Source organism: Urocampus carinirostris, chromosome 3, assembly GCF_059441175.1.
Source record: "Urocampus carinirostris isolate Australia breed hairy pipefish chromosome 3, RoL_Ucar_1.0, whole genome shotgun sequence".
Lineage (NCBI taxonomy): Eukaryota > Metazoa > Chordata > Actinopteri > Syngnathiformes > Syngnathidae > Urocampus > Urocampus carinirostris.
Window position 1 is genome coordinate 64,274,431 of NC_142351.1, and position 72,089 is coordinate 64,346,519.

Genomic DNA, 72,089 nt, shown 5'->3' on the forward strand with positions numbered 1-72,089 from the left:
GTTTTTGACCATTTTTAATTGCTTTATGGACGAGTTTGTATTTACTATCATTTTTTCTGCACCTTGCCATGTTTCCTGCTTCCTGCATTTGGGTCCACCACAAAATCACAATGTTTTATTACTTGTCAAAATAAAGCTATCTGCAAAACAAGCTAACTGCATGGCTTAACATCAGTCAAACTTTTGAGAGACAAGGAAAACAAACTAATGAATTAAACCTGGAAAAATCACACTATTGTCCACCCAAAACGTACTTAACAATGATAGAAACTCCCTGATATAACATTAATAAAGTTTATCTGTGAAATAGTAGATGGAATTGTTTACAAATTGTGATAATCCCAGTTTCTTTCAAGAGAATTAAACCATTTTAGAAGGGGGGAAACATTGTAACTGGGGGAAAACTCCCCACAGAAATAAGTTATGAGGATCACACCAACATATTATTTAAACAGCAAAAAGGTAAAAGTGTGAAACAGTTAAGGGGATGGGGTTAAGGACCCGGTCACACAGCCGTTTGCGTCTGTATCGCGGGTAAAATTTTGCGATTTTTTTTTTTGCCCGCGATGGAAAATGCGCAAAATTGGCCAACCCGCTGTTCATCGGTGGTATGCCCGCAAAACAGACGCCGGCGACTGTTCCGCTTCCTCATCGCGTCATTTCAGCGTCATTTCCATGTGTGGACCACGGGTATAAAACCTGCCGAGCCGGTGTTGTGCCGAGAAATGCATCCCTGCCGAGATTTGCATCCCCTGGCTACTATAACCACTTTGACCACCTGGTTTTATCTCACTTTGTATATCACTTTTCAGGAATGTAATAGCGGACATATAACCAAAACCACTTTGTCTTGCATTTGTTGGGAATGTAATACAACTTAAACCGTTCCGTCTTTGTATTTGTTGTGAATGTAATCGAACGGTAATGCACACCGTATATAAATCACTTTTGAGCAAGTAACATGTTTATTTTGCCCATTTCTATTCAAATCGCTCGTATTGAAACTGTTATGCACTCTACTATAAAGCTTATTTCAGCATAATAAGCTTTATGGTAGAGTGCATAACAGTTCTCAACAAAGACAGAATGGTTTGAATTGTATACATTCCCAACAAATGCAAGTCGAAGTGGTTTTGGTTATATCTTCGCCATCACACTCTCGAAAAATGATATAAAAGTGAGATAAAACGAAGTAAAAGTGGTTATAGTAGCGAGGGGATGCAAATCTCGGCAGGGATGCATTTCTCGGCACAACACCGGGCTGTAGAAATCGTGACCGCTCAAGACACAGTCCCGTGAAGATCAAGATTTCAAGCTATGGCACCGAAGAAGCCAATATGTTATTATTGTAATAGTTTTTCATTTTTATTTTATTATCTTGTTATGAAATAAAAAGAAATGTCAAGAAATAAAAATGGCGTAAGACGAGGTCACTACGGTGACGGGGATCCATGTTCACCCCTTGACGTCTCGAGCAGAACTGACATGTACTCGGCAAATCGCGCTGTATATACGCGGAGAAAGGCGTTTGACCGTCACACGCGTTACACACGCTAATTCACGTGATAACACCGCAATACAGGCGCAGAACAAACGTGCTATGACCGTGCTTCACCCACGATTACCGGCTAAAATTTCGCGTCCTACCCACGTGTAACAACGCCCTGGCCGCGGCCGTAGCACGTCATTCCGTGTCTGTACCGTGTCATTACCTCGTGTGTACCACGTGTGCCGCCCGCGGTTAACACGTGGTCTAAAGTTTTGAGCAGCGCAAAACTTTTTCGCGCGGCCAGCCGCGTGTGAATTTCCGACCGCGTGTAAAGCACGGCTGTATCTCGTCTGTATGGCGACCTCAAAGCGTCCAACATTGTCTGCTTCACAGGCAGAAATTTCTGGCCGTGATTCAGCCTCGATACGCCCGTGAAAGGCTGTGTGACCGGGCCCTAAGATAAGTACTGGCTTTTCCCGTCAGCTCTTTTTTCTCTTTCTGTTTTGCATTGTAATGTTGTATTTGAACAAAGGGAAAAAAACAAAATGAAGATTAATCAATTAATCAATAGTTCTACTTACTACCTACACTTACTAAGCATTGAAATATTGTTTGACAAAATTATTTTTCATGATAAATTATCTTTAAATAATGTTTCATTATTCTGTTTTCATGATACAATGTGGAATACGATGCTTTCTTTGGCCCCTTGTTACGGCATTTACCCCACCATTAGACATCAACAACAAATTCTTTTGAATGCCCCAAAATGGAAAAAAAAATCCAACTTTGCAGCGTTTTGAGACGTATGAGGCACGTAGCTCGCACAAAAATGCCTGTCTGCTATTTGTCCAGGTTATTAGATGCTGGTCCACTATTGTTTTTTGTTATTGCATTATGAAGATGCTAATACTGTATGCTCCTGGCTGAAGTTCTTCCCACAATACCTCACTCACTTTTAGTTCAGTTTAGAACCGTGTGTGTTTCGTATAGTGCAACATAATACAGTATTTTTGTACTTAGCTATGCGACCCAAATTTTGCAGTGATGCAAAAGAGAGAAGCAAAAACCAACCACCAACGATCTCTGGATCGAGTGTGCGCGCCTTTCTCTTATCCCCAATAAACTGTGAGTACCGTTACGCGAGTGGGTTCTGCTCCCTGTCCTGGTACCTGACACAGAGAGGCACACCTGGTAGCCTACAGAGGGTAAAGAGACTTTTCCTGGGAAAATATGCAGCTTAGGCTAGGTTCACACAACAGAGCTTGATGCCTAATTCCGATTTGTAGGTGAGATATGTGTTCATTCTTGGCCCAAAAAGCATCTGTTTCCTCCAGCCAAATGTCTCCTACTGGGGCTCTGCAACTGTGGACACCCTGAACTGGTTGCCAGCAGATCAGGAGCCCCTGCCCACTGCCTGAAGATGCCTGGGACGGGCTCCAGCTTTTCCACGGCCTTAGTGAGAATAAGCGGTGCAGATGGATGATTTACCGCGAGGCAAAACTTACCCAGAAAACACAAGAAAACCAAACCCTCTTGATACTAGATTCCATCCTTAAAGGAATTTTTGAAGGTCTTCTTTTCAGCTAATCCTTTCCCCTCCGTCACATCTCAAGTACATGATTTACACATCTCTGCCCCGACTTATTTCACCTCTTCTCCATCCCTTGCACTCCAGACTCGCATCCATGATGCAATGCACATCCCAGCGGATTACAAAGATTCCAAACAAATAGTTTAGCCCCATGCGTCCCCTGTCACTGTCTTTCGCCGTGGGATTATCTCAAAACGGGAATGGGCCCGTCTCCCCAAATAGACTCTGGGGACATCTGATAGGCAGCTGTGGAAGGCCATTTGACTATAAAGTAGAGCGGTGTGGTCCTACTAGAATTTATGAGATGCTCAAAAACCTGTGTGCTGGAGCCAACTTTGCAATTCAATACCAAAACAACACAAACAAACAACAGTTTATTGGTATATTGTGTCAGTTAGAAGAAATTTGCTAGTAAATCCTTCAAACAATATTTGAAAAAAAACCACGATTTTTATGACAGAGTATGTTCTTGAAAAGTTAGGCACACTGCAAAAAGTCCAAAAAATAAAAAGTATAATAATCCTTCTATTTTCCATATTTTTTCGTTTTTCCATTAATTTTAATAAATATTTTTACCAAGATGACAACAACTATCTCAAATTTTGCTCATTTTAGCATTTAAGGGAAAACATACTAATTCTTAAAATGAGCAAAGTTTATCAGATCATTTTTTAACTGAACTGATATGACTGATCATGCTGCTTATTTACTTATTTGTTTTTAAATAATAGAAGAAGAAAAAATATTTCAGTTCCAGCTACCACAGCCTCCCCGTGTGGAGTTTGCATGTTATCCCCATGCTTGTGTGGGTTTCTTCCGGGCACTATGGTTTCGTCCAAAAATTCCCAAAACATGCATGGCAGGTTAATTTTATGAAAGGGGTGAATTTTTTTTTGCTAATTCTAAGCATTATTTTATTAAACGATTTTAATAAAAAAAATATTCAAAATTAGGAATGCTATTTGGCACATCTGAAAACTATGCTTATTTTTTTGCTTTTGATTTTTTTACAAGATTGTATATATGTATATATATATATATATATGTATATATATATATATATATATATATATATATATATATATATATATATATATATATATATGTATATATGTATATATATATATATATATATATATATATATATATATATATATATATATATATATATATATATATATATATATATATATATATATATATATACATATATATATATATACACATATATATAAAATCTTGTATGTATACATATAATAAGAAATAAGAATAAGAAAAAAAGCAGATTATTTTCTATGTAATTATTTATTCTTAAAAATACAATGACATTTTCAGAAAATCGTGTTTATTTTAAGTCTTGTGTAATTAGAAAATGAATAACATATACATATTGTGACAGAGCAAAATATTTTACATGTAATATTTTTTATCATTTTACATTTTGCTAAATTACCTGATATGGGTGATTATTTGACTTAAGTTAAATATTTGTAAATTTGATGAGAAAATAACTGCAAATTATCAATGGTATTTGTTGTCTCTGTGCTTATTTTAATTATTATGTTTTATATTTTACATGAAAAGGGGTAAAAATATTCAGTCAGATAAGAGACAATACCTAAAATAAGCAAAATAGGTCAGAGAACATTGGTAAATAAGAGTCAATTCTTTAAAGTAGAAAAATACATTTTTTATTTGTATTCATTATAAATATTATTTCTATTATGACATCGGTCAAGACAACACAAAAGAAAACCCAACTATCAAAAGTGGTAACTGACTGTCATCCAAATCATACTAGTATACAATTGAGTACTCTCAGTAAACAAATTCATAACCCTAACCCTAAGGGGCTAAAAGTCAATGCAGTTATAGTAATAGATGACATATGGAGAAGATCTTACCGATTACAGAAGAAGCAAAAAAAGATGTGAGAGCGAAACGCCGAACAAAATCGGATATGAGCAAAGCAATTTGGTGTCCTCCTATTTAACCCCATCATCTCGCTTGGTTCTCTTTTGTTAGTGGAGGTTATTATTAGCCTCCCTTATTTGTCTTGCCGCCTAAACTTCGTCTGCCACTCACACACGCACGTCCTGGCAGATCCATCTTAAACCCGGGATGGTTGGTTGGTTGGTTGGTTGGTTGGTTGGTTGGTTGGTTGGTTGAATCCCTTAACCACTATGGTCGTAGGGGCACCATTTCCTGTGGTGTGTCTTGGGCAAGTACAGCCTGGTGGCGCCCATCCCTCTCCAGGCCAACATATGTTTCAACCCAGTCTCAAATCGGGAACCTTTTTGCGGGATAGACGTTAAATCTCGGATTGTTTACTTTTTTTGGAACAGCAAGGTAGCATTCAGGTTTGTGCATTATGAAAATTTCCAAATTAGGTTTGAGTTATTTTTTCCTCATTATTGCTGGTATTTTATTTTTGGAGAATAAAACTTGTTTGCACGTAAAACCGAAAGTCCAACAACAGAAGTTTGCAAGCTTCTTCCAAATCATTCAAAGAAAACGCTCTGAATGTTTGTGCTGTTTTTTTTTAGATGATTAACATCTAAGCACTTCTTAAATACAACACACACACACACACATAAAAAAGACGCGATGATGCTGTGATGTATGATCTCAGATAAGATACACTCAGCTGGGTGGGGGGGGGAGAACATCATCAGAGAGTATTTGTATAGCACTTTTCAGGCAACATATTGCAACTCAACGTTCTCTATAAAATCATTCAATGTGTAACAGGAAAATGAAAACTTTTTCGCACGGCCAACCGCGTGTGAATTTCCGACCGCGTGTAAAGCACTGCTGTATCTCGTCTTTATGGCGATCTCAAAGCGTCTAACAGCGTCTGCTTCAAGGCAGAAATTTCTGGCCGTGATTCAGCCTCGATACAGACGCAAACGGCTGTGTGACCGGGCCCTGACATCCATCTTTGAATCTCAGTAAAGCAAGCCTTCAGATTTCTACAACTTAACTGTCCAGTTGTCTCCAGTGACACATACAGTTGAGTGTCATCTGCATAGCAATGCAAACTGATATTATACTTGCGCATAATGTCACCAAGCGGGATCATATAAATACTAAAAAGATGGGGGCCAAGTACAGAGCCCTGTGGAACACCACAGGGGACATTAGATTGTTTAGAGGTCAGATTGCCATAGTTAACACATTGCATCCTGTCTGACAGGTAGGACTTAAACCATGAGAGTACAGTTCCTCAGATACCAATGCATTCCAGACGAACAAGTAATATGTTGTGGTTGACAGTATCAAGAGCAGCACTGAGATCCAGCAGCAGTAACATTGATGAGGCACCGGAATCTATTGCTAAAAGGAGATCATTGGTTACTTTAGCCAGGGCTGTCTCAGTAGAGTGATTTGCCCTAAATGCTGACTGGACAGTTTCAAATAGGTTATTTTCTGACATGAAGTCATTTAACTGCTGTGCAGCGACCTTTTCAAGTAATTTTGCAAAAAATGGCAGATTTGAAACTGGCCTATAATTACTTAGACTTTCTGGGTCAAGGTTAGGTCGCTTAAGCGTGGGTTTAACGACGGCAGACTTGAAGGCTACAGACACAATACCCGAGGATAGCGATATATTAATAATATTTAAAACTGATGGTCCTAAGATCCCAGAGTAAATTTCAACTTACCTTCCGATATAAGAGCAACGCCTCCACCTTTTTTGCATGGTCGTGTCAAGGTTAAAACTTGAGATTGCAATAGGATAAAGAAAAGAACACACTCTGAGTCGGAAATTAGGTTTTTGATAGCCCTCCCATTGGAGGCACGTGCTTCCAAGGTCTGCTTCCAAGATTGGCTCAGGAAGGAGTCACGCTCCGCCTATGGCTAGAGACTCATTTAATGGAAAGTACAGGCATAGAACAATAGAATAGAATAGAATAGAATATGCCTTTATTGTCATCTGTCAACACATCTGATTGGCTTAAGTGAGGTCTTATGAATACAAGAAAGGAATCTGACTGGTTTAGACAGAAAACACATGTTTAAATGAACTTAATAATGCTGGTCGCATAGATAGCGTGTGAGTATTTTAAATGAGCAATAAGGATAGTGAACCTTTGCAACCCAAAAGGTACAATGCTCTCTGAGAAATCAAAGCAAAGCCAAAAGGGAGGCAAACTCTTTCCCTCACTTCCGAGGACCAAATCAAAGGCCATCTTGATTAATAGTCAGCGGGCCCCAAAAGGATACAATTGAAGGCTCTCCCTAGGACGTCTCAGCACCAAAACGGAGGCTATCTTGATTAATAGTCCCTAGACCCTAGGAGGATACAATTGTTGCAAGAATGCAAACAACACCTGTATATAATATTTGGCTTTGTCAAGGCATACAAAGGCACATTCAAACTATAATCAAACTATAATTTCCCTTACATTATTGTCAAAGAGGGGCAGCACAACGACGCAGTGGTTAGCGCGTGTCCGGCACAGTTCTGAGGACATGAGATCGAACCTCCAGTGTGGAGTTCGCATGTTCTCCCCGTGCTTGTGTGGAATTCCCCCGGGCACTTCGGTTTCCTCTTACATTCCAAAAACATGCATTTCAGGTTAATTGGTTGGTTCAAATTGTCCCTAGGTGTGAATGAGCAAGTGAGTTGTCTGTTTCTTAGTGCCCTGGGATTGGCTGCTAACCAGTTCAGGGTGTTCCCTGCCCACTGCCCAAAGACAGCTGGGATGGGCTCCAGCACCTCCATGACCCTACTGAGGATGAGTGGTGCAGATAATGGATGGATGGATATTGTCAAAGAGCACGAGACTAGATGGCAAGTGCTCGCATTTTTTGAAAATGACAGCTCTTTCTTAATGTTCAAACCCTGGAAACGGCATTGTAAGTTTATAACTTTATTTGATGTTCAAGAGCTGTACAGTGTTGGTTTTGTCAACTTTTGATTTTATTGCCTCAAAAGTGAACTTTTAAAAAAATAGCTGTTTTGTTTAAGCTAACAAAATATTTTATTAGCATTTTTTATGTGCTAAAGGCTCCAAAAAAATGACTGTGCAGGATAAATCTCTTTCAAAGCCCTCAGTGTGTATTATATATTGACCCATACATAGAGTTGTAAAAGATCTTCAATTTATTTAAATTATAAGCAAAAACACAAGTATTATCTCATGAACCTGATTTTAGGCTTAGAAATCCATCCAACCATTATCTGCACAGCTTATCCACAGTAGGGTCGCGGCTATCTTCGGGCAGGGGACACCCTAAACTGCATGGTTGCCATCCAGTCACAGGGCACACAGGGACAGACAATTTGCTCGCTCATTCACACCTAGGGACAATTTGGACCGGCAAATTCACCTGACATGCATATTTTTGGGGAATGTGGGAGGAAACCGGAGTGCCCGGAGGAAACCCACGCAAGCACGGGGGGAACATGCAAACTTCGCACAGGAAGGCTGTTAGCTGAATTTGATCCCATGACTGCAGAACTGTGCCGCGGACGCGCTAGCCACCCATTCACCGTGCCGAGCAGGCTTAAAATGATTTCATTGTATCACACAACTTGAGACAACCTGACTTGAAAAGCTGACATATTTGGCCCTCATCTTGCTGCTACGGAACCCTGGATATACATTTTGCAAAGGTAGCGTGGTGATTTTGGCCACTTACCGCAGCTAAGCCTTACATGTGATTGTTGTTCACTTGAGTTCAACAGCTGCTCATACAAGTGTCTGTCTTTTGTTGTCACTCAGTGGGATTAACACCAACTTCCATGTCCTGCTGTTTGCTTAATTTTAATTTTTGCTCTCGTAGGAAAGTCTGAAATTAGGCTTCTGAATTTTAAAAAAATTGCATTCTTCGGGCCTTCATAGCGGAAATTCTTTGAATGTGCACCCTTCTGTTTCATTCCAAGCTACAGCAACCTCTAGTGGTGAATTATTACACACTGTCACCGCGATCAATTTGAAATTAAAAATATATTTGTTTTTCACCACTGAGTCGCCCTCTAATCCCCGTGCTTTTGCGTGGGTTTCCTCATACTCCGGTTTTCTCCCACATTCCAGAGACATGCATTTCAGGTGGATTGGCCGGTCCAAATTGTCCCTAGGTGTGAAGTTGAAGCGAGTTGTCTGTCCCTGTGTGCCCTGCGATTGACTGGCAACCCGTTCAGGGTGTCCACTGCCCACTACTCGATGATTGCTGGGATGGGCTCCAGCACCCCCGCGACCCTACTGAGGATAAGCGGTGCAGCTAATGAGATGAGATGAGACATGGCATCATAGTGTCGTGACGGTGCAATTGCACTTGTTACTGGGAAAGTTGAAAAATGAAGAAAAAAAATGTTACCTGATGTCAAACGTGCCCGCCCCATCTTGTCGGAGTCTGGGGGCGTTCCACTATTCAAGAACCACTGCATTGCTATATTGCACTGCTTCTCAGTTATTTTTCTGTCATGCCCTCTAGGAAGAAAACCTTTCGCGCCCAAAGACCTACCCCCACGTAAGAGTGTCATTGCCCCCTAGTGTTATGGAGATACAAAGGCACTTTGTTTTAGGAGTTACTTTTTTTTTTTTTTTTTTTAAACGTCCCCGAGGCCGGACGCGCCCCCTGTGACAGATCCTCGTGTCCCCCCAGAGGAAACACCCCACTTTTTGAAAACCACTGATTTAAGTGTATTCACATGCATGGAGCTATTGTGTAAATAATGTAGCTATAGCATAATTTGTATACAAAGATATATTTTTAACTATTACTTGACATTCTTTGGACTTGGTTCATTGCATCGTTATTCAAGCAGTGTATCATTCAAAAACAATTATTTTGTTTTGTTTTTGTCGAAACTGGTGGATAGTGGCGTCCTCTTGTAGTTACAAAATGGAAGACAATTTGCAGGCAGTTTCTTACTCAATGAAGTTCACTTTGCATGACACACAAGTGATCCCAGTGTTCGTGCATGGTGTCGCCTTGTCTTGCCGTTTCTGACTCACGAGGTGTGGCAACATCTTTGGGGTTTTCCACAGCAGACTGAGAAACCACAACACAATAAAGCCTTTTCCCGTCCAGAATTCGGCTGCGCTGCACACTCAGGACTGTTGTTTCGGTGACATGCGAAAAATGCAAGCTAATAGGAACCAGCTGATGCTCAGACAGCGCCGAATTATATCTGTTTGAGTCATTATGTTTCTCTTGTGGACTACAATAAGTAGAGCTCATTCTGCACCTTTCAAAGTCATTTATTATGTCATACATTATTAATTTATTCCGTGCCTTAACGTATAAATACGTTTTCAGAGACTTGGTTCCTGAGTGCCAAAACTTAAAAATAAGTGATCAATGAGTATCAAGCCTCTGTGAATGTTTTAAGTATGATAAGTCACCGCTAGATGGTAATGGTGGCTTTAATCATATCTTTGACAACACACTTAGTGCCTCGTTTTGTTTCCTGTGTCCACTGTATGACACCGTATGGCAGTGTGTTGTGCCCATGTGCCGTGTACGCTCAAGTGCGATGAGAAAAGCCAAGATACAAGTACACAGAGTTTAACAATTCAAAGCTTTATTCTTTCTGAAAAAGATGACGAAGTCCCTTTATCATTGTTGGGGAATAGAGGTAAGATGTTTTATGCACGTACGCGATTGTTTTATGGCCTGGAACATGTGATCACGTCACTAGAAACAGGGGTTAAAAAAATTCATGTTATTTTGCAAGCAAAGTCCCCTTGGTTTAATTGAAATTATTATTCAGATATTGTAGATTTTATATATATATATATATATATATATATATATATATATATATATATAAATAATATAAAACCACTAAAGTGAAAGTTTAGCTTAAAATGCACCCTTTGACAAAAAACAGTCTTTCTTTGAAACAAGTATTTTCAAGAAACTTACCAATGTTCAACTGTTGTTTAAAACTCAACAGTAAAATCTAGAAGCATCCTTTTTTTTAAATGTAAGATGATTCAAGTTTTATCCGATGTGTCCTATGCCTATATAGCTACAAAGCAAAATGTTCTGTAGCCTTTGACTCAAAATAGCAAAAATTGGCTGGCACCAGCACTTCCTATGTGAGAGAAACATCTCTCACTGAATGAGTCGCATACAAAGAGTAAGAAAAAAACAAGTAAAATCGTGCTTTTTCATAACAATTCAAATCTAATCTGTATTGTCTCTTTCAGATTCAGATTCAGATCTACTTTATTGTCATTCTAGTACACGTGTATACAGAACGAAATGTCGATGCATCTGACCCCCACAGTTTCCTTGAATGTACAGATATAAATAAAGTCGTATTGTAATTGGCTACGTATAGTATTTTACCATAGTGCCGATAGTGCAAGAAGAGTAGCTAACCAGATGTGCAAAATGGGCAGTCAGGTTAACAAGTCAGGTACACAGTAACATTAACACTGTAACAATAACGCTGTAATTACCATAGTGCAGAGAGCAATGTGCAATGAGTGGCAAGCTATAAAAAACTGCCAGTAGTGCAAAAAGTCAGATTAGCAGCCGCTTAGATTTAAGTTAACTATATGTTAGATTGACCATTTAACAGTCTAATGGCCAGTGGGACTAGACTATTGCGGAGCCTGGTGGTCCTGCACCGCACACTGCAGAACCTCTTCCCAGAGGCTAGCAGTGTGAACAGTCCATGATGGGGGTGAGAGGGGTCCCCGGTAATGTTCTTAGCATGGGATAGGCAGCGCTTCTGGCCAATGTCCTGAATGGAGGGAAGTGTAGTCCCAATTATTTTCTCTGCTGTCCTCGTTACCCTCCTCACACTACCCCAGTCGGTAGCGCTGCAGCCTCCACACCACACAGAGATACAGCTGGTCAGGATACTCTCTATGGTGCCCCTGTAGAATGTGATGAGGGAGGGTGGGGGCAGGTGGGCTCTCCTCATCCTCCGCAGGAAGTACAGGCGCTGCTGTGCCCTCTTAACCAGTGATGCAGTGTTCACGGACCAGGTGAGTTTGTTTGTAATGTGCACCCCTAGGAACTTGATACTGCTGACAACCTCCACAGCCTTGTTGTTGATGCAAAGTGGGGCATGGTTGGGCTGGTTTTTCCTAAAGTCGACAATGATCTCTTTAGTTTTGTCGACATTCAGGACCAGGCTGTTGTCCCTGCACCAGCCCACCAACTGCTCCACCTCCTCTCTGTAGGCTAGGTCGTTGTCATCCCTGATGAGGCCCACCACTGTTGTGTCGTCAGCATACTTCACGATGTGGTTTGTGGCGGACCTAGGGACGCAGTCGTGTGTCATCAAGGTGAACAGCAAGGGGCTTAGGACGCAGCCTTGGGGGGAGCCCGTGCTGAGGCAGATGACATCTGAACTGTTCTGACCTATCCGCACTGATTGGGGTCTGTCACAGAGGAAGTCCAGCAGCCAGTTCCGCAGGGGGGTGTTGAAACCCAGGAGTCTCATTTTGTCTACCAGATGTTGTGGGATGATGGTGTTGAATGCTGAACTGAAGTCCAGGAACAGCATCCGCACATGGGTGTTCTTCTCCTCTAGATGTGTCAGGCTCAGGTGAAGCGCAGAGGAGATGGCATCCCTGGTGGAGCGGTTTGTCCTGTAGGCAAACTGAAAGGGGTCGAATGAGGAGGGGAGACTGGAGGTGATGTGCTCTTTAACCAGTCTCTCAAAGCACTTCATTATGATAGGAGTCAGTGCAACGGGCCGGTAATCGTTGAATGATAAGATCTGGGGTTTCTTTGGCACTGGGATGATGTTGGCAAATTTAAAGCATGATGGTACTTTGGCTTGGTCTAGCGAGGTGTTGAAAATGTCTGTTAGTACACAAGCCAGCTGATCGGCGCACTCCCTAAGTACCCGCCCCGGAATGTTGTCCGGGCCTGGAGCCTTCCTTGTGTTGACCCTTCTCAGGGTCTTCCTCACGTCAGATGAGTCCAGGTGGAGTGCTCTTTCGTCCTGATTTGGAACCGCTTTCGCTGCAGTGGTGCCGTTTTGTGCCTCGAACCTTCCAAAGAATTTGTTGAGGTCATTCAGAAAGTCCATGCTAGTGTCCTGCACTGGGGCGGTGGTTGGCTTGTATTTGGTAATGGCCTGAATGCCTTTCCACATATCCCTGGTGTTGGTTTTGTTGAGGAAACGTTCCTGGATTTTTTGACTGTACGTTCGCTTTGCTAGTCTGATAGCACGGTTCAGGTTAGCCCTCGCTGATCTCAGCGCCTCCATGTCACCAGATTTAAAGACAAGGTTCCGTACTTTTAGTTGTTTGCGTATCTCAGCAGTCATCCAGGGCTTCTGATTGGCACGGGTGCATATAGTTTTGGTATTGCTGACGTCTTCTGCGCATTTACTGATATAGGCTGACACAGAAATGGCGTACTCATCTATATTTATTTTGTTGTTGTAAGTGGCAGCCGATTTAAACATGTCCCAATCAGTGCAATCAAAGCAGTCCTGTAGTGCCTCCATTGCCCCCTCAGACCACACCCTCACCTGCTTCACTGTAGGTTTTTCTCTGGTCAGCAGGGGCTTGTATGCTGGAATTAGCATAACAGAAAGGTGATCTGATGAGCCAAGGTGGGGGCGGGGGGCTGCTTTATATGCACCTTTGATGTTTGTGTAGGCCAGGTCTAATGTGTTCCTACCTCTTGTAGCAAAATTTACATGCTGATGGAAATGCGGGAGAACTGTTTTCATATTGGCCTGGTTAAAGTCCCCCGCCGCAATAAAAATGCACTCGGTGTAAGCATGCTGCAGTTCACTCACAGTTCGGTAGAGAACGTCCATTGCCTCCTTCGTATTAGCGCTGGGGGGCACGTACACGGCAGTAATGATGGTCGCGCTAAACTCCCTCGGTAGGTAGAACGGTCTGCAGATCACCGTCAAAAGTTCAATGTCTCGTGAGCAGTGATTCGAGATTATCTTCGCATTTCTACACCAGTTGTTGTTTGTATAAATGCATAGACCGCCACCCTTGCTTTTGCCGGTGAGCTTGCCGCTTCTATCGGCGCGGAAAGCAGTTAGCCCCACAATGCTAACAGCGTCATTCGGGATAGATGAGTTTAGCCATGTCTCCGTCAGAATTAAAGCACAACAGTTCGTCAACTCGCGGTTCGTTGAGAATTCCAATTGTAAATGGTCCAGTTTGTTGTCCAGGGAGCGGACGTTGGATAGGAAAATGGATGGTAGAGGCGTTTTGAAGGGTTTAGCCTTCATCCGAGCCGTTAGCCCGGCCCGACAACCTCGTTTCCTTCCCCGGTCACAGCGCTTCCGCTTGCCACTTTTACTCGCTGCTTTGTCGGCCGCAGCGTTCTGTTGACGTAGCACTCCGAGGCTAAGTAAACACTCCCGAGTGATCGTCGAAATTTGCGCTGGATTTCTGGATGTTCGCATATCCAGCAAAAAACTGCGATCGTATATTAATCTACAGTTAGAGTTGTCTTTGTTCGCCCTCATAAACTGAGTCGAAGGTTGGGGTTTTTGACTAGAATGTGAGAAACTGTCGGGAGCAGATCCAGCCGCAGCCATTGGGGGCGCCGCCATTTTGTAGTCAGTCAATTGCACTCCACCATCATAAGCAAAGACGAAAGACAATCAAACTTAATCCCATTACTCCCCTTTACGCTCGATTTTCGCTCCTTTCTCTAGCGATGTGCATTCACAAGAAGACAAAGATTGTCCCATTCCTTTGCACAGCTGAGGATGAGTGGTAAGAGCAATGGACCACTTTCCTTCAACAAAAATAGGTTAAGAGTAACTTAGCTTATCCCAAGTGAAGGATTTTATACATTTGACTTTAAGGGATTTTGTACGATCACATACAAATTACATTTAATGCAAAAGCTATTCACTGGCTGAGCTGTGGGGCAGGTCATTGCAACCTTGTGAAGAATGATGTTTACAGAAAACAGCAGGAACTGGGACGAAGGGCTGATATGATAATCAGCGCTTCCCGGCGCAAGAGGGGGCTTCGTGACGCAGGAGGTCCAGACATCGAGGCGACGAGGTGGAGCCCACATGGGCGTTCCAGGCCCGCCCATGGGAGGTGCCGGCACGCCAGCTTGGGAGAGGCGTGGGTCGAGAGAAGAACTTGAGAAGATCGGAGAAGATCGAGGGAGAACGAGAGAAAAGGCTCGACGAAAGCTAGACCGACAATAATTCGGATAATTCGATTGGAATACTTAGTTAAATACTTTAAGAAAATAAATCTGTCCCCATGTCTCTTGTCCGTCTTTTCACAAAAAGAAACGAGGATGCATTGTTAGGTGAATGAAGGTTATGTTTGGTAATGGAGTCAGATAACTACGAAAATTCAAACAATTTAGTAAACAATACATTTTAAATAGTTTATTTCCTAACACAAGACAAACCCACTCTGTGTTACTGACTAGCTTGAGGGAAACAACCACTTACTGTATGGTTTTTAATGTGTTGAATAATGAAAATCTAATTCTTACAGAAGGAAAAGAACAGAGGTACGAAAGAGAGGGTTGATTGCCCGGAAAACAATGAGGACATACTGTAAGTCTTTGTCAACTTAGCTTAGGTCAAAAGTAGATATATTGGCTTAGGCTAGTGCTTGTCAACTATTTTCTGTCACGCCCCCCTATCGGAATTAGAAATCCTCTCGAGCCATGGGGTAATTCGAGGATCTGCTCCTCTGTGCATCTACACTTCATTCTCAGGGCTTATACTCTGTACTATATGCACAGCGTGAAGGTGAAAGGTAACCGAAACACTGCCAATGAGAGTGCCACTGCACCCTAGTGTAGTGGAGGTGCAATTGAACTTCATTCTTTGGAAAATTAAAAAAAAAAACGGTGGCGCCCCCCTTGGTGGAGCTGCCCCACTGTTTTTGAGGACCACTGGTTTAGGCTATTGAATGTATGCTTATACATTAGCATTGGCTGATTGAGAGTATTTTGCTTGTTAGGTTGAAATATTTTAGGTTAACATGTTGGATTAGAATCTAATCATTAGATTAAATGACAGTATATTGAAATGTCATTTTAAGTCGATAACAAGGCTACTTCATGATTGTAGGCTGAATCAGAGTAGGTTAGCATGTCAGAGTGAATAGCAGCATGTTAGGCTAAATGATATGTTAGTTGTTTTTGTGTTTTATTTGTTAACATGCTAAGATTTTTTTAAACATCTTAGGTTAAATGACAGTCTGTTAGTATGTTAGCTTAGGCTAATGTCCGTATGCTAGTGCATTAGGTTGAATGACAATATGTTAGCATGTTAGGTAGGATGACAGTGTGTTTGCATGTTATGTTGAATGATGACATATTAGCATGTTAACATCTTAGTATGTTAGCATGGTGTGGTGTCGTGTAATACACTCCCCTTCCTGCGGTGTCGCTGTATACTAATGTGCAGCCTTGTACTTGTGCTTTCTAACTACAGAGGAAAAAGTTAAGTAAACACTCTATGAATGTACCGTCCGTGCCTGTCTCTGAATCCTACTACAACCCTACTACATACACAATATATTGGCGACGAGGATGAGCTTGCCTTGCAGAACAGTGTCATTGTGCGTGGCACTCATCGTGTTGTGATACCACAACAGCTACAGGAAAAAATGATCCAACTTGCTCATGCTACACACCAAGGGATCGTCCGCACAAAACAAAGACTGAGAGACTTGTACTGGTGGCCTGGAATGGATTCTCACGTTGAGCTCGCCATCAAATCATGCACCATCTGCTTGCAGCATGACAAAACCGCAACCACACGTACTGCCCCGTTACAGCCTGTGCCTACCCCAACTGCTGCCTGGGAAAAGGTTGCTGTGGACATTGTTGGTCCTATTCACTCTGCGCCTGCTGATTGCCGCTTCGCCATCACCCTCATAGACTATTACAGCCGATGGCCTGAGATTGCCTTCTGCTCAAATGTTACTTCTGCCTCTGTTATGACTTTTCTTTCCATTGTGTTTAGCAGAGAAGGTAATCCACAGGAAATTGTTACTGACAATGGCCCTCAGTTCGTGTCGACCGAGTTTGAAGCATTCCTTAATGACAGGAACATCACACACCGTCGCAGCTCTGTGTACTATCCACAGGCCAACGGTGAAATTGAGCGTTTCAACAGAGTCTTCAAGGACTGTCTACAAACAGCCAACATCGAAGGTAAACCACTGAAAGCCTTCTTCACTGAGTTTTTACAGATTTACAGAGCTACACCACATGCCGTGACTTCAGTATCCCCCGCTGAACTGTTGCATGGTAGACCACTGAATACAAAGCTTCACATCACAGGTCTTCACTCCATGCGTCCCACTGCTGACAAAGGCAACATGCTACAAAACATACAAAACAAACAACAGAAGTCAAAATGATACACCGACAAACGTCGCGGTGCAAAAACACCCAGCTTCCAGATTGGCTCTGCGGTTCGCATCCGCAAACCTGGAATCATTGCCAAAGGACACTCAAAGTTCACCAAGCCACTGACAGTGGTAGCCCAAAAGGGTCCAGCCACTTATCTGCTGTCTGATGGAAAGGTGTGGAATGCTTTCCACCTTGCCCATTCTTCCACCTGTGCTGCTGCTTCAGCGCCACAGCCTGCTGATGCTGATGCTTGCCTCCTGCCAAGCAACCAAGGTGCTGAGCCACCTGAACCTGTGCCCTCACCACATCACTCTCCTAGTGCACCGAGAATACGACATGCTCCTGCACGGCTTCAAGATTACGTGACTTTAAAAAAAAAAAAAAAAAAAAAAAAAAGATACAGAAAGATGTGGTGATGTTTCAAAAAAAAAAAATAAAATAAAAAAAAAAAATAGTAGAGTTTAAAGGCAAATGATCATGAAAAGGCAAGTCTGAAGAGGTGGGTTTTGAGTCTGGTTTGAAGGCGGAAAGGGTGGGGGGAAGAGAGGCTGAGACAAGCAGCTGGTATGGTGAGATGGCGGGAGGAGTATGATCAGAGCGTGCGTGATGGCATGGCAATGTGAAGGGGGTCGGAGAGGTAGAGTGGGGCAGGGTTATCACGATGTGACATATTGCGAGACACTGCAGTTTTACCCTTTCTTTTTTGAGTGACGGAGTGTTTGGCCAACAAGAATGGTCACAGAATGGCCATCAAAACAAACACAAATACTCGTAGCTTTAGTGGCTCGTTACATTGAAAATAAATTCATCAATTAAATTGATGACATTGGGGAATGTCAGAGGAGCGCAAAGAAATACCGATCACCAGTGAGAGTTCCGTGGATTGTTATCGCGTCCGAAAATGGCAGCGTCGGAAGGGAAAGCTAACAGCAAGGCTTACAACTATCAAGTGATAACTGCAGAATGTAGCTAGTCACCAACGTTAGATCCTTTACCCATAAAATGGATGACTTGGAGCTACTTCTGATGAAAAAACGCTACATTTGTGACTCTTGTATTTAATTATCACAGAGACCTTCCGTAAGTCACAGTTAGCTAGAGTGTAGCGAGCCAGCCACTCTCGAAATCGCTTTTTTGCACTGAGAGGAGGCCCTTAAATTGTGTTGTACTTTTGTATAATGACCATTTATCAAACTGCAATTCTGTTTTTTATTAGTAGAGCCATAGTTGGTATTTTGTTACAGTTGTATACTCAGTTGGTAATCACGTCAATTCGAGGTAAGTTTGTATGTCATTATAGTTAAGCTCTTGCCCAAAGCACAGAAAATGCACTTTTTTTGCATCGAAATTGCAATACAGGTTTGAGAAATCGCAATTAGGCTTTCCAAAATCGTGCAGCCCTATTGGTGAGGAGGCAGATGAAAGGACTACATGGGTAGGTAAAAGGGGAAGTAATGGGTAGGTAAAAGGCGAAGTAATGGGATTGTGTCACTTGCAGAAGAAGAGTTTTGTGAATTATCAGTACACTCGCTTTTTTATCAACTGAAAACAGTCCTCGTGGTCCAAAAAATAGATATTTATCCATCTGTAGAAGGGTGTGATTGACTCTGCATGCCAGCATGAATGAGTTCAAGTCAACTTTTTCATCCCATCATTCAGAAGAGTCGTGAGCCTTTTGTTTGCTTCACTCCAGGGTTATAGTATCTGCTGGAGAAAAAAAAAGAACTCATGATAATGAATGTACAGCAGACCCCGGATACTGTGACCCAAGCCTTACAAAGTATTCACTTTATGGTGTAGGGTAAATGTTTTTTCTGCCCCTCTGCAGTATTTACCCCACTACAATCCCTAGCAAAAAGTATGGAATCACCAGTCTTGGCAAAGCCCTCACTCAGGCATTTTATTCTGTAAAAAAGAAACTCAGATTACAAACGTGCACAATCGTAAGGTAATTCAAAGTCCAACATATTGGCATTTGGAAACATAAAAGGTTAGTAGATGATACTTGTATAGAGCGAGTGCAGGAAAAATATGGAATCAGTGCATTTTGAACCTTGGAAAATAAGGTCACACAGAGTCAATTTCTTTTCCTTAATTGGGCACCTAGCTTTGATTAAGTCTGCTCGTTAGTCCGCAGTTAAAAACAGTGCAGTTATCACACCGTGGAGGGCTCATGGACTAAGTTGATTGGCAAGTACCATGGCTCCAACAAGAGAGAGAGGTATCTTGAGACAGAAGGCAGGATTGTCAAACTGCTGGAAGAAGGTACCTCTACTCGTATGGTTGCCAAAGATGTGGGCTGTTCACAGTAGGCTGTAGGGAAGATTTGAACCAAGTACAAACAGCATGGGAGGAAGTTGGAGTAAATGTATGTGCAAAATCGCCAAAAGGAAATGGGATTTTAATATAGGAAAGCTATAAGGAAACCATTGTTGACGCTTAAACACAAAACAGAGATTTACAAAAAAGACTGCCTAAATCAATATTCCCACAGTCCCTAATGATATTGGGCTGCATGTCAAGCAAAGGCACTGGGGAGATGGCTGTGGTTAAATCTGCAATAAATTCACAAGTTTACACTGACATTTTGGACAGCTTTCTTGTTCCTTTAATTGAAAATCTGTTTGGGGATGATGATGTCATTTTCCAAGATGACAATGCATCACCACAGACCAAAAACTGAAATCATTCCTTGGAGGAAGACACACCCATTCAATGTCATGGCCTGCAAATGGCCCAGATCTAAACCCAATTGAAACCCTGTGATGGAAATTTAAAAAAAAAATGCCCAAAGTAAGGCTCCCACCTGCAACGATGATCTCGCAATTGCAATCAAAGAGAGTTGTAACCAGATTTATGAAGAATACTGTTTGTCACTCACCAGGTCCATGCCTCAGAGACTGCAAGCTGTCATAAAAGCCAAAGGTGGTGCCACTAACTACTAGGGATATGTTGTAATTGTTTTTCTTCGTTTTTGATGATTCCATGTTTTTTCCTCAGAATGGAGTGAATCCATAGTTTTTCCCTGTGCTTGGTCTATAAGTCACAATAACTGACCACCACCAAGTTTTTTTATACTTAGCTTTTAGTGTTTCTGAATGCCAAGAAGTTGCACTTTTAAAAAAAACATTATTATTTTCTAATACTTTTTTAGAATAAAATGTCGCAGGGAGTACTTGTCCAAGACTGATGATTCTGAACTTTTTGCTAGGGGTTGTATATGACATCAAAAACAATTATTTTGCTTGCCCAAAAAATACAAAACTTTGCTGTGTTTGTGTGTATGTAGAGTTTCTAAGATGCATGTCTGCTAGTGTTTAACGTCATATAAAATGCTTGTCTGCTATTGTGTGCATCACAGCTTCATGAAAATGCCGATATGCTATTGGTTGAACTACCTCCCACAATTCCTTTGGCTTCATTTATCTCAGTATCTAATGTGCTTTGGTTGGAGGATCTTATTGTGTTGAGTAGTTGAGTATATTTGAGAACAAGTAGAAAGTTTTTATTAGAGCTTTTTTGTTTTGGCCCAACCTCACCCAGACACTAGCTCCAGTGGCCCCTAAATACAGTGAGTTTGAGACTTCTGCCCTAGATTTATATCTCCTGCTATATGGCAATTTACAACCCCCACCTCAAAACTGACCATATCCAGGGGCCGACTATAAATGGACAGATATTGACCACAAATAGCAGTTGGTGATTGCGATCATTCGATTCCGTGAGAAACGTAAAAAAATAAACCAAATACCGAGTGAGAAGGAAAAAAAAATGCGCGCACAAGGGGGCAGACTCTTGCGCATATATCATTTTCCTATTAGGAATATTTATGATATTCTAAGATTCAACCAAAGATTTATGTGTGTATATATATATATATATATATATATATATATATATACATATATATATAGATAGGCATTTTTTATATATAGGGCGGTTGGAAATTTTTGCATGATGAGATATCAAGGTAATTTTTATTAACTTAGCATTTTTCAATGGTATGGGAAACACTGAGACGTGACATGGGCTAAATGAGCTACAGGACACTGTTACCACAGCTACTAAGTTAATTTGGGAACGGGGTTACCGGCCACACTTGAGGAAGCGTCGCTGCAAATTCCTGACCAGTGAACTCATAGTTCAGACTTCAAACACGTAATTGACGTGTGACATTTCTCTGGAAGTCATAACCTTGTTACGTCTGGCCTGAAGAATTTAGTATTTTCACTGCCTGGTCTATATATTGTAATATCTTCTCTCAAAATATATCACAATTATAGACCGTCTAGCTTTCAAATACGTATTCCAAGTGTCAAAATAATGTCTCATGGAAACAAATGTGTGTCTAAAAATACTTGGCTGACGACGTAGGGAGAGGTTGGCCCCAGTTATTTGGCAGGCTCAAATTGCAACTTAATAATGGGCTTTGACTAAGAATTTTGCTTTCAAGTACTGCCGGGTAAGGCCGCGTCAGAGCCGAAGCTCCCGACAGGGAGAGGCCTCCTTTTCATAACGTCCTTGACAACAACGTGGATGTTTTCATTCCACTCTACTGAGAAACAATTAGCAAACGATATAACTGAATGGAAAAGTTTCGTTACGTAAGCGGCCTAATATCTTAGAAGGAATCACTTTCATTTAGTGTAAGCATCCTCCACTCAGTTTTATAATCAAATAAATTGTCTTTTCTCAGTGACAATGCAGTGTACATCATTTAAAACGAGATTCAAAATGACACTTCATCAGGGTTTGTAGGGCTGCTTGAAATCTGGAATAATGCTTGAATTTTAACGTGTTCTTAAAATCAGGAAACTGCTTGAATTTTGGGTGACGTGTTTGAAACTTTCTACCATGTTTTTTGGCAGTCTGACCCGACAGACCACGCATTAAACGAAAAAAATAAAATAAAAAAAATAATGAAGTCGGCTTGAAAATGACGCCGACACAGAGGCTGTGATTGCAGTGCCTTGTATGGCGTTTTTGCATGTGATGCGTCATCACCTTTTACAGAAGCATTAGGAGAGGTGCATCAGAACAAGTATATCACACCAATGTGCCGGGAGGCTGCATCTCTAATGAAGGATGGCTCGAAAAATAATAGTATAAACCATGGTTAAAGCGTGCAAAGAATCCACGCACAGCAATGCTGCAAAGTGTGCACAAAAGAGACTCTTCACAATGAGAGAGTCAGCGCTTTCCATTAACATGAAAGGTAACTCACAAAGATAACTAGATTAACAATGATTTTTTTGCTAAAGGTTTTTTTTCATGCTACACCTAAACATGGCACTATGAAATGTGTATTAGTCCAAGGATTCTGAATCAATTATGGACACATTAAGGGCCATGTAAAAAAAAGGTAAGTTGTGAATATGTAGTTTTTTTTCAATCTGTTCTAAAGGCTTTGGGGCATCTCTTCCGTTACTGTCAAGCCCTTGGGAAATCTATCAATATGATAAATCGCCACTAGATTGCAGGAGTGGATTTGATCGGATCTTTGTCAACAATTAGTGCCTAATTTGGTTCCTGTATCAACCGTATGACACCAAATAGCACTGGGTAGCCGATAACACACGAAGATATAAGTACAGACGAGTAATGCTTACAAGCTTGATTCTTTCTAAAAAAAAATGGCAAAGTGCCTTGATAATCATCGGGACAGTGAAGGGTTGACGTTTAGTGCATGTCCACGATCGCCATGACGACCCGCATTATGTGATCACGTTACCTAAAACATCGGAGGCTGAAAAGTTCTTGCAAAGTTCGTGCATCGTTCAGTGTTCTTGCAATAAAATGTTATTTTGTACTAAGTACATAAGGCTCAGAGATAAAATAGAACTTGTGTAATTATTTAATATACTGATGCACGTATCGCTGATTGTCGCACATGCAAAGCCAGTACTACAATGATCTAAAAAGGTTTCGGTCCAGTATATATGGGACATAATTTTAACTACAGTTCACAGTCAGGGTGTCACACCAGCAGACCCATTTTGACTGTAAAACGCTAAACAATCCTTTATACGGAAGCTCATGAAACAATCCATGTTCATTGTTGAGCCACTTTATAATGAACAGCCACATAACAACTTTAACCTAAGACGGACTTGGCGGCTTGGTTGAATTTTGCCTTAAAATACTGGACTGTCTCAGAAAATTAGAATATTGTGATAAAGTTCTTTATTTTCTGTAATGCAATTAAAAAAAACAAAAATGTCATACATTCTGGATTCATTACACATCAACTGAACTATTTCAAGCCTTTTATTATTTTAATATTGCTGAATTTGGCTTACAGCTTAAGAAAACTCAAAAATCCTATCTCAAAATATTAGAATATCATGAAAAAGTATACAAAAAGGCTATTCAACTAATCACCTGAATCATCTAACTCGAAACACCTTGCGAGGTTTCCTGAGCCTTAAAAACACTCAGCTTGGTTCAGTAAACTAAATCACAAGTATGGGGAAGACTGCTGATCTGACTGCTGTCCAGAGGACCACCATTGATACCCTCCATCAGGAGGGTAAGACACAAAAAGAAATTTCTCAAAGAGCAGGCTGTTCACAGAGTGCAGTTTCAAAGCATATCCACAAAAAGTCTGTTGGAAGGGAAAAATGTGGCCGGAAACGCTGCACAACCAAGAGAGATGACCGCAGCCTTAACAAAATTGTGAAGAAGAGCCGCTTCCAGAATTTGGGGGAGCTTCAAAGACAGTGGGCTGAAGCTGGAGTCAGCTGCTGGTGTTGGTCCACTGTGTTTCATCAAGTCCAGAGTAAATGCAACTGTGTACCAAGAGATTTTAAAGCACTACATGCTTCCATCTGCTGAAAAGCTCTATGGAGATGAGGATTTCATTTTCCAGCATGATCTGGCACCTGCCCACAGTGCCAAAACCACCAGTAACTGGTGCACTGACCATGGCATCACTGTCCTTGATTGGCCTGCTAATTCCCCTGACCTGAACCCCATCGAGAATTTGTGGGGTATAGTTAAGAAGAAGATGAAAGACACCAGACCTACAAATACAAATGAGCTGAAGGCCGCTATCGAAGCATCCTGGGCATCAATAACACCTCAGCAATGCCACAGGCTGATTGCCTCCATGCCACGCCGGATTGATGCAGTAATCCGTGCAAAAGGATTCCCAACCAAGTACTGAGTGCATCAATGGACATTTTCAAATGTTTGATTTAGTTTTGCTGTTATAAAATTATTTTTTTACTTGGTCTGAGGAAGTATTCTAATATTTTGAGATAGGATTTTTGAGTTTTTTTCAGCTGTAAGCCAAAATCAGCAATATTCAAATAATAAAAGGCTTGAAATAGTTCAGTTGATGTGTAATGAATCCAGAATGTATAACATTTTTGTTTTTTTAATTGCATTACAGAAAATAAAGAACTTTATCACAATATTCTAATTTTCTGAGACAGTCCAGTATATATATATATATATATATATATGGTTGAATGTTAGAATATCATAAATATTCCCAATAGGAAAATGATATGTGCGCAAGAGTCTGCCCCCTTGTGTAGAGTTAAACATGTATTTAATATTATTTTCCTTTCCACTTTATTTTATTCACCTACTTTGTTTTTTTTTTCTTTGTGTTTCTGGAGAATTGTCCGTTCCCTTGGACATTGTTAACTTTGTTTCTTGATGAAACTGTCAAACAACTATAAAGTTGAAACTTCCATGCCAATTTTTTTTTTGTAATGATGCAATGTTCAATATTTAGGATTTTCAAAAAATTGTAAAATATTTTTTTTTTATAAAAAACGCCTTAGAGCTTTCTGCTGCACCAAAGCGGTACGCCCAGCCTCACATATTTGCATTGATTTAGCCTATTTGGTGGCTCATAAATCACGTGATAGAATGAATGGAGTATCTTATTACAATTTTAATCATCGATTTTCTCGATTGTTGTAATTTATGTGTTTGAATATACCAGCACATAAACATCTTTTTACAAAAAAATATGTTAACAGAGAGTAGTTTCCTACTCTCCTCTCTGCTCTAAATCTTAGTTTATATTTTTTGTTATCTTGTTTCAAGTACCTCTGTGCATTTATATATTTATTTAAGAAGTATTTGTTTCACTTTAAATCAAAATTGTTAAGATTTGTCAATTTCATAGCGCTCTTACTCGTGGTATTGCGGTAAGACGTTTTTCTATTGAGTGACGTCATTACGTATGCACCATATTTCATTGAGCTGATTGTTGATTGCCATGTTGGATTGGATGAAGCCATGTTCTTGTTTGCATGCTGTTAAGAATAAATATTCTTAAAGGCTGAACCACAATGTCCTGCTTATTTTCTCACGCATGAGGAAACTGCACACTGTCATATCCTTAACAAAAATCACCTTCATTATCATTGTACTTCTACAACGAGATGACGGTTGCAGAAGAAGTACCGTACTTTCCACACTATAAGGCGCACATAAAATATTATTTTTTTTAAAAAAGCTGACTATGCGTCTTATAATCCAGTGCGCCTTATTTATGGATCAATATTGAATTGCAAGGTCTCGCAACTAAGAGAAGCAGCCACCGACTCCATTTTACGCGTAGAAGAAGAAGTGCGCTGTGCATACTGGGAAATATTAAACAACGATTCTCTTTTATTTGTGTGTTTGTATAAAGACCCTGAAATGGCTCCTATTAAGAGACACGCTTACAACGCAGAGTTTAAACTCAAGGCGATCAGTCACGCAGTAGAACATGGAAATAGAGTAGCAGCAAGAGAGTTTAACATTAATGAATCGATGTTGCGGAAGTGGAAGAAGCATGAGGATGAGCTGTTTACGTTTTACATTTTACAGTTATTATGTCATTGCTTTATTGTTATTGTTTTGCACTTGTTATTGTTTTTGCACATTACGAGTGTCACTATATTGCGATTGCACGAACGTTTAATGTACCATAACAGTATCAGACGTTTTTTTGCGTCTTGACTAAATGGAGGAAAAGTAAAATGTTGTGGCTTGCTGTTGTTCAAAGATGTTAAAGATGTGTCACGAAAATGCTTTACCTCAGAGAAAATAATAAAACAGCTATTTATTCATTTTGGGAGTAAATGGAGTTGTGGAAAGCTTGTTTTTTATCTATTAATAAAGTTTGACTGACCTATCTGACTGTTTTGTTGACAATCCCTTTAGCGCGGCACCATCAGCTCAGTAGCCTAGATGGTAAGGCGCCCGCTTTGAGACTGGGAGGTCGGTGGTTCGCGCCCCGGCCGAGTCATTCCTAAGACTTAAAAAGTGGTCGGCGGCGCCCTCTGTTGGCTGCGGCTGCATCGGCTCGCTACAACGGGTCAGGTGCAATCGACATTTCGTTCTGTGTACATTGTTACACAGAATGACAATACAAGGAAATTATTATTATTATTATTATTATTATCTATTGGTTGCATAACGTAACTAAATCCTCTACTGTAGCCAAGTCAAGCCACATTTATTTATATGGCCCTTAATCATGAAAATGTCTCGAAGGACTGCACAGGATTCCAATTACAAAATCGCACAATTACCTGATCTTAAACCAGCATGCACTTATATGGTAAATAACACAATACAGCTTTATTTATATCTGTACACTGAAGGACACTGAGGGAAACTGTGGGAGTCAGATCCATCGACATTTCGTTCTGTATACACGTGTACTAGAATGACAATAAAGTAGATCTGAATCTGAATCTGAATCTGAATCTGAAATAATGCGGTGCGCCTTATGTATGGAAAAAGTTTTAAAATATATCATTCATTGAAGGTGTGCCTTATAACACGGTGCGCCTTATAGTGCGGAAAATACGGTACTTTATTTGCAGAAGAAGTAGATAGTAGAAAAGTTATTTAACTTTATTTTAATTTGTACTGTAAAAAGTTTCGCATTGGACTGTTCACTCATTTATTCTTGACTTCATTTCCGTAACTGTGTGCAATGGAAGGGTTTTCAGTTGTCATGTTTACTGTTTACAGTTTTAAGTGCAATATCCTGGTTCAAATGCAATATCCCAGTTGTGTATAGTTAGTTACTTTAGGTGGTATTATACAAAATCACGCATGGACTTGCTCCCTCATATCTTTCAGATTTAATTTCCCCCTATGTTCCGGTCCAGAGCCTTCGCTCTGAAAACGCTAGTCTATTCGTGATCCCAAGAGCCAAGAAGAGATGCGCAGGTTCGAGTGTTCTCCATCTGGGCCCCGGTGCTGTGGAATGCTCTTCTCCCGAAGATTCGATCTGCATTCTCAGTGGAAATGTTTAAATCTAAGCTTAAAAACACACTTCTACTCTATAGCATACAAATAATCTATATTTTATGTTGATAATATGTGTACTATTTGCAGGGTTGGGTAGGGTTACTTTAACTGGATTACTTTCAATTACTTTTGGATTACTCCAAGACCAAATATGCTAATAAAAGACAAAAGAAACTAAATATGAATAAAATTATGACTCACAACACATGGTAAGCTTTCTCTCCTGGCTTTGATCTCCGGCAAAACTAACATAAAATGCGACAGAAACGAAATGAAAATAAATCCAAACAGCTTGCCAACATCATTTTTGCCGTTCCATGTATTCCGTTACTCCCCAAGCCTGCACAAAATTTAGTAATTGTATTTATATTTAGTTTCTTTTGTCTTTTATTAGCATATTTGGTATTGGAGTAATCCAAAAGTAATTGAAAGTAATCCAGTTAAAGTAACCCTACCCAACCCTGATTATTTGCCCTCATGTAGGTTTTAGATGAGGGGATGGTTTCATAATAGTCTGTAATAATAGTTTGCAATGATCTTTAATTTGTGCACCCCTTTGAGATTCTTTGTGATTAAGGGCTATAAAAATAAAACATGACTTGACTTGCTTTTGGCTTCATTCTAAAACAGCTATGCAGCAGAAATATTTTATTTGCATAAAAAGTATTGTATTGCAAAAAGTTATTTACTTCGTTTCTTTTGTACTGTTATAAGATTCACATCCCTCTTCTAGTATTTTAAGAGTATTAAGTTTAATTTCCAAGTGGCTGAGCAGTCCGAAATCTTAATGTTAGAGTACCTTGTCCCGGAGCGGTCACATGCCGCCATCCTCTTCCGAGCCGCTAAGGTGAGCAGCGGAGATAAGTCTCTTCCTCCCGGCCTCCACAGCTTGCATGTTCTTGTAACGGACGAGCGCCAAAGCGATCTCTGCGTTCCACGCCGTTCCGTCCTGCGGACAACGAAAGTCGATCTCCTTTCCCGTGGCCATCACCACCGTGAAATACACCAGCCCCCGCTTGTATTCCACACAGTCCACCGTCAGCATGCGTTCGAAGGGAAGCTCCTTGGCGGCGGTGACCGAGCTCCACACAGCGCAGGGGGCGCGGGTGGAGGCGGAGGGACCCTCGAAGCTCCGCAGCCGGAGCCCCTCATCGGTCAGCACGCAGCGCTTCTTTTTCCATAGCTGCAGGAGCCCGCCGCTGCGCTTCTCCAGCAGCCCGTCTCGCGCCACTTTGGCCGGGGGAGACATTGCGGGAGGACGGTCAAATCCACATCCCCGGGTGGTGTGTTTACATCGCAGACTGTGGATATGTTAGAACATGCCCGACGTGGAGATGAGGGATAGCCCCGCCCACCTCGTGCACCTGTTTGTAGAGTTGGCAATTCCAGCTCTTTTGGATGACTGGCTCTTTCGGCTCTGGTTCATTGAAAAGAGCCGACTCTTTAGGCTCCCAAACTGTTCGTCAGATACAGTCGCTGACCTACTTACGAACGAGATGGGTTCCGGATGATCGTTCGTAAGTTGCTTCAGTGCTATATTTTGTATGTTTAAGGTTTATATAAGAATGTTTAAGGCTTGTACAAGAAACCTGTATATTTTTATACTAAAAATAACAATTTCTTTGACTAATATGCTTTATAAAGATAAATAAAGTTAAGTAAATGGTATATGGTCTTATATGTCGAAGTGTCCTTGGGAAAAACACTAAATCCCCTAATGCCCCCAATAAGCAGGTCGGCGCCTTGCATGGCTGCTATTGGTGTGTGTGTGTGTGTGTGTGTGTGAATGGGTAAGTGTGAAGCACATTGCAAAGCGCTTTGGGAGGTCTTCATTGACTCAAGTCATGTTTATTTATATAGCTGCTATATAAATGGCGGCACATATGGACCACTTTATGCTTGAACATGGGGTTCGTTATGGAAAATCCGTGATCGGTCTGTCTACTCGGTCTGTCATTGTCCACGTAAGAGTGTTGAAGTCCCCAATACTATTATACTATAACCCTTAATCACAAAGAGTCTCAAAGGGCTGCACAGACCACAGATTATTGCTAACCACAGACTATTATCACACCATCCCCTGATCTAAAACCTACATAAGCTCAAGGAAAAACTCAAAAACCTTAACATAAGGAAAATGAAGAAACCTTGAGAAGGGGCCACACATGAGGTAATCCCCCTTCCAGGATGAACAGGCTGCAATGGATTTTTCATTAACAAATAATACACAGATATTGTCAACATAAAATATAGGTTACTCATATGCTATAGAATAGAAGTGTGTTTAAGCTTAGATCTAAACATTTCCACTGAGGTTGCAGATCGAATCTCAGGGGGAAGAGCATTCCACAGCACTGGGGCCTGAATCGAGCACGCTCTCGAGCCTGCGGATCTCTTCCTGGCTCTTGGGATCACTAGTAGACCAGCGTTTTCAGAGCGAAGTCTCTGGACCCGAACATAGGGGGAAATTAAATCTGAAAGATATGAGGGAGCAAGTCCATGCATGATTTCGTATACTACCACCAGAACCTTAAAATCACATCTTAAGCTAACAGGGAGCCAATGCAGGTTAGCTAAAATCGGGGTAATGTGATCAAATTTTCTTGTTTTAGTTAAAAGCCTCGCTGCAGCATTTTTTACCAGATGAAGGCTCTTGATTTTGGACTTTGGGAGACCGGAGAGTAGTGCATTACAGTAATCGAGACGGGAGGTAACAAACGCATGAATTATAATCTCTGCATCCGACTGACACAGCATAGGGCGAATTTTAGCAATGTTGCGGAGGTGGGGAAAAAACGGTTCTGGTAATATTCTTAATGTGTGTTTGAAAGGACAAATCGAGGTCAAATGTGACACCTACATTTTTGACTGAGTCACTCTGGGTGATATTACATTTGTCAATGTTCAGAACAGTTTTTTAGAACAAGTCACGGCATTTAGATGGACCAATAACTAACATTTCAACCGCAAGCAGTTGAGTGACATCCATTCTTTTATCTCAGTGAGGCAGGCCTGCAAATTCGAGGACCCTGCAGAGTGAGTAGAACTGGTCCAACTGTTCTACGGCCCAAAACGACAGGCCCGTCTCTCCAGTACCCCAAATAGGTCCTACCAGGGAGGCTCAGGTGTGTGATTCCTCTGTAATTGGAACACACTCTCCGGTCCCTCTTCTTGAAAAAGGGGACCACCACCTCTGTCTGCCAGTCCAGGGGTACTGTCTCCAAAGTAAATGTGAATGAAAGATAGCTTGCGCTAGAGCGCAAGAGCACACAATTTGGACCTGCAGAGTGAGTAGAACTGGTCAACTGTTCTACGGCCCAAAACGACAGGCCCGTCTCTCCAGTACCCCAAATAGGTCCTACCAGGGAGGCTCAGGTGTGTGATTCCTCTGTAATTGGAACACACTCTCCGGTCCCTCTTCTTGAAAAAGGGGACCACCACCTCTGTCTGCCAGTCCAGAGGTACTGTCTCCAATGTCCACGCGATGATGCAGAGGCGTGTCAGCCATGGCACACCCACGACATCCATAGCCTTAATAAACTCCAGGCATCTCATCCAGGGGGACCACCACCCCAGTCTGCTAGTCCAGAGGTACTGTTTCCGATGTCCACGCGATGTTGCAGAGGCGTGTCAGCCATGACACACCCACACTATCCATAGCCTTAATAAGCTCCAGTCATAGCTCATCCAACCTTAGGGCCTTGCCAATAAGGACCCTTTTAACCACCTCAGTGACGTCAAACCCAAAGATAATTTAGCCCACCTCAAAGTCGTGATAGTGGGATTGAGAAAGTCTTCGAAGTGCCCACCACTGTACAACGTTCGGGGTCGCAGCGCTCCATATCTCTACTATACAGTTTACAGTCTTGATGGCACACCGATTTACCCCTCTAAGACGCAGGATGATGGACCAGAATTTCTCCGAACACAATCGTAAGGGGCATTCCATGGCCTCACCAAACTCCATCCATGCCCAAGATTCTGCCTGCCAGCTGCTTCCAAAATCCTTCTTCAGCTTGACTGTATCCCTTACCGCCTGTGACCAACAACAGTTCTGAGAGTCCCCGCCACGACAGGCACAGACTATCTTACAGCCATAGCTCCGATCAGCTGCTTCAATAATGGAGGTACAGAACATGGTCCACTCGGACTCAATGTCCCCATCTTTCTGACAGGAGATTCGGCTAAAAGTTCCCAACAGACCCTTACAACGTGCTTGAGTCTGCCCGCCTTCTTACCCCACCATCGGAGCCAACCCACCTGGTGGTGATCAGATGACAGGTCCTGCCCTCTCTCTACCCGAGTGTCCAAAACATGCGGCCGTAGGTCCAAATAAAATGATTACAAAGTAGATTGTTGAACTGTGGCCTAAGGTGTCCTGGTGCCAGGTGCACATATGGACAACTTTATGCTTGAACATGGTGTTCGTTATGGAAAATCCGTGATCGGTCTGTCATTGTCCACGTAAGAGTGTTGAAGTCCCCAAGCAGTTTGTGGGAGTCCCCAGAGGGTGCACTCTCAAGCACAAAATCCAACAATGCGCAATGAGTTCAAAGAGCATTTATATTATTTTTTTCACATTGCGCCTTTTTACTTTTATAATACTTTTAGCACCGATGTTCTGCGACTCGCAACACATTAGGGGGCAGAAAGGGGGAGGGGTGTAGTGATTTCATGCTCGTCCCCATGTTATTTTTTGTTCGTGTTGCCTGAAAATGGTAAGGGTAAAAAACGCCAGCGCAAACACCCAAATAGATTTGTATGAAACAAGCTGACAGAGGCTGTGTGTATGACTTTAAACCAGATGATGGCAGATGGTAGCAATATGTAAAGTTTCGGATAACCTGGTAATAATAAAGTAAAAACATGATGTTATTTTAGAAAAGCATATCGAACTGCGTGACCCTTGCACTAATTAGTGACAAATAGTAGCTCTTATTTAGAAAATGGTCGAATACCCATGTTTTAGACTTTGTCATCACATCTCTTTCGGAAGTGTGTTTTCAGTTTTAGATTTCGGCCAAAACTGAAAATGCACTTTTGGTCATTTTTGGCAGAAAACTGTATTGATGCAGAAAATTTGGTGCTTCCCTGAGTGAAAACATTTACTTTTTCAGTGCAGAGAAAGTACCGAACTAGCATCGCAGAATGACAGTGGGAAATTGTCCCTACTTAATGTGTCTCGCATCCTTGTCATTCCTTTCCGACTGGTAACAATGGCTTCATGGGTGAATCAAACTCATGACTTTCGATGACTTTAATGCGGTCACACCAGGATGACGTGTCGAGCACTGTGTTATGAGAGGAATGTTTACGATGAATAAGTGTCACGTCTGCACAAGGCATGTTAGCACTCGTGATGCCACTGACTTGCATTCCGATGAGATGCCAAATTGGACTTGTATCGACGATACCAACAAGCAAACAAATACTTAAGTATTGTAGATATGGAAAAAATGAAGTCTTGCCATTTTTAATTGCTCTTTAATTAAAGAATGCAACACATTTTGAAAATGTTCTCAGAGGTGGTCACTGATTAGAGAACCAGTATTTAGAATTAAGGAAAAGATATCATGGATGGTTTATGCTCTCATTTCTTGCACAGGATCAGTTGAGATAAGTGAAGGGAAGTGTATCAAATGTTCTGGCAAGCTACAGTAAAGTGGTTATAATGGAATTGTTGTTCCATCTACTGCGTGAGTGGCAGAGCTCCGGCTCCACCTCCGTATCCATAACCCTTAGGCCCAAAGTCTTTTGCATAACAACCTGTAGGATAAAAACAATAATCAGAACCATTTGTTGACATATTGTGATAATACATACCCAGTTGTACCTTTTTTTCAATCATTTAGGGCAGTGTTAATTAACCTTATTTCAACCAAGGTACATTACCTTCATTGAAAAAAATCCTGCAGGGCACCACCAGTCGGTGCATTTGCATTTTCGGTAAAAGTAAATGTGAATGAAAGATAGCTTGCGCTAGAGCGCAAGAGCACACAATTTGGATCATTTCCCATGCCATAGTACTACAATTTATTTCAAACAGTGTGCCGAAGCACATTTGGGTCTATTTTAAGTACAGTAGATCCCGAGGATATGGTATCCCCTCCTAACGATATTTTCTGGCCTTGTTATGGAATTTTCCCCACTATATGTCAGCAACGACAAACTGTTTAGCGGGCCCAAAAACAGATATATAAAGTTTGCGGGCTTTGTGCGTGATTGTCCATGTTCCATGCCTCATACGTCTTTTAGATATTTTGAGATAAGATGCTGGTCTGCTATTGGTTTGTATCGTGGCTTTATGAAGATATTGATATGCTACTGACTGAACTCCCCCAATGCTCGTTTTTCACTCTCTTAATTCATTTCAGAATTCCAGGTTACAAATTTACCGTATTTTTTGGACTATAAGTTGCAGGGTTTTTTTCGAAGTTTGGTCAGGGGTGCAACTTATACGCCAGTGAGAGTTATATGTGAAATTACTATGACATTGTTATATCAATGAGTTTTGAAGTCTGATTGTTTCATATGCAAGTATATCAAAGTTGGCCTAACTAAATGTAATTTTAGTGTTATGATGATTTTATAGTATAACAGCAACATAGTTGGCTGATAGTGACAATGATGAAAACAGCGCACATTAGTCAAAACAACGAACAACTGTGAGGTATAAGATTGAAACTGGGATCCTATTGAATTTCATTTGTAATATTAAAAACAGAGTAAATGCATCACTTTCTGTCTAGGGTACTGAGTGTTCAGAGCACAAGGGCTTAACACAGGTTTCTATCCACTGTCATACAGATTTCACCCTTACAACCCCCACCTGCGAGCGGATTAATGTTGTATCCCGGAGATGTACTGTATGATTCACTAATCTCGCTTTCAAATTTGAAAGTACAGGGCTGTTTTTATCAGTGTATTCAGTGCCATTGATTTTGCAATGGTTAACAAAGCAAACTGTAGCACTGTATTGTGATCGTGATATGAGTGATTTTCTCTAAAATGTCATTTCACAGGCATCTTGTGTTTGACTAGTCAGTGGATTGAAGAGTCTGTATTTATTATGACGCCCTCTGCTGTTTATGTTTGTTCATTGCGGCTTTGTGACCGTTTTTGAATGGGTGTTATCTTTGAGTGTAATTATTCGGACATACCGGACTTGCATAGCTGTCAACCTGTACAACGTACGTTTTTTATGCATTTTAAGACAATTACCACGTACAAGGAAATCTGTACGGAAAAACGCAAATTTGTCAATCGAATGCGTCTGCCGCCTGGGGATTTCCCATCATGCATCATTCCGGAAAAAAAATATGGTGTACGATTATTTTGTATGAGAAAATACGACAGTTTGTACGGGCATGGAGCCGTGGAGGTTGACAGGTATGGAGTTGAGTAGAGAGGAGCCAAAAATTTGACTTAAGTAAAGAAGAATATGACTAAAGTAGAAGTAAAGAGTGGTCAAATAATTACTTGAGTAGAAGTAAAATAGTACTTGGCGAAAAAAATACATGAGGAATGACCAAATGTAGCAACGTCTTATTCATTGATTTTTTCAAACAACCGATCAATCAGATCATCGATAAATTATAAGCCAGTGTAATTGTAAATCTGTGTACTCAAGACAGTTTTTTGGGGTGAACCTTCTGTGGATTATATATATATATATATATATATATATATATATACATATACAGTGGCTTGCAAAACTATTTGGCCCCCTTGAACATTGACCTTTTGCCACATTTCAGACTTCAAACATAAAGATCTGAAACTGTAATTTCTCGTGAAACATCCAAAATAAGTGGGACATAATCATGAATCATTCAGAGATCCTCACTGAACTTCTGGACAGAATTTGCAGCACTGAAAGTAAAGGGGCTGAATAATTTTCCAATTGAGAATCTGTGGAAAGAACTGAACACTGATGTTCACAAACGCTTACCATCCAACCTCACCGAGATCGAGCTGTTTTGCAAGGAGGAATGGGCAAAAATATCAGTTTCTCGATGTGCAAAACTGATAGAGACATACCCCAAGCGACCCCCATCTGTAACCGCAGCAAAATGTGGCGCTACAAAGTATTAACTCAATGAGGCTGAATGATTTTGCACACCCAGTTTTTCGTTTATGTGTTAAAAAAAGTTTAAAATATCCAATAAATGATTGTGTCCAACCTATTGTTGATGCTTCACAAGAAATGACAGTTTTATATATTTATGTTTGAAGTCTGAAATACTGCAAAAGGTTACAAAGTTCAAGGGGGCCAAATATTTTCGCAAGCCACTGTTTATGCATACATACATACACACATATACATACTTATATATATATTGACAGACAACTCACTCGCTCAGTCACACCTAGGGACAATTTGGACCGGCCAATTCACCTGAAATGCATGTCTTTGGAATGTGGGAAGAAACCGGAGTGCCCGGAAGAAAGCCACGCAAGCACGGGGAGAACATACAAACTCTGCACAGTAAGGCCGGTAGCTGGATTTTAACCCAGGCAGGAGGTTCCGACGACCTCAGAACTGTGTCGCACACGCGCTAACCACTGCGCCGCCGTGCTGCATATATATATATATATTCACACATATACCTAGATACATACATACATACATATATACATATACGCATACATACTGTATATACATAAACATATATACATACATATATACACATACCGTATTTTCTGCACTGTGAGACGCACATAAAATCTGATTATTTATTTTTTTTAAAAGCTGACTGTGCGCATTATAATCCGGTGCGCCTTATATATGGATCAATATTGAGCCGCGAAAGGTCTCGCAACTTACGGTAAGCAGCCACCGACTCAATTTTTCGCGTAGAAGAAGTGCGCTGTGCATACTGGGAAACATTAAACAACGATTCTCTTTTAGGGCAGCACGGTGACGCAGTGGTTAGCGCATGTGCGGCACAGTTCAAGTCATGGGAACCTCCTGCGTGGGTTCAAATCCAGCTGCATGTTCTCCTCGTGCTTGCGTGGGTTTTCTCCGGGCACTCCGGTTTCCTCCAACATTCCAAAAACATGCATTTCAGGTGAATTGGCCGGTCCAAATTGTCCCTAGGTGTGAATGAGCGAGTAAGTTGTCTGTCCCTGTGTGCCCTGCGATTGGCTGGCAACCAGTTCAGGGTGTCCCCTGCCCACTGCCCGATGATTGCTGGGATGGGCTCCAGCACCCCCGCGGCCCTACTGAGGATAAGCGGTGAGATGAGATTCTCTTTTATTTGTGCGTTTGTATAAAGACCCTGAAATGGCTCCTATTAAGAGACACGCTTACAACGCAGAGTTTAAACTCAAGGCGATCAGTCACGCAGTAGAACACGTAAATAGAGCAGCAGCGAGAGAGTTTAACATTAATGAATCGATGGTGCGGAAGTCGAGGAAGCATGAGGATAAGCTGCGCCAAGTAAAGAAGACTAAACAAAGTTTCCGTGGCAATAAAGCGAGATGGCCAGTTAGAGGACACACTTGATTAGTGGGTTGTTGAACAAAGAGCAGCAAGTAGAAGTGTCGTACAATAACTATTCGAATGAAAGCAACAGCGCTGGCACGGGAACTTAACATTAAAGAATTCAGAGGTGGTTCTACTTGGTGTGTGTTTAGGTTTTACATTTTACACCTTGAGCGCGGCACCATCTAATGGTTGCATAATGTAACTACAGCCTCTACTGTAGCGCCTTATAATGCAGTGCGCCTTATGTATGGAAAAAGTTTTAAAATATATCATTCATTGAAGGTGCGCCTTATAACACGGTGCGCCTTATAGTATATATATATATATATATATATATATATATATATATCATATAGCAGACAAACACAATGATATCCGAGAGGTGAAATTAAGTTCATAGGATTTACAGAAAGTGTGCAATATTTACTTAAACAAAAGTAGGCAGGTGCATAAATTTGAGCACCCTTGTTGTTTTATTGATTTGAATACCATTAGCACAAATTATTGGAACACAAAATTTGTTTGGTAAGCTAATTGATCTTTGACCTACATACACAGGTGAAGCCAATCATGAGAACGGATTTTTAAGGCGGCCAGTTGCAAGTTCTTCTCCTCTTTGCATCTTCTATGAAGAGTGGCAACATGGGTGCCTCAAAACAACTGTCAAATGATCTGAAAACAAAGATTGTTCAACATCATGGTTTAGGGGAAGGATACAAAAAGCTATCTGAGAGATTTCAGCTGTCAGTTTCCACTTTGAGGAACATAGTGAAGAAATGGCAGACCACAATTCTAGTTAAGGTCCGGAGTGGCAGGCCAAGAAAAATCTTAGATAAGCAGAGGCGAAGGATGGTGAGAACAGTCAAACTCAACCCACAAACCAGCTCCAAAGACCTACAACATGATCTTGGTGCAAACGGTGTCACTGCGCATCGTTCAACTATTCAGCGCACTTTGCGCAAGGAGATGCTGTATGGGAGAGTAATTCGACAGAAGCCAAATACCACAGAGTCGCTTGAGGTATTCTAAAGCACATTTGGACAGGCCAGCTTCATTTTGCAATAAGGTGCTGTGGAGTGATGAAACTAAAATTGAACTATTTGGACCTAAAAAGGGGCGGTATGTATGGCGGAAGAAGAACACAGCATTCCAAGACAAACACCTGCTACACAGGGTAAAATTTGGTGGGGGTTCCATCATGCTGTGGGGCAGCGGGTCCAGTGCAGGTAATGACAATCTTGTTAAAGTTGAAGGTCGCATTCATTCCAGTCAGTATCAGCAGATTCTTGCGAACAATGTTCGAGAATCAGTGACAAAGCTTAAGTTGCGTGGGGGCTGGATACTTCAACAAGACAACGACCCCAAACGCTGCTCAAATTCTACTAAGGCATTTATGCAGAGGAACAAGTACAATGTTTTTAAATGGCCAAATCAGTCCCCAGACCTGAATATTATTGAAAATCTGTGGTTTGATTTAAAGCAGGCTGTCCATGCTCGGAAACCATCAAACCTGACTAAAGTGGAGATGAAAAAAAGAATGGTCAAAAATACCTTCAACCAGAATCCAGACCTTCATTGGAAGCTACATAGGAAGCGTTTAGACTCTAAACTTTAGAGGCTGTTATTGCTGCAAAAGAAGGATCTACTAAATATTGATGTAATTTTTCTGTTGCGGTGCCCAAATGTATGCAGCGCCGTACTTTTGTTTCAGCAATTATTGCACACTTTCTCTAAATCCTATAAACTTCATTTCACTTCTCAGATATCACTGTGTTTTGTCTGCTATATGACATATTTAACTGAAATTGCTGATCCTAACAACCAATGATTTATGAAGGAAAATCTTGAAAATGGTGCCCAAACTTTTGCATATGACTGTGTGTGTATATATTACATATGGGCAGCACGGCGGTGCAGTGGTTAGCGCGTGTGCGGCGCAGTCATGCGATTGAACATTCCTGTGTGGAGTTTGCATGTTCTCCCTGTGCTTGTGTGGGTTTCCTCCGGGCACTCCGGTTTCTTCCCTCATTCCAAAAAAACATGCATGTCAGGTTAATTGGTCGGTCCAAATTGTCCCTAGGTGTGAATGAGCGAGTGAGTTGTCTGTCTCTGTGAGCCCTGCGACTGGCTGGCAACCGGTTCGGGGTGTCTCCTGCCCACTGCCCGAAGATAGCTGGGATGGGCTCCAGCACCCCCGCAACTCTACTGAGGATAAGCGGTGCAGATAATGGATGGATGGAGATATATATATATATATACAGGGAGTGCAGAATTATTAGGCAAATGAGTATTTTGACCACATCATCCTCTTTATGCATGTTGTCTTACTCCAAGCTGTATAGGCTCGAAAGCCTACTACCAATTAAGCATATCAGGTGATGTGCATCTCTGTAATGAGAAGGGGTGTGGTCTAATGACATCAACACCCTATATCAGGTGTGCATAATTATTAGGCAACTTCCTTTCCTTTGGCAAAATGGGTCAGAAGAGGGACTTAACAGGCTCTGAAAAGTCAAAAATAGTGAGATATCTTGCAGAGGGATGCAGCACTCTTAAAATTGCCAAGCTTCTGAAGCGTGATCATCGAACAATCAAGCGTTACATTCAAAATAGTCAACAGGGTCGCAAGAAGCGTGTAGAAAAACCAAGGCGCAAAATAACTGCCCGTGAACTGAGAAAAGTCAAGCGTACAGCTGCCAAGATGCCACTTGCCACCAGTTTTGCCATATTTCAGAGCTGCAACATCACTGGAGTGCCCAAAAGCACAAGGTGTGCAATACTCAGAGACATGGCCAAGGTAAGAAAGGCTGAAAAACGACCACCACTGAACAAGACACACAAGCTGAAACGTCAAGACTGGGCCAAGAAAATTCTCAAGACGGATTTTTCTAAGGTTTTATGGACTGATGAAATGAGAGTGAGTCTTGATGGGCCAGATGGATGGGCCCGTGGCTGGATCGGTAAAGGGCAGAGAGCTCCAGTCCGCCTCAGACGCCAGCAAGGTGGAGGTGGGGTACTGGTATGGGCTGGTATCATCAAAGATGAGCTTGTGGGGCCTTTTCGGGTTGAGGATGGACTCAAGCTCAACTCCCAGTCCTACTGCCAGTTTCTGGAAGACACCTTCTTCAAGCAGTGGTAGAGGAAGAAGTCCGCATCCTTCAAGAAAAACATGATTTTCATGCAGGACAACGCTCCATCACACGCATCCAAGTACTCCACAGCGTGGCTGGCAAGAAAGGTTCTAAAAGAAGAAAAACTAATGACATGGCCTCCTTGTTCACCTGATCTGAACCCCATAGAGAACCTGTGGTCCCTCATCAAATGTGAGATTTACAAGGAGGGAAAACAGTACACCTCTCTGAACAGTGTCTGGGAGGCTGTGGTTGCTGCTGCACGCAATGTTGATCGTGAACAGATCAAAGCACTGACAGAATCCATGGATGGCAGGCTTTTGAGTGTCCTTGCAAAGAAAGATTCAGATTCAGATGTACTTTATTGTCATTCTAGTACACGTGTATACAGAACGAAATGTCGATACATCTGACCCGCACAGTTTCCTCGAATGTACAGATATAAGTAAGAGTTGTATTTTATTATGGCTACGTATAGTATTTTACCATACCATAGTGCCGATAGTGCAGGAGGAGTAGCTAACCAGATGTGCAAAATGGGCATTCAGGTTAACAAGTCAGGTAAACAGTAACATTAACACTGTAACATAACGCTGTAAGTACAATAGTGCAGAGAGCAAATGTGCAAGGAGTGGCAAGCTATAAAGAACTGCCAGTAGTGCAAAAAGTCAGATTAGCAGCCGTTAAGATTTAGGTTAACTATATGTTAACTATATGTTAGATTGACCATTTAACAGTCTAATGGCCAGGGGGACTAGACTACTGCGGAACCTGGTGGTCCTGCACCGCGCACTGCAGTACCTCTTCCCAGAGGCTAGCAGAGTGAACAGTCCATGATGAGGGTGAGAGGGGTCGCCGATAATGTTCTTAGCATGGGATAGGCAGCGCTTCTGGCCAATGTCCTTAATGGAGGGAAGTGTAGTCCCGATTATTTTCTCTGCTGTCCTCGTTACCCTCCTCACACTACCCCAGTCGGTAGCGCTGCAGCCTCCACACCACACAGAGATACAGCTGGTCAGGATACTCTCTATGGTGCCCCTGTAGAATGTGATGAGGGAGGGTGGGGGCAGGTGGGCTCTCCTCATCCTCCGCAGGAAGTACAGGCGCTGCTGTGCCCTCTTAACCAGTGATGCAGCGTTCACGGACCAGGTGAGTTTGTTTGTAATGTGCACCCCTAGGAACTTGATACTGCTGACAACCTCCACAGCCTTGTTGTTGATGCAAAGTGGGGCATGGTTGGGCTGGTTTTTCCTAAAGTCGACAATGATCTCTTTAGTTTTGTCAACATTCAGGACCAGGCTGTTGTGCCTGCACCAGGCCACCAACTGCTCCACCTCCTCTCTGTAGGCCAGGTCGTTGTCGTCCCTGATGAGGCCCACCACTGTTGTGTCGTCAGCATACTTCACGATGTGGTTTGTGGCGGACCTAGGGACGCAGTCGTGTGTCATCAAGGTGAACAGCAAGGGGCTCAGGACACAGCCTTGGGGGGAGCCCGTGCTGAGGTAGATGACATCTGAGATGTTCTGACCTATCCGCACTGATTGGGGTCTGTCACTGAGGAAGTCCAGCAGCCAGTTCCGCAGGGGGGTGTTGAAACCCAGGAGTCTCATTTTGTCTACCAGATGTTGTGGGATAATGGTGTTGAATGCTGAACTGAAGTCCAGGAACAGCATCCGCACATGGGTGTTCTTCTCCTCTAGGTGTGTCAGGCTCAGGTGAAGCGCAGAGGAGATGGCATCCCTGGTGGAGCGGTTTGTCCGGTAGGCAAACTGAAAGGGGTCGAATGAGGAGGGGAGACTGGAGGTGATGTGCTCTTTAACCAGTCTCTCAAAGCACTTCATTATGATAGGAGTCAGTGCAACGGGCCGGTAATCGTTGAATGATAAGATCTGGGGTTTCTTTGGCACAGGGATGATGTTGGCAATTTTGAAGCATGATGGTACTTTGGCTTGGTCTAGCGAGGTGTTGAAAATGTCTGTTAGTACACAAGCCAGCTGATCGGCGCACTCCCTAAGTACCCGCCCCGGAATGTTGTCCGGGCCTGGAGCCTTCCTTGTGTTGACCCCTCTCAGGGTCTTTCTCACGTCGGTTGAGTCCAGGTGGAGTGCCCTTTCGTCCTGATTTGGAACCGCTTGGTGGCTATATTGGTCACTGATTTGTTTTTGTTTTGTTTTTAAATGTCAAAAATGTATATTTGTGAATGTTGAGCTGTTATATTGGTTTCCCTGATGAAAATAAATAATTGAAATGGGTATACATTTGTTTTTTGTTAAGTTGCCTAATAATTATGCACAGTAATAGTCACCTGCACACACAGATATCCTCCTAAAATAGCTAAAACTAAAAAAGCCCCACTCCAACTTCCAAAATATTCAGCTTTGATATTAATGAGACTTTTGGGTTCATTAAGAACATGGTTGTTGTTCAATAATAAAATTAATCCTCAAAAATACAACTTGCCTAATAATTCTGCACTCCCTGTATATCAGTGATCTCGTCTGCCCGCGTCCCTACGTCCTGGACACATTATTTTTGCTGGGGACGCATCGTGTCAAATCAACGTGCGTCCCTGGGACGCAACTTTTTTGACACGCCCAATTATTTTAATTAGCTCGCTTTATGGTTTCAATAAGCGTATTATATAGAATACGTTCGCTTTTGTCGGAAGCGCAGCAGAATGCGTGTTCACGCGAGGGGGGGAGGATTCTGTACTGGAGTCGGATTTGGGCACAACACCGGGAAACGAGAACGGCGCGCCGTGCTAGGGTCGTCGGCCGAGGGGGATTCCCGCAAAAAGTAGCGACGCCTCTTCCCCCCCCAATTTTTTTTTTTTTTTACCATTACAGACCGCGAAGCTCTGAATCCGCGAAGGTCGAACCGCGAAGTAGCGAGGTCCCACTGTATACACTGCGCATACAATACAGTAGAAAAAAACAACAACTTCCTAACCTTGCTCACAAGTGCCACCTCGTGGTTGTTTGGGTCACTGGTCAAATCCTAATGAAAAAAAAAACCAAGGTGTCTTACAAATGAATGCGCCTGCAAAGGCAGACAGGCACGTACTTCCGTGGTAAGGATTTAGGTAACGGTTTCAATGTAGCCTAATAGAGTGGGGTATAAGTGCACTTTCTTCTTCAAAAATCTACTTAGCTAAAAGCAAAAAGTATGGTGATTTAACAACAGCGGCACGATGACTAAGTGGTTAGCGCGTTCACGGCACAGTTCTGAGGTCATGGGTTCAAATCCAGCTACCAGCTTCCTGTGCGGAGTTTGTATGTTCTCCCCGTGCTTGCCTGGGTTTTCTCCCAAATTCCCTAAACTTGCATGTCAGGTTAATTGGCTGGTCCAAATTGTCCTGAGGAGTGAATAAGCTAGTGAGTTGTCTGTCTCTGTGTGCCTGTGGCTGGCTGACAACCAGATCAGGGTGTCCTTGGGGGCGGCAGTAGCTCAGGAAGTAGAGCGATCGTCTTAGGATCAAGGGATCCCAGTTCGAATCCCGGCTTGTCCGTGTTACATGTCGAAGTGTCTTTGGGTAAGACACTGAACCCCCAATACCCCTAATAAGCAGGTTAGCGCCTTACATGGCTGCACAGATCACGGCCGCTATTGGGAAATGTGAAGCACACTGTAAAGCGCTTTGGGAAGTCATTGACTTGAAAAGCGCTATATAAATGCAGATCATTTCATTTCATTTCCTCTGCCCGAAGATAGCTGAGATGGCCTCAAGCACCCCCGCGACCCTACTGAGGATTAACCGTGCGGCAAATGGATGGATAGATAGATGGATTTAACAACACACCTAGAAGTACAAAATGTCCCAAAACTTTACTTAAGAGTAAATGTAACTTGTTATTACCCACCATTGTGACATACCAACAACATATTATTACCGTTATATGATTTTATTTTATTTTTTTAGAGTTGGTATAACTGAGAAATATACCTATCGATACCTTTGCAGTAGATTTCTCCATCCTTGTCGGAAAGTGTGGTTGACTCAAGACCTTTACCACAAGTGGCACAGCGGAAACAGCCAGTCTTGTGCCATGACTGCAAATAAAACATATCAAATACACGATTTTTCCGTAAACCAGTCCGCACCTATTCTTTCTTACCTTGCCAGCGCCTATGACCTTCTCTGCAGCGTAAACGGCCTTGCCACAACGGGGGCATTTCTCAGACCCTCCAAATTTCTGAGCAAACTTGGAAGGATTTTGGGTGGTTGTTGGGCGATGAGGTGCAGGTCTGAGTGACAGAACATTTGTAATATTTCACTGAAAAACCTGAAAAAAATATACAAATTGTACATTTTTGGTACTCACACTTCATGCGTGATACCCTGACCTTCACCCTTGTCCATCGAAAGGGTTCCTGCTCCGACACCATAACCGTATCCCTTAGGCCCGTACTGCTTGTTGTAGCATGATTTGCAGTAGATTTTGTCCAGATGAACGGCAAGAGTTGTGCTGTCCAAGCTTTTATTACACACCACTGAACAGATGCAACAGTGATTACGTAACTTTAGTTTTTCAGTGACAAGGTAATCCAATTCATTCTTTTTTGCGACATTACAACACCGTCACTTAGTTACTGACGGTCAAAAGCAGTCCGTTACTTTAAACAAAGCGGTATTGCGCCCTCCTCCGAATTGTTTACGTCAGTCTTTTTGGATCATGTTAAAATAGCGACTACCAAATAGCTGTATAGTGATTGTGAATATACTGTACAATTTAACAAGGCGCAGAAAGAAAGGCGAATGAGAGCCGAGTCACGGAAAAAATGAAACATCAGTGCTCCTGACATTCGTGAATGGAGCGGCAACCAACTTGTGTTGTTCGCGAATGAGACGTCTCTATGAGCCAGCTCTTGGAAGTGATCAAGGGAACAGCTGGTTCTCTCCGAGATGACTTTTTTTTCTGGTGATTGGTCAATATGCATTTTGGGGGATTTTGTGTTGTTGACTTTAAATTTGGTGTGCATAAAAAAGTAGTATCGTAAATCTGCTAAAAGATCATAAATACAAATAATTCTAGCAAGTTCGGTGTACTTTGAGCAAAGTTGCTGGTTATGCAAAAAATAAATAGCTCGTAGCTGTTGTACTTAACAACCCTTTTTAAAGTATAGTAATGGACAGAAGAGTTAATACAGACAAGAAAACGGGAGGAGGGAACTGATGACGACGATGGTGAGGCAGTTGACGCAGTCTAATGCAAAAAAGTGTCACAGTCCTGCAGTCGGATTTGATCTCCTTTTTGTCTCCCTCTAACTTGTCCTTACCTTATCTGGTCACTCACTTCCTTGCTCCCAATTTTTGTCAACCCACATCTGGCATCACTTGTCCTGATTACTCTCAAAGCCCACCTATCTCGTCTTTAAAACCCTGTTTCCTTGGTTAGGTGCTTGTTCCTTGCCTCATTCTTCATGTTCCAAGCCTTTTTGTCACAGCCTTGTTGGTTTCCAGTGTACCGAACCCTTGCCTCTTTCCCGACCAAAAGTACTGCCTGGCGAACATTTAGGCAGTCGCCTTTGACAAAGTGAGTATCTGTTCACTGACCCCTTGCAGGCTTTTTGGAGCTCGACTGCTGCCTTTGGTGATCTTAATACAGTTGCTTTGATTTCTGACTCCTGTGTATTAATCCCTGTCTTAATAAAGACTTTTTATTGCTGCGCTAGTCCATGTTTCCGCACACCGATTGGGTCCTTGACAAAAACTAGTCAACCTCTCATATTCACCATAGGTAAATAATTAAGTCAAGTCATGTATATTTGTATAGCCCTTAATCACAAGGAGTCACAAATGGCTGCACGGATCACAGACTACTGCAAACTACAGACTATTATTACACCATCTGATCCAATACCTAGGTCAAGGAAAACATCAAAAACCTCAGCATGAGGACAATGAAATAACCTTGGAAAGCGACCACATAGAATTTTCCTTGCATGTAAATATTAGCCAACGTGTGGCTAACAGCTAACATAAAAGTGGACGCAGGGGGGTACAGAAACCTTTTAGAAAACGTCTTGTGGTAAAGCTTGGCAGATCCCTTGTTTTGCCCACCCTCGGCCTGAATAAAAACCAGCTTCGATTGTTTCACCTCTTCTTAGAAATTTTGTCATAACATAATTCTTTTAAAAGCCCTTTTTCAGTTTTTTGTTTGTTTTGTTTTTAGTCAAAACTAAAAATGTGTTTTGCTGTATCAAATAATAGATAAAAATGCATTAGGCAAGATATACATTATGAAATCCTGCCTTTGCAAAATGATCCAAAGCCCACTTTCTGAAATATTCTAGTTTGTATCTCTTTAAATATGTGTTAGTCAAGATTTTGCAACAAGTCTCAAAAGTCAGTTTGTGAGATGGATTGTAAGCAGTTAACTCACAGCATACAAAGCAGGACTTGTGGAACCTCTGATTGTCACAGAGGACCTCTTCTGCAGAGTAAACAGTCTTCTTACATCGTCCACACTGGTTTCCTCCTCCTAAATTCATCCTCTTAAAAATACATGAACAAACAGAGAAACAGTTTAGGTTTAATGCCATTGAAATTGACTATTGCCAGTAAACTTAAAAGCGTGATAACATTTTTAGCTTTGTCTTTATCAACAATAACCTAAAAAGTCTCCAATAAATGTAGGAGAAACGCTTGTGTGGAAAATCATTTTAGAATGGTGTGATTAGTTTGAGAGCACTGGCAGTTTGCATGCATCCTACTTTCAAGCCACAATGACTTTCACAGACTATAGTTCTTCAGCCTTTCAACTTTTACATCATCATTTTCTGCGAAATATGCCCGAGTGCTTCCAGTCTTTATAATGTCATTATGGCTGAAGCTATTGTTTTGTGACATAGAAGATATAGTCTTTTATCTTTGGTTGCAATCAAGGTTTTCTTTTACTTGGAAACTTTTCATTAGGGTGGTCCCCTATTTAATAACACCAAGCAGTACGTTTTGCATATATGTTTTGGTACTGTTGTATGTCGTTTCACGTCCCGGGATTATTCAATTCATAAAACCAGAATTGCATCAAATTATCTTTATTGTCATTGATTAAAATGTGATGTATATATTGCTTACAACAACATCAGATGGGGTACTCAAGGATAAACATGCAATAAAACACTTGAAATAAAAAAGTTAGCAACAAAAATGATTTAGGACAGACATGTAATATTTACCTAGCCCTTAGTTTGAACTCATTCTGACCATTACAATACACTGTGCCATTCAAACAAGAAATAATCATACATGTAGTTGTGATGCGTAGAAAATAAGTTATGAAATTCAAGCTTATTAAATCACAAACTCATTGCTTTCAATGTTTTCTATAAAGTCAAATAACTGTTGTCAGTCTTTGATGTGTTATAGGGTTAGGGCGTTTGATAGCCATAAATAATAATAATAATAATAAAACCCAATCTCTAACACTTCGACTAAAAATCAAAGGACTGTTTAAGTCCTTACCAGTTTCCTTAATAGTTTCTTCTGAGACTGTTTCACATTTAAAGCTGTTTGTCTCAAAAAGGCTTGGGAAAGGGACATGTTTGAACATGATGACGAAAGAGGGAGTCTCATTGGAATCAAAAACAGCAAAGAGTTAAAAGTCAGCCAGAACATAAGTGAAATTGTTTTGACAACTTATCTTCTTTTGCATTCCTGTTTAGTTACTGTTTGACTATGAGCTTCTCTAATCAACCAAGCGCCTAAAACTGTCATCATTGCAAAGTTAAAGAAAGCAGTCCGTTGTGGTAATAGTTTTTTCCTCAACCAGCGTGTACCGTACCCAGCATGCTTTTGGTAAACAAATTTAGTACAGGAAGGAAGCTAAATTGCTTACATACCTTCAGTTTCTGTAGTTCGACAGTAAAAAATTAAAGGTAGGTAAAAGTCCGACTACAATAATAAGTTTAAAGGCACAGTTGTTGCACTTCCTCTGTTGAAAATATGCTAAGGAAGGGAGGGAGGTAGGAGGTGCTTCTCCTGGTTTCGCTACCGCCCAAACAAGTGCAGGAAAATTGAATTTATGACTTAGTCGCTCAAGGAGGGGCAAGGGAATGAGGAGGAGACCTGTGTGGATATTTAAGTTTTCCTCTCAAAATGGAAATGGTTGTGAAGGCATGAAGACTATGCACTCACATATTATTTTGCATGTTTCGTTTTCCTTAGGGTTTGCTTTTGAAACCCATTGGAAGAGTTTTTTTCCCTATGAAAGTTAAACTATGTGTATACTGTACACTATAAAATGTGATGGTAATTTCAATTTTCTCTTTCAGGATGTTGACCTTTCAAAATTAATTACTTGTGACACACCAACAATCCAGATCTCTTGTAAATGACGGACTCATTCCCACCTATTGTATTATACAATCTCAAATGACCTTTTTCTATTCTAAAAGGTCAGTAAGTCTGGAATAGATTTGTTGTACTGTTTGCTGGAGAAATTGGTGGCTGACATTGCTACCCCCATGTGTTCTAATCTTGTAATGACGCTGTTGACCAACTTTTTTTTTCTGCCATTATGCAGCATTCCCTCGATTCTTGCATTTAAATGATTCTGCATCCACTGAATTAAGTGAATTTAATATACATATGAATGTCCCATGAAGATATTTCTTTGGTAGTCTGGAACTAGGTTTCCGTCACCCAGGATATTTTGATGCCATAAAAAATAGATTTGTAGTACAGAAGAAAATGATGCACACAAACTTCAGTTTACCAGTGAAAGATTTTATACATTTGACTATAAAGGATTTTATGCGATTGACTACAAATTACATTTAATGCAAAAGATATTCACTGACTGGGCTGTTGTTCAATGACAGGACAGGCTGTTCGAAATGCAAAATATTTTGTCTAGGGAATTTTGATAACAGGACTCCGACGGAGGACGGCAGACGTTATTTTGAGAACAAGGCGCTATGTTGTGAGAACGATGGGTGCAAACAATTTCTTGGCACTCCTATGGGAGGAGCCGAGACGCCATCTTGCGAGGAGACTTGGGCCAAGAAGAGAAGTCAAGTCAAGTCATTTTTATTTGTATAGCCCTTAATCACAGAAAGTCTCAAAGGGCTGCACAGGTTATTGCACAGACTATCATTACACCATCCCCTGATATGAAACCAACATGAGGGCAAGGAAAAACTCAAAAACCTCAACATGAGGAAAATGAAGAAACCTTGAGAAGGGGCCGCACATGTGGTAATCCCCCTTTCAGGATGACCTGCAGAACTCTTCTTGGCTCTTGGGATTACCAGTAGACCAGCGCTTTCAGAACAAAGACTCCGGACCGGAACATAGGGGGATATTAAATCTGAAAGATATGAGGGAGCAAGTCCGTGCATGATTTTGTATAATACCAAGAGAACCTTAAAATCACATCTTAAGCTAACAGGGAGCCAATGCAGGTTAGCTAAAATCGGGGTAATGTGATCAAACTTTCTTGTCTTAGTTAAAAGCCTCGCTGCAGCATTTTGTACTAGTTGAAGACTCTTGATTTTGGACTTCGGGAGACCGGAGAGTAGTGCATTACAGTAATCAAGACGGGAAGTAACAAACGCGTGAATTATAATCTCCGCATTTGACGGAGACAGCTTTAGACGAATTTTAGCAATGTTGCGAAGATGGAAGAAAGCGGTTCTAGTAATTTTCTTCACGTGTGGTTTAAAGGACAGATCGGGGTCAAATATGACACCTAAATTTGTATCTGAGTCACTCTGGGTGATAAGACAGTTGTCAATGTTCACAGCAGTTTTTGAGAACAAGTCACGGCATTTAGATGGACCAATAACTAACTTTTCGGTCTTTTCGAAGTTACGACGCAAGAAATTGAGTGACATCCACTCTTTTATCTCAGTGAGGCAAGCCTCCAAATTTCCACAATTTAGTGTGGCAGATTCCTCCAACTGAAGATATAGTTGAGTGTCATCTGCGTAGCAATGGAAACTGATATTATACTTGCGAATAATATCACCTAATGGAAGCATGTGAATGCTGAGAAGAAGGGGGCCAAGTACTGAACCCTGCAGAACACCACGGGTAACACTAAAGGGCTCAGATGTCATTTCGCCATATTTAAGAGAAAGCTAAAGGACTTCAGAAAAAGGCTTCCCAGAGACTCCAACGTCGCTTCTTCAGCCGTTTTAGATGGAGTACACTTTGTTAAAGTGTTAGGGGAAATAAATCTGCCCCCATGTGGAAATGTCGACTTTCCTGTTCATTTTTCCCTCAAGAAACGAGCTGCATAAATTGTTGGGTGAATGTAGGTTGTGTTTGGTTAATGGAGTCAGATAACTAATTCGAACAATTTAGTAAACAGTACTTTTTGATAATTAAATTCCAACACCAGCTAAAAAAGCCTCATGAGAATTAAATGATTCTCCAGGACGTTCCATATTTTTTGTGAATTAAATTATCCTTTAATATTAAAAGTGATAGGTCAGAGGCGTCAAACTTTTCAGAAAGTGGGCCAGATTTGGTAAACTAAAAATGTCTGAGAGCCGACTATTAACCTGGCATTTTTTGAACAGTCTTTAATAAATTCACCCTACATCAAAGGTTTGCAGTGCTCGGCGATCAGCGTCGCGACCTCATAGCTCGACTTTGTAGCATTTTCATTTGACCCGCTGGGTTTTGTGGAGAAGCATTGTTGTGCCATTAAAATAGCTTCCAGTTGCTTTACCTTTCCACAGCGTTAGTTTCCAGTTAGCTTTTTGTGGACAGCATTTTGCGGCAGGAAGTTTCTTTTGAGAATATAATCTTTGAATACATCTTCAGCCTCTTGACGAATTAAGCAGACGCAGTTGTTTAGAATTTTGGTGACAAAAATACTCCAATTTACACTTGTCCTGAAAGTGGCGGCCCTCACAGTCAACTTTCATTTTCTTATTTACAGTTGCCATGTTGGAAATGAGGTGGGCTAAATTTCTCACAGAAAGCCAAGTGCAAGGTGGCCAAAGGGCTACTGCCATCATTTGGTGGATTTTTTATGTTTGTTATTTTGATAAAAATGTACTTTATACTGCCACATTATTATTAATTTTATCACAGAGGCCGCGGGCCAGTAAGAAAGAGATCAGCTGAGGGCGCTGAGTTAAAAACAAATATTATTTTAGGCCAGTGATCCATACCCTTTTTGATCCAAGGAGCAATAATAGCAAAATATTTTGATATTTGTTTTTGAGAGCGAAAGCCATGCCATACTGTATATTTAAAGACAAAGTGCAGCAAACCGCCAAACCCGGTATCCAGACAAAAGCTAATTTTTCAAGCGCATTTTATTTCACTATCTGATCTTTGATGATTTAATGAAAAATATGAAATCATAATATAAAAAATGCCAGAGCCTGTGTGCCATATCAACAAATATACCACTTAAAAATCATTGAGGCTAATTTCGACCCTTAGTATTTTATTTTAAATACTGTAATGGTTTTAAAACTAAGTGCAAGAAGATTACTTTTGTAAAAAAAAAACAATCACTAAAAATCTGCGAAAGAAAGATTTACGGATGCATTTCTATACAGCGTAGTGGGTGCGTGCTAGGAAGAGTGGAGCGTGCCGTGTGTCCAGAAATATGCCCACCTCTACAGCTCACCCATTCAAACTGCTCTGTGTGCTTGGCTGGTGTTTTCTGGTGTTTACAGTTTCATCGCATCTCATTGTATTTTGATTATGTAGGTATTGTTTCAATTTTCTGCCCATAATAATGGATCCCAAGAACGGTAGTAATAAGGGGAAGGAAAATTTGAAAACAGTGACAGTGATCGAAACCAAGATTGGAAAAGTTTGCAAAAAACTAAAATGGTGTACGAGTGTCTGCCATTAAGGTCCTGCTGGAAGGATTAGTAAATGGTTTAACAATGTGATATTTTTGCTTCATATGCGTATATTAATTTATTTATTATTTGTCATTGATGTATTGTATTATCATGTTTTTATCCATTTGCACATGCATACCTTTTCAATTTGTTTTATTTGCTCTGGAAGGAGAAGCCCACCAATTTTGTTTTACTTGTGTAAAGACATTAAAGGCCATTCATTCATTCATTCATTTGTTCGATCATCAACAACATAATCAAATAATTATCAATCTTAAGGTGCAAACGTTACTAATATTTTAAGTTATTTTAGTGTGTGACTATTTCAAAGCAGTTTCAGGGAATCATTATTATGCGATGTAATGTATATGAGCATTTACGGTAGGTACTTAAAGTGGTTTTGGTTGTGATGGTCATTTTGTTCTGTTTTTTAAAGATTAGTTAAAAATGTTCTAAAATCTCTGGTTTCGAACTGCAAAATCCTTTTCCAGGATACATTTAGAAGGTGAATTTTCTTTTATTGATTTGGGTCGCTGCTTTACATCAGGGTGGAATGGTGGGTCCACAAGTCAAAACCAGTTAAAACCCGGCCTAAAAAGACTTTGCCGCTTTAATTGCCTCCTTATTTTGTATCTCTTTTGTATCTTTAGATAAATGTAAGCTTTGTTTCCATTGTTATGGTGTTTTTTGCTTGTACACAGAGCCGGTGTTATGCAGAGAAATGCAACCCTGCAGAGATTTGCATCCCCTGGCTACTATAACCACTTTTACCTCGTTTTATCTCACTTTTATATCACTTTTCGGGAATGTAATGGCGAACGTATAACCAAAACCACTTTGTCTTGCATTTGTTGGGAATGTAATACAATTTAAACCATTCTGTCTTTGTATTTGTTGTGAATGTAATCAAACGGTAATGCACACCATATATAAATAACTTTTGAGCAGGTAACATGTTTATCTTGCCTTTTTCTACTCCAATCGCTCGTATTAAAATTTATTTATGCTGAAATAAGCTTAATGGTAGAGTGTATAACAGTTCTCAAAAGTGATTTATATACGGTGTGCATTACCGTTCGATTACATTCACAACAAATACAAAGACGGAATGGTTTGAGTTGTATTACATTCCCAACAAATGCAAGACGAAGTGGTTTTGGTCATATGTTCGCCATTACATTCCCGAAAAGTGATATAAAAGTGAGATAAAACGAGGTAAAAGTGGTTATAGTAGCTAGGGGCTGCAAATCTCGGCAGGGATGACTTTCTCGGCATAGCACCGGCCCAAGGCATTATCGAGCTAAGAGGCTGCTTTTGGCCCCGCGACCGCTAGAGGGCCCCCAAGAGCAGTTAACTTTTATGGTGCCAACATTTTCCCCATTGTCACTTTGTCTGTCCACAACAAAAATACTTCTCAGTTATATAACAACAATAATACAAAATAACCACAAATCTAAATTTTAAATATAGCGCTTAGAAACAGGGACCTCATATTATTTGGCTTTCATTCTGAAAAGAAAAAAATATATTATAGAAATACTAAAAAATACTACTACAGTAATACTCATTCATTCATTTATTCATTATCTGCACCGCTTAACCTCAGGAGGGTCGCGGAGGTGCTGGAGCCCATCCCAGTTATCTTCGGGCAGTGGGCAGGGGATACCCTGAACTGGTTGCTAGCCAGTAGCAGGGCACACAGGGACAGACAATTCGCTCGCTCATTCACTCTTAGGGATGATTTGGACCGGCCATTTAACCTAACATGCATGTTTTGGGAATGTGGGAGGAAACCGGAGTGTCCGGAGGAAATAAAATGATGATGAAATGAAATGATCTGCATTTGTATAGCCTTTTTCAAGTCAATGACTTCCCAAAGCGCTTTACAGTGTGCTTCACATTTCCCAATAGCGGCCTTGTATTGCAGCCATGTAAGACGCTAACCTGCTTATTGGGGGTATTAGGGGTTCAGTGTCTTACCCAAGGAAACTTCGACATGTAACACGGACAAGCCGGGATTCGAACTGGGATCCCTTGATCCCAAGACGAGCGCTCTACCACCTGAGCTACTGCCGCCCAAATAAGGAAACCCACGCAAGCACGGGGAGAACATGCAAATTCCACACATGAGGATCAATTTTATGACCTCAGATTTGTGCCACACACACGCTAATCACTGCGCTGCCGATCTGCCCCTAATACAAAATACTACTATAGAAATATTATCCCAGAAATACCACAAAAAATACAACTACAGCAACAATACAAAAATACTAAAGAAATATGAAAAAAATACTGCTATGGAATACTACAAAAAAAATCAACAAAAATAACACTAGAACACGGCTCTGGAAACACACGAAAAAATACTTCTACAGAAATACTACAAAAACACCACTTCATAGTACTATAATACAACACTACTAGAAAAATATTACTACAGAAATACTACTACTACAGAAGTATCACAACAGAAATACTGCAAAAATACAATAACAGCAACACTACAAAAATTCTACTACGGAAATACGACAAAAATACCACAAAAATGAAACTACAGTAATATTGTACTATACAAATTCTACAGAAATACTACAGATAAACAACAAAAATTCCACTATGGAAATACTACAAAATACAACATAAATAGTACAAAAATACAAAAAAATAATAGTGCAGTAACATTAAAAATTACAAAAGTCATATAAAACTGTAATACTCCAAACATACAACAGATATACAACAACAAAAAAATCTATCAAAACACAACAAAAAGACATTAGAAATACTAAAAAAATACGACTAGAGTAATACTACAAAAAACACTACAGAACTTCAACAAAAATCTGACTCAAGAAATACTGAAATTATACAAATACAACAAAAAATACAACTACAGTAATACTTCAAAACTCAATATCAAATAAAGTTCTTAAAACTGGGACCTATTGTATTATTTTGCTTTAGCTGTGATCAAAACCAATTTGATTAGACTCATCTTTTCAAAAGAAATATTTCATGTAAATGTCTGCATGTATATTTATTAATAAATTGGAAAATTGGATCTGTCTCCAAGACTGGCCCCTTGGCCACATTTTTTAACCCAATGCGGCCCTGACTCCAAATTGTTGCCCATGGAATGAGTTATACTAGTATGTAAGCAAAAGATCAAGTAATAGGGGACCCGAAAATCTAAATTTTCTTAGGGGCCCATGAAGGCTTGTACATTTAGCATCACAGAAAATATTGGGAGCTACAGCTGATAAATACAGTGCAAAAGATACATCACACTGACTCGGAAAGTCTTTACGAAGCACACGAGATTCTGAATTGGATGAAGTGAGAGAACGGCATTGTGTGAGGGAGTTCAGCAAATTACATTTGTGCATTTTTTTTATGTTGTAACTCAAACCAATTGCAGACCGACATCTGACGCTACAAATTAAATGCACAAACACTCCAAAGTTCCAACTTTGTACGTTTTTGGCCACACAAAATAATTTAATGTCGATGTGTGGCCAAAAAAAATCTTATTCCACACTGTAAAGTGAAAATAATGTAAGGTGATGATGTCTTATCCCAGGGTTCAACTGTATACTGCATTTAGAAGAACTATATAACTTTAATTTATTTAATTTAATAGAGGTGGACATATACACATGTATGCAGTCAACTTTATTAAATGAAGTGCTGATAACAGTTTAATAGGAAATGAGAAACCAGAGTGACCCATTTCTATTACCACGTAGAAAAGAAGCTTTTGACATAACCACCTCCTGTTGGCCTCATTAGAAGTAGGGAGTTTCCATGACTCGCAGATCTGATTGATGCTGTTGAGGTTGTTCATCTCCTCATCTCCACTGAGCTTGAACAAACATGTTTATCCCTAATAATTGTAATTGATCACAGTTGATATTTTTCAGGATAAATATGTGTAGGTTACTATTGCCACAATGTCACAAATATCTGCGCAATTGGCACTGTAAGAGTTTTTTTCCAAACAACCTCCAAAGAGAGTGTGAATAATGGCCGGGCTAAGCCCTGCAAATCTTGGACCATGGTGCAGAAATGAATCGCCGGTAATGTGCCCGGCTACGACAAACATGTTGTCGAGCACTCTGTCTGTAATTGATTGGATGAGATGGTCAGGTTTACCTTAAAATATTTTGGTGATGGCTGCACCTCCCGCAAAATACATAAAATAAATGATTGTGCTTTAGTTGCGTGCGGGAAAAATATTAAAGACAAGAAATTTGTTTTCATTATTTGGTGCCTTCATTCCTTCACCTTCTCCTAGAGATGGCAGAAATACCCCGTTTTGTAGTACCGCTCACTATTCATCTGCCCAGGTGGTTCCAAGGTTGTTCTAATCAGACAATTAGCCACCTTTACCATAAATACTCCGGGCTCCCATCTCACATTGCTGATCTGTTTTGATTCCTGAAGACATTCCTCCGCCAAGACGACACATTTCTCCTCACGTTTTTCTTCAGTTACCTCCTCATTTCATGTTCATCCACTCCAAGATCTTCCATTGCAGCCATCTTTTTAAAGGTCCTCCCAAATCTCCCTTTTAGTATTTTCTCCAACCCAATACCCCATTTCAACTTTCCCTCTCAAGTCTCCCTCTGTTTCTATTTCAAATATCCAGTGCTTGGCAGTCCTATCCTTATTCCAAGATCTTCTTCACCAGCCATCTTTTAAAATTTACTCCCAAATCTTTTGTTACCCCAAGACCATCTCCCCAAGTCACCCCTCCTCGGCAGTCCCGTCCTTGTCCTAAGACCTTCCTCACCAGCAATCTTCTTAAAGATACTCCCAAATATCATTATCCAAACTTTCACCACCCCAAAATTTCCTCTGTAGTTTACCCTCTTCAACAGTCCCAGTCCCACTCTCCCTGATCTAGAATTAATTCCTCTTTTGTTTATTGACCATATTGTGTTTTGATCACAACCCCGTTTTACATCTCTTTGCGTCCTGCATTTGGGTCTGTTATTTTTAAATAAGCCATTAAAGAGATTTAGTGAGTATTAGAAGTTAGTGTTCTCGTCTTTGCAGAATATCATACATTTTCACGTATTTACTGTATTGTAAAAATTATCTGTTCAATAATAAGAAATATTTATTATGTTATTGATTGACTGTAGCTATTATTAGCAAACAATGTAGTGCAATTAACCATTGTATCCCTTGTCCAGGCCTATGCACCAACCTTTGAACACAGGGACGAAGACACTGAGGACTTTTATGCCCAGGTTCAAGACATCATAGACAAAGCACCAAAGAAAGATATCATCATCCTGTAAGGCGACTGGAACGCCCAAATTGGTGTGAATGCTTATAGAGCTTGGAAGAAAACATGTGGAACAAGCTCTAACCTACAAACCAATGATGGAGGACAATGGCTTCTTGAACTAGCTAGCTACAACAACTTGGTGTTAGCAAACACTTCTGGCAACCACAAGAACTCCAGAAAATGGACAAGGCACCATCCGGATGGAATCCACCACAGTCTGGTTGACTACATCATGATTCCACAACGTTTAAATATTGGAATCAAGACAGCAAGCACGTACACATATCCAGGAGCCGATGTTGGATGCGATCACAACCTGGTCTTGATGCACTTCAGTGTTCGACTCCAGGAGGTCAAGAAGTCACAGAACTCACAAATCAGGTTTGACCTTAAGTGAATGAATGGTGGTCAAGAACTTCCAGGCCTTTCCCGGCGGGAAGTTTTCATCTTTACTCGCCTTGGACGAATATGTCGAAACCCTAACCACCAAGTTCTCAGAGACAATGACTGAAGCAGCAAAAGAAATTGTAGAAAAACACAGAAAAAGGTAAAGCCGTGGGTTACAAACAAAATTCTCCAACAGTGCGCTACGAAACAAAAACTAAAGAAGAAAGTAAAGAGCCCTAGAGGAGCAGCCAAGTATGGAGCAGCCAACAAGGAAATGAGAAAGAGCTTGAGAGAAGCAAAGGAGAAATGGATTGAAGACCAAAGCTCAGTGTTGGAAGATTGCCTCAACAAGAATAATTCAAAGAAAGCCTTCCAGGTTGTAAAAGCTCTCCCACAAACAAAACAGGCAAAAGTCAGCAACAATCAGGATGAGGCAGGGAATAAGCTTACTGAAGTAAAAGAGATCATGAATAGATGGACAGAATAGTGCCTCAAACTCTACAACCACCCGACACAGGGAGGCCCTGAGGTCCTTAAGAATTCCAGCCCATGGGAAAGTGACGACTTCCCTATCCTCAGAAAAGAAATAGGGACAGCAATTGATTTGCTGAAGAAGGCAAAGTCTACAGGAATTGACAACATCCCATCAGAACTTATATAAAATGCTGGTGAGCAAACTAGACATCGTGACAAACATTTGTAGAAATATCTGGCAAGCAGGACAGTGGCCATCTGCATGAATTGATGAAATGTGGAGGTTTTAAGTTTTTCCTTGCCCACATGTTTGTTTAATCAAGGGATAGTGTATTTGTAACCTGTGCAGTCCTTTGAGACATTTTGTAACTAATTCGACTTAACTGGGCCAAGTCAAGTCATGTTTATTTGTATAGCCCTTAATCACAAGAAGTCTCAAAGGGCTGCACGTTGGTCAAATATTACAATAGAAATATGTCCACTTTATTAGTGGTGGAAAACTGCGCCATTCCCAACAGTGATGCATTCATAAAGTGAAAGCTTTTCTAAAATCTTTGTTAAATTTGTTAAAACCAGTGAACATTGGAGTGACTCAATTTGGCTTATAGTTACTTTATCTTTTGTTCTGCCTCATTAATATTGGAGGGTGGTTCAAAGGAGATGCAGGACTTACTGTTTGCTGTGATGATAATAATAAGTCCTAGGGTGGTTGGGTGTGACAGGGGCGGCCAGGTAGAAAGCCATTAAATCCGCTTGTGGATCTGCAGAAAAAGCCACCAGGAGGCTTTGGCTCAAAATGGCAGATCCGTGGGCTTCTACAGGGACAAAAGTTGAGGCGTGATCAACCTCGGCTGGGTCACCTGGGCAAGAGTGTCTGATGTTGCGAGACCCGAAACACTCTATGAACCCTCGATACATCACTGATGATGCGTCCCAGTTGCATCCATCTTTCAAGTTAATGGTCTGTTACACTTGAAGAAGACTTGTAGAGTTTGAGGCACTATTCTGTCCATCCTGTCCACATGTCTGGACAGGTAAATTAGTTTTAAGAGTGAATGACACACTGCAAGTAGACTCAACAAACAGTGTTTATTTAAACAGTCAAAAACAAGACCTGGCCGTCTTTCAACCATCTGGGCTAGTGGGCTGTCTTTTTCATCTTGGGGCATTTCTGCGATGACATTCTGCATAAAAGTAAGTTGTACGTCAAAAGATGTTGCAAAAAAACATGAGGCTATGGTTCGCATTTTGCCCCAAAACAGCCACAAATAAACAACATTAAGAAGTTAATATATTTCCACATAAAACTTTTTTGATCCTGTTTTATTTTCCGCCCTATCTGTTTGTCCTGGACCACTTCCTGGTTCCGCTCAAGCTACTTCCGCGACCCACGATCTTCGGATCGAGTGTGCACTCATTCCTCTTCTCCCCAATAAACTGAGTAACGTTACGCGATTGGGTTCTCATTCCTGTTTCCTGTCCTGTTTTGTGACATACACATTTTACATGACAATAAACTTGGTGTTACGATTTGGATATCACTGGAAACCAAATACTTCATTATGATAAATCGTTTTACAAATCTATATCCGAAAGGCTTTCAAATTTATTTGTAAATGTCACTTTCCAGACTGTTTTAAACGTACTTTACCTCGTACCTTCAAACCGTTCTAAATTAAAATTATATTATGAAAACAGGAAACAGTAGATGGCAAGTGATGCACCAATTATTTTCCAAAGAATCATCGCTTCGGTTATTTGCACCCTGAAAGTCTGGAGACTTTCAGCGTCTTCATGCGGGAAGCTCCGCCGTCGCCGCTGTAATGCCCTCTCCCTCGACCACCTGTCAGGGAAGACCAGAACAGAGCAGGAGACCCCAGAGCGTTCGTACAATTCTTTATTTGGGGAAGCGTAAGGGTTAGCGGGAGACGTGATCAATCGTAGCATGGGACGAAGGCAGGTCGAGTTTACCAGGACTGAAGAGAAGATCGTAGTGTGGACGGAAGCAGGTCGGATCGAAGGCAGACGGGCAGAATCAAGTAAACAACAAGGCAGGTAATCGGGAGTGTCTTACGAATACAGGAGTAATCCTCAGACACCCATGTCTCGGTGTAGAATGCTTAAATAGCGAACATAACCCAATCAGAAGGCGCACTCCAGCGCGCCAGATGATTACCCCAGGTGGCTCCACTTAGGTAATCATGACAGAACCCCCCCCTCAAGGGACGGCTCCAGAAGTCCCCCAGAAAAAAAATAATAATAAATTTAACCCAAGACACGTCACAGGGAAACACAGGTAATCGGGGAACTATGTAACAGCACAGTACCTCTCAGAATCCTTCCGAATGGAGGGAAGCCCCCTCCTCAGCATCCGAAGGGGCGGCAGAGGGTGGGTCCGGAGGGCAAACAGGAAGAATCAGGACCGGCAATTCAGACAGGACAGGCAGAATCAGATCAGGCAAGACAGGAGAGGCGGAGACAGAACAGGCAGAATCAGAACCAGCAAAAACAGGGCAAGCAGAATACGAACCGGCAAACAGAACAGGCAGAAAAGACAGAATCAGAACAGGCAGAATCAGGGCCGGCAGCGGAGTCGGAGTGGCAGGCCGGAGAGTCGGAGTCAGACGGGCAGGCTTGGGAGTCGAGCGGGCAGGCTTGGGAGTCGAGCAGGCAGGCTTGGGAGTCGAGCAGGCAGGCTTGGGAGTCGAGCAGGCAGGCTTGGGAGTCGAGCAGGCAGGCTTGGGAGTCGAGCAGGCAGGCTTGGGAGTCGAACAGGCAGGCATGGGAGTCGAACAGGCAGGCATGGGAGTCGAACAGGCAGGCATGGGAGTCGAACAGGCAGGCCTGAGACTCATTGCGCAGTCATAAGGCCGATTGGGTGACAGGGAAGGGGCCTTAGCTTTACTGAAGACTTCCCGTAGGTGGTTGTAACGAACTGGGACCTTGGACAGATTGGGTGAAGCTCTTATGGAAGTGGAGTGACCTGGGTAAGGAGCGGCTCGCAGACAAGTTTGGTGACAGTCCCTGCCCCATTCCAGTATTGACCCAGTGCGCCAGTCGAAATGGGGGTTGTGTTGGACCAACCATGGATGACCCAAAATGAGGGGTTGGCTCGGGGAGTGGAGTAAATGGAATCGGATCTTCTCTTGGTGATTTCCAGACAGCTGTAATTCTATGGGTTCAGTTATTTGAGACACGGTGCCTAACAGGTGACCATCTAAAGGCCGAGCAGATATCGGATTAGGAAGGGGTTTAACAGGTATCCCCATTTTGCGTGCGAGGGACAGATCAAGGATATTTACCTCAGCGCCAGAGTCAATCAGGGCTGGGAATGTCTGCGTAGAATCGGGGAGGAAGAGAGAAGCCTGGATAACGGGTCTAGCGTCTTTGGGAGCAGATACAAGGACTGAGTTCAATCGGACGCCCCTTACGTCCGACGAGCGTTGGCCTTTTACCGGACAGGTGGCCACGCGATGTCCCTTACCACCGCAGTATAAACATAATTGATTGACAAATCTTCGCCAGCGTTCCTCGGGGGAAAGAGAGACCCGGTCCACCTCCATCCTTTCTTCGTTGGGGATGACCGGGACCTGGTCCACCTCCATCCTTTCTACGATGGGGCTGAACAGAACCCTGGGGTTTGGTACATTATTAGCTTCTTGAACTTGCCTGGTGACGGATTGGCTGGGACCCTCCCTCTCTCGGCGTCTCGCCTGAACCCTACGGTCGATCCGGGCGGTCAAGTCAATAGCTTCGTCAAGTGTTGCCGGAGGAGCGTGGGAGACTAATTCATCCTTGAGATAACCGGACAGACTGTGGAGGTAGGCGTCGACCAGCGCCTCTTCATTCCACTCACTTTGTGCTGCTAGCGTACGAAAGTCGACAGCATAGTCGGTAATGGAACGTCTCCCCTGGCGGATGTTCATGATCGAGCGGGCCGCGTCGACCGATGAGGAACCAGAGTCAAAGACCTTAATCAGCTCTTGAGCCAAGAGGTTGAATGACTTGCACGCCGTAGCACCTCTCTCGTAGGCGGCCGTTCCCCAAAGACGCGCTCTTCCCGTGAGGTGATTAATGGCAAACGCTACCTTAGCTGCTTCCGTAGCAAAATTGCGGGGCTGGAGATCAAATATTAATCTACAATTTACTATGAATGGGCGGATCTGAGCGGGATCTCCCCCAAACTTTTCTGGCGAGCCCACTCGCGGCTCAGCGAATCCCGCGCTGAATGAACTGGGAAAGGCCGAAGGTGGCCGGTCAGTGTTGGGCGCCGATGAAGTGGCTTGATGGGTTATTACTTTGGAGAGATAGGACCAGTCCTGACCTAACAGATCCCACTCGAGCCGTAACTGACTCACTTGCTTAGCCAATTCCGCCACGTCGGAAATTACTTGCCGAACTGCACCTTCTAAAGGGGGATTGGGCTGCTGGTTCTGACTTTCATGGTCGTCAGGGGGCACTTGTACGAACGCGGGGTCCATTCTGGTCTGAGGATTCTGTCAGGGAAGACCAGAACAGAGCAGGAGACCCCAGAGCGTTCGTACAATTCTTTATTTGGGGAAGCGTAAGGGTTAGCGGGAGACGTGATCAATCGTAGCGTGGGACGAAGGCAGGTCGAGTTTACCAGGACTGAAGAGAAGATCGTAGCGTGGACGGAAGCAGGTCGGATCGAAGGCAGACGGGCAGAATCAAGTAAACAACAAGGCAGGTAATCGGGAGTGTCTTACGAATACAGGAGTAATCCTCAGACACCCATGTCTCGGTGTAGCATGCTTAAATAGCGAACATAACCCAATCAGAAGGCGCACTCCAGCGCGCCAGATGATTACCCCAGGTGGCTCCACTTAGGTAATCATGACACCACCCCTTGTTCTTGCTTTTCCCTGCCCGCTTTGGCCCGGTTTTATAAAAGTGTACACAAAATGATGTAGTGGATTATTTTCCTTAGCACAGTTAAGTTGCATGAACGAATGTGAACGTAGCTCTTAACAATAGCACCAGTAGTATTGAGGGTGGCACTACATTACACTAGCAATTAAAATATCTATGAACAGGTATTTCAGTCGCACTTTCTATGAAAAAATGACAACAGCTATGCCCTTGCACAATAGTACTGCCCTTTGCACATTGGTTAACTGCTGTTAAAAGTGTCGATAAAAATTGTTCAAACCTCATATTGTTAGAATATGATGTAATGAAATTGTGAATGTATTTAATTGCTGTTAAAAGTGTCGATTAAAAACTCATATTGTTGGGATACGATATAATGAAATTGTGTGTTTAATTGCTGTTAAAAATGTCGAAAAAAAATTGTTAAAACGTCATATTGTCAGAAACAACGAAATTGTGAATATGCTCAATTGCTGTTAAGATTGTCGAGAAAAAGTGTTCGAACCTCACATTGTTTTTTTGCTGTTAATAGTGTCAATAAAATTGTTTAAAACAAAAAAACAAAAAACAAATGATTAAAAATATGTAACGGACTTACTTCATCTCTTGAGGGAGAGCTTTTGGACTCAGTTGGAGAGCCCACAGGTGCTGGGAGCGGAGGGTCAGAGTGGGTACCCACGGGGCCGGAGCGTCGTGCCGCAGGAGGACGGCCGCGCCCTGGGGCTTGGGCCAGTTCCAATAGCTTGGACATATCCATGTGGGCAGGCTTAACCCTGTCCACGGACACAGTCTCTGGCCTACCACCAATGTCCACGACCATGGTCTTGTCACCATGCTGCAGGACCTTAAACGGTTCATCATAGGGAGGGCGCAATGGTCCGCGGTGGGCATCGTGGCGAATGAAGACAAAACCAGCCGAGCGCAGGTTGGAGGAACCCGCGAAACTGGCCTGCCGTGTCACGATGTGGGGATAGGCACAAACGCTCCCGCAGTGCCCTGCAAGATGGACTTCTCCCTGGATGCGGCCCAGGGTGTCGTTGGGTCTGGGATGAAATCACCTGGCACCCGCAGCACTTGACCGTAAACCAACTCAGCTGAAGAGCACTGAAGGTCCTCTTTGGGAGCGGTCCTCAGTCCCAGCATGAGGTGTCACCGCAGTGGTGCGGTGAAGTTTGACACCCAGGCCTTCGGCAACCGTGTTCCACACCTCGGAGGTGAACTGTGCGCCCCTGTCAGATGAGAGGTCTGCAGGGGGTCCAAAACGGGCGACCCATGTGCCGATGAACGCCCGGGCCACATCGACAGCTGAGGTGGAAGTCAGCGGAACTGCTTCAGGCCAACGGGTCGTCCTGTCCACCATCGTCAGGAGGTAAGTGAAACCATGTGAAGGGGGCAGTGGGCCCACCAGGTCAATGTTAACGTGGTCAAACGTCCGTTCGGGGATGGCGAATGGTTCCAATGGGGCCTTGATGTGACAGTGTACTTTGGCACGTTGACATGCCACGCATGAGTCGACCCAGTCCCGGACGTCCTTTTCATCCCATTCCACACAAACTTCTGGGCCTCTAGCTTAATGGATGCTTTCCTGCCAGGATGAGACAGGCCGTGTATTGCCTCAAAAACAGCCCGACGCCAGCCAGCAGGGACAAGCGGCCTAGGCCAACCCATGGAGAGGTCACAACACAGCTTGGCCCCTGAGTCTCCGACCGCAACCTCCTCCAGCCGCAAACTAGTGTCTGAGCTCTTGAGCGTTTGGACGCCGTTATCAGAAGCCTGGTCCACACTCATACTGGAATAATCAAGCCCCAATTGCACAGCGCTGATGGTTGCTCTGGACAGGCAATCCGCAACCACGTTGGACTTCCCAGCAATGTGCCTGATGTCAGTCGTGTATTCCGATATGAATGACAGCTGGCGCTGCTGGCGGGCCGACCACGGTTCGGACGTCTTGGACATGGAGAACGTAAGAGGCTTATGATCAACAAAGACGATGAACTCACGGCCCTCCAAGATGAAACGGAAGTGGCGAATCACCAACCAGATGGCAAGTAGCTCTCTGTCGAATGCACTGTATTTATGTTCTCTGGGGACCAGCTGGCGACTAAAAAAGGCGAGTGGCTGCCAAGCATTGTCAACCCACTGCTCGAACACGACACCCACTGCAAGGTCTGATGCGTCTGTAGTGAGTGCGACTGGGGCTCCGGGGGCTGGGTGAGCCAGCATGGCTGCCTGGCACAGCGCGGTTTTTGTGTCCTCGAATGCCTTGGTCCTCTCAGCGGTCCATTCAACAGCTTGATTGGGTTACCTACCCTTAAGGGCCTCGTAGAGTGGGAGCATGACATCAGCGGCTCGGCGAATAAACCTATGGTAGAAATGTCACCATGCCGAGGAACTCCCTGAGGCCCCGTGCTGTTGGCGGCTGAGGAAAGGTAGAGACGGCCTCTACCTTAGACGGTAGGGGGGAAGCCCCATCCTTGGTGATGAGATGCCCAAGGAAGTGGATGGAGGGTACGCCAAAAACACATTTCGCGGGATTTATAATCAGGCCATGCTGACTGAGCTTGGTGAAGAGGTCCCTGAGGTGCTCCAAGTGTTCCTATTCTAAGGACCTGGCAACAAGGACGTCGTCCAGGTAGACGAACACAAAAGGCATGTCCCTGAGCACCGAATCCATCAGCCTTTGGAAGGACTGAGCGGCATTTTTCGGTCCGAACGGCATCCTGAGAAATTCGAACAACCCAAATGGAGTTATGACAGCCGTCTTCGGTATACCTGAGGGATGCACTGGTAGTTGGTGGTATCCCCGCACTAGGTCCACCTTGGAAAAGAGAAGTTTACCCGCCAGGTGTGCAGAGAAGTCTTGAATGTGCGGGACTGGGTAACGGTCGGGCGTGGTAGCCTCGTTAAGGCGGCGATATTCCCCGCATGGGCGCCAGCCACCGCCTGGTTTCGGGACCATGTGTAGTGGTGAGGCCCAGGGGCTGTCTGATCGGCGAATGATGCCGAGACGTTCCATGTTGGCAAATTCGGATTTAGCAGCTGCCAGTCTGTCTGGATTGATTCGTCGGGCCCTGGCATGAACCGGAGGCCCCTTGGTTTCAATGTGGTGCTCAACCCCATGTCTGGTCGTGGAGGCTGAGAAGGTGGGCTTCGCCAGACTGTTGAACTCGGCGAGGAGCCGGTAGTAAATATCACCGTCCAAGAGAGAGCTGGACAGACCCTCAAAAATTCCTTTGTCGCGGACACACGCGAGAGAGGGGAAATTCAATGCGTCAACGAGGCGGCTATTTTTCACATCGACGAGTAGTCCATTGGCACACAGAAAATCTGCACCAAGAAGAGGAAAAGCAATATCCGCAGTGACAAAGTCCCATGTAAACTGCTGACCCCCAAAACACACGTCCACTCTCCGTGTCCCGTATAAGTTAATGGAGGTCCATGTGTTCCCCCCCCCACATCTCCACAGTGGCAGAGAGGACGCTCCTCTGGGCGCCGGTGTCACACAAGAACTTGTGGCCGGAGATGGCGTCCCGGATGAACAGTAGCCGGTTTATTGCGCCTGCACTCACGGCCGCTACAGAGTGCAGGCCTCAAAGTTTCCCGTCGCGTTGGAGGTGCAAGGGGGACGGCACTTCTTGGCCTTGGGCCCAAAACGTGCATGGTAGTAACACAGACCTGACACATTCTGATCGTCAGTGGCCGCGGGTGCCTTGCTGGCTGGGGGCGTCGCACTTGATGGTGTGTAGGTGCGTGTAGGGGCCAGCACCTCATGTGTGTATCTATGTGTGGCCAGGAAAAACCGGTCCGCTTCCTCTGCCAGTGCACGCGGATCTGTAATAGTTGTATTCGCAAGCGCCGTCTGGACATGCGGCGGCATGTGACGCAGAAAAAGTTCAGTGAAAAGAAAATTTGGCTTTTCAGTGCCAAGCAAGTTTAACATCATTTCCATGTGATCCGATGGCTTACTGTCTCCTAAGCCCTGAACAGCAAGGAGGCGTCGAGCACGCTCAGAACGCAACAGTTCAAAGATTCTGAGGAGACATGCCTTCAGTCCCTTATATTTATCCAGTTCAGGAGGGGATGTGATGAAGCTCACAGCTCTGGCTGCAGTTGAGCTCCCCAGATCAGACACCACGTGGTAATAGCGAGAGTCATCATCAGTGATTCCGCGCAGGGCGAATTGAGCCTCTGCTTGTGCGAACCATGTTAACGCCGATGACTCCCAGAACTCGGGGAGCTTGAGAACGGGCGCGTATGCCATGTCAGCATGCTCAGTATTATGCACGGCCTCGGAAACTTCCACGAGACTAATGTCGGGGTCACCAATGTAGCGAGCAGAGACGGGAGTCGTAGACGGAGTGTCAAACAAAGGTGCCAACGAAAGCTGCTTTAATGACATTTAAACTTGCAATAACAAAACAAACACGAGAGTCGCTCGAGCCGGCCGAATTAAGAGTCCCCCTAGGAACTCGGTAACTAAACAATGGTTCCGTGGGTGAATTATGCAAAACCCACTACAGGATCACCAGAAGACCAGCACTCGGACCGGGACATAGGGGGAAATCAGATCTGAAAGATAAGAGGGAGCAAGTCCATGTATGATTTTGTATAATACTAAGAGAACCTTGAAATCACATCTAAGGCTTCCCGTTGTGTTTTGTCTTCTTTCATCCGAAACAGTTAAGACACTTTTGGTTGTTCTTGGTTAAAAACATTTAAATGCTGATATTGTGTTGCATTCCTACTAGTAGGCTAATCCTTCAAAGAAAAAACGAATGTTGTGCTGTGTCAGCATACGTGACAAGACTGCAGTTAATAACCGTGTTGAGAAGGTATGTGTAGAGGTACCGCAGGCCAGACGAAACTTGTCAACTTCTGTGCTGTTTGAATTATAGAAGGACGCTTTCCAAATGTTTTCCAACTGTTTATATGAAAACAACAAAAACAACAACAAAGTCTTAAGCGCATTAAAGACTTGAATACATAAACTCTTCACAAATGTCAAATGTTTATGTAGTCCAACGTGTTGTGTTGCATGTAAATTTTAACTACTCCTTTCCCTCCCAGACCTAGCATTCAAGTAGATGCCTGACCGGAATGTTTGCTCATGAAAACGGAGATACTGACGAGTTATAGTACGACATATCCTGCAGATTGTATTTTATAGATCACCGCTCAATTATTCTAATTTTGCACGTGGAGTTAATCTGTAAAAGCATCTTAAGCAAGGCTACAACTAATCTCAGGTCCTTAAACGTGGTGCCCGGAACTTCAAAAAGTTCTACTTTCTGACGACATCTTCTGGCTGAAATTATAATTGCAGCCTCTGACAAGCTGCCTGTGTGGTGCATGCACGTATGTGTCTCTCTTAGAAGGGCTTAAATAAACTCTTCTTTTTTACATATTTTTGTGGTTTGAGTTGGCGTTTGGACTGTATTTGAAAAAGTTCTCTTACATTCACCAATGTAATGGATCATTAGAGATGCACCCACATGATGTGTTACTCTGCTGTCATCTCCTGGCTCAAAGTCATAATTGCAGCCTTAAAGGGACGATGTGTAATATTAATAATAATAATAATAATAATTTCCTTTGTATTGTCATTCTTTGTAAGAACGAAATGTCGATACACCTGACCCGTTGTAGCGAGCCGATGCAGCCGCAGCCAAAAGAGGGCGCCGCCATTTTACCAATGTTATAAGTCTTAGGTATGACTCGGCCGAGGCGCGAACCAGCGACCTCCCAGTCTCAATTATATACTGTATACAGTATAAATTGTGCTTCCTAGTGGTCTTGTTGGCACTGTGTGGTCTGGTGCAAGCGAGGGGCATTGGTTGTCATGGACAATTCATCACATCCACTACACAGCATTATATCCAGACAGAAGAGCAGCTTCAGCGACAGACTGCTGTCACTGTCTTGTACCACGGACAGACTGAAGAGATCTTTTCTTCCTCATGCCATGAGGCTCTTTAACTCCACCCGGCGGAGTAAAGGCCCACATTAAACCACACCCCCTACATTGCATATTACCGTACTTTTATTGCAGTGTGTATTTTATGTAGCACTATTTAAATACTCTATTCAACACGCTACAGTGGGTATAAGCACGTCACATTGGGTATTTGTATATTGTATTCCTTTTGCTTTATTATTGTATTGTTCTCAGCGAAGGGATGCTGCTGGAAATGTGAATTTCCCTGCGGGAATGAATAAGGTATCTATCTACCGTAAATTCCGGACTATAAGCCGCTACTTTTTTCCCAAATGTTCAGCCCTGCGGCTTATTCAGTGAAGCGGCTAATTTAGGAAATTTTTCTGACGGCCACCAGCGGTGCTGGGGTTCCAAAGGCAAGATTAAGACCAGTAGAATATGTGTGCTAAGGATGAATGCAATCTCCAAGTTGTATCATATATTATCTGTAGAGTTGAGGTACGTTCCGATACTGAGGAAGGTACCCCTGATATTGTTAGATATGAGAAGAAAGTTGAAGACGATCTACCATGATTTTGGTTTGAACAAATTTATTGACACTGGAAAGTAGAAGTAAGAAGGGAGAGGACCCACACAGAGGATTGGAAGGATGCTGCTTGGAAGGGTGGGATGGCAGAGCTATGCCCTTGCACAATAGTATTGCCTTTTACACGTTGGTTAATTACTGTTAAAAGATAATAACTCTGAAATTGTTTAATTGATGTTGAAAATGTCAGGAAAAAATGTTAAAACGTCGTATCGTCACGTCATATTGTCAAATATAACAAAATTGTGAATATGCTTGATGGCTGTTGAGATTGTCGTGTTTGTTTTGCTGCTGTTGGTGTCGGTGGATTTGTTCAGACCAAAGACAATCGACTTTGGCCTGGACGGATCTATTGACACTAACAAAGATGTTATATAATGAAATTGTGAATATGCTTGATTGCTATTAAGATTTTCAAGAAAGGGTTGTTCAAACCTCACATTGTGTTTGCTGTTAAAAACGTCATATTGAAATATAATATTGTGAATGTGCTTAATTGCTGTTGAGATTGTCATGATTGTTTTCTGTTATTAGTGTTTGTTCAAACCAAAAATATCGTAATGACGGACAACAAAAAGCACTCGAGCGCACGCAGTTGAGTCAAAACAAATACCAATAACCGCGATAGAAGAATATAACTACCACTTTTTACCATGGTGATTAATTCCTGTGAGGTGGGCAAGCTTCCAAGCCCAATTTAGGATTGTATCCCTTTTGATGAAGACAGAAGAGGACAATGTTTATTTGCAATCAAACGGAGAGCAGCTCAAGTATTCCAGGATTTGGAGCAACCTTTTTTTACAAGATCACCATGGTTGACAGCCAGCGACATAAAAATCAACAACGAAGACTATTGATTTAAGAGGCTATTGCTGCATGATTCAATGTTTATGAACAACTATGGAAAGAGGTGGAGCACTTTACTGAGCTGATGACGTCCAGGAAAAATATATGTCCCAACAAGTATTTTGCTTATAAAAATCCTCTGAACAACAAATAAAGTCAACAACAAATTATTTTTTTGCAGTTTTTAGCTGGTTTAAGGTGAATCTGATGTGCTTCCAGGAATAACATAGGTTTTGTTCAGCCATGTCAGGTTTCCAGAGTTGGGTAGTAACGGAGTGCATTTACTTGAGTAAGTTTTGGGAAATTTTGTACTTCTAGGAGTATTTTGAAATCCCCATACTTTTACTTGAGTAAATTTGTGAAGAAAAAACGATTCTTTTACTCTACTAGATGAAGCAACATTGAAGTCGTTGCTTTGTTACTTTGTTACTTAATAAATGCCTTCCACATAAAAAAAAAAATACCGTAATTGTTGAATTCACGGTATACTGTCTTCTTCTAGAAATGTCGGGATGATTTGATTTTTGCAATCCGGAGATGGAATGAGAGCTTGCTCTGTCCACTCCACGTATCTGCCCGGTATTGCAGTACTTCCGGGAGCGGTGCATTCGCAATGATCGCAGCAAGGCTTTGAGGCTAGGACCTTAGCTTGGCCTTTTGGCTGAGTGTAAAGGTCCCGGCTCCTAGGCTTTGTAGCGTATTATGAACTGACCGACAACGGATAATGAATAATGAATAAAGAAGATAGAAAAATTACCCTTAAAAATCCGCCCCCATCGGGGGTTTTAAGTGTGTTGGTAATTATTAATTTTACAATTCTAACCATTTTGATATAGCTAGAAGTAAAGCAGCCGAGTCCTGCAATGGCCGGGCATTATACCGGCGGGCGGAGACATAACTGCGTACGATTCTTGCTCAAAGATGTTGTGGCAATTTCGGAGGGAATGTCAAGGCTGGATTTTATTAACAAGTTTATTGAAATGCTTCTGAAGTTTAAAAAGGAGGAGATACATGCTGTCATAAAAATGCCTTCTGGCAAGGGCTTTGATGTAAATTTTGTAACGGCGGCTCTTTATCAAGAGTTTTGGAATCGCTTTGAGGGAGTGAGGCCCCAGTTTTCTGGATTTACAGTAGAGAAGCTGACTGATAATGCTAACAAGATTGTCATTGTCAGAATGTTTAGTGAGGTGGTGAGTGCTGATGACGTCTGTTATTGGTTGAGTAGATACTGCTCGGTAAAAGGCCAGGCTATGAAGGTGAGGGATGAGAAAGGCTATTGGACTGGTGCCTGGAGGGTACCCGTCCAACAATGGCAAGATCCTGCGGGCTTTCAGGGACTGAAACACCTCCCGTCGACTATATTGCTGGGGGAAAACCGTGGCTTTATCCACTATCAAGGGCAACCAAAACTCTGTCGCAAATGTGGTGAGCATGGGCATCTGGCTGAGGTATGTGATCGATTTTTTTGTGGAAAGTGCAGGACAATTGGACATTCCTTTGAGGAATGTATCAATAGCAGAAAATGCAAACTCTGTGGAGAAACAAACCACCTCTATAGAAACTGCCCGAAATCGTTTGCTA

At 42.3% G+C, this 72,089-nt stretch overlaps 2 protein-coding genes and 1 pseudogene across 6 annotated transcripts; 1 reads left to right on the forward strand and 2 right to left on the reverse strand.

Annotated features, from left to right (window-relative positions):
* Positions 1-18,579: 18,579 nt before the first annotated feature.
* phlda3 (pleckstrin homology-like domain, family A, member 3) lies at positions 18,580-29,006 on the reverse strand. Of its 3 annotated transcripts, none has more exons than XM_088332977.1 (2): positions 28,453-29,003; positions 18,580-19,088 (listed from the first exon to the last, which is right to left on the reverse strand). In XM_088332977.1, the coding sequence occupies exon 1, from the start codon at positions 28,900-28,902 to the stop codon at positions 28,468-28,470; it is 435 nt and encodes a 144-aa protein (XP_088189103.1). In that variant the 5' UTR covers positions 28,903-29,003; the 3' UTR covers positions 18,580-19,088; positions 28,453-28,467. The 3 variants fall into 3 exon arrangements, with proteins under 3 accessions (XP_088189103.1, XP_088189102.1, XP_088189104.1); XM_088332976.1 differs by having other exon boundaries at positions 18,580-19,091; positions 28,453-29,001; XM_088332978.1 differs by lacking the exon at positions 18,580-19,088 and adding an exon at positions 19,162-19,289 and having other exon boundaries at positions 28,453-29,006.
* Positions 29,007-33,121: 4,115 nt separating this feature from the next.
* On the reverse strand, positions 33,122-48,295 carry csrp1a (cysteine and glycine-rich protein 1a). 3 transcript variants are annotated; one of them, XM_088330128.1, is made up of 6 exons: positions 48,117-48,295; positions 46,658-46,769; positions 44,597-44,765; positions 44,390-44,519; positions 44,228-44,324; positions 33,122-33,419 (listed from the first exon to the last, which is right to left on the reverse strand). In XM_088330128.1, exons 2-6 carry the CDS (start codon positions 46,764-46,766, stop codon positions 33,343-33,345), a joined length of 582 nt encoding a protein of 193 aa, XP_088186254.1. In that variant the 5' UTR covers positions 46,767-46,769; positions 48,117-48,295; the 3' UTR covers positions 33,122-33,342. The 3 variants fall into 3 exon arrangements, with proteins under 3 accessions (XP_088186254.1, XP_088186253.1, XP_088186252.1); XM_088330127.1 differs by lacking the exon at positions 48,117-48,295 and adding an exon at positions 47,740-47,935 and having other exon boundaries at positions 44,218-44,324; XM_088330126.1 differs by lacking the exon at positions 48,117-48,295 and adding an exon at positions 47,740-47,900.
* Positions 48,296-70,993: 22,698 nt separating this feature from the next.
* Positions 70,994-71,121, forward strand: LOC148370450 (U2 spliceosomal RNA; annotated as a pseudogene).
* Positions 71,122-72,089: the final 968 nt, after the last annotated feature.

What these genes read in the sequence shown, in the direction of transcription:
- phlda3 (XM_088332977.1), bottom strand. Translation starts at nt 28,902, where the DNA reads ATGTCTCCCCCGGCCAAAGTGGCGCGAGACGGGCTGCTGGAGAAGCGC.
- csrp1a (XM_088330126.1), bottom strand. Translation starts at nt 47,892, where the DNA reads ATGTTCTGGCTGACTTTTAACTCTTTGCTGTTTTTGATTCCAATGAGA. An exon ending in CAAGTCCTGCTTTGTATGCT is followed by an intron (nt 44,766 to 46,657) that starts GTGAGTTAACTG and finishes GCATCTGTTCAG; the next exon opens with TGGTGTGTAATAAAAGCTTG. An exon ending in CAGGGTATCACGCATGAAGT is followed by an intron (nt 44,520 to 44,596) that starts GTGAGTACCAAA and finishes TCTGTCACTCAG; the next exon opens with ACCTGCACCTCATCGCCCAA.